At 39.5% G+C, this 72,089-nt stretch overlaps 5 protein-coding genes and 1 pseudogene across 6 annotated transcripts; 5 read left to right on the top strand and 1 right to left on the bottom strand.

The window, feature by feature from the left end:
• Positions 1-2,638: 2,638 nt before the first annotated feature.
• LOC139148170 (lactase-like protein pseudogene) lies at positions 2,639-5,499 on the bottom strand (annotated as a pseudogene).
• A 7,347-nt stretch (positions 5,500-12,846) lies between these two features.
• LOC139148169 (lactase-like protein) lies at positions 12,847-22,488 on the top strand. The gene is made up of 3 exons (XM_070719480.1): positions 12,847-12,931; positions 19,223-20,594; positions 21,520-22,488. The coding sequence occupies exons 2-3, from the start codon at positions 19,475-19,477 to the stop codon at positions 21,801-21,803; spliced, it is 1,404 nt and encodes a 467-aa protein (XP_070575581.1). The 5' UTR covers positions 12,847-12,931; positions 19,223-19,474; the 3' UTR covers positions 21,804-22,488.
• LOC139148168 (cytosolic beta-glucosidase-like) lies at positions 12,888-32,127 on the top strand. 2 transcript variants are annotated; one of them, XM_070719478.1, is made up of 3 exons: positions 12,888-13,005; positions 28,022-29,400; positions 30,358-32,127. In XM_070719478.1, the coding sequence occupies exons 2-3, from the start codon at positions 28,062-28,064 to the stop codon at positions 30,636-30,638; spliced, it is 1,620 nt and encodes a 539-aa protein (XP_070575579.1). In that variant the 5' UTR covers positions 12,888-13,005; positions 28,022-28,061; the 3' UTR covers positions 30,639-32,127. The 2 variants fall into 2 exon arrangements, with proteins under 2 accessions (XP_070575579.1, XP_070575580.1); XM_070719479.1 differs by lacking the exon at positions 12,888-13,005 and adding an exon at positions 27,460-27,654.
• A 6,412-nt stretch (positions 32,128-38,539) lies between these two features.
• Positions 38,540-43,165, top strand: LOC139148755 (uncharacterized). Its single transcript, XM_070720215.1, has 2 exons — positions 38,540-38,797; positions 42,649-43,165. The coding sequence occupies exons 1-2, from the start codon at positions 38,612-38,614 to the stop codon at positions 42,781-42,783; spliced, it is 321 nt and encodes a 106-aa protein (XP_070576316.1). The 5' UTR covers positions 38,540-38,611; the 3' UTR covers positions 42,784-43,165.
• Positions 43,166-52,094: 8,929 nt separating this feature from the next.
• On the top strand, positions 52,095-60,007 carry LOC139148167 (sortilin-related receptor-like). Its single transcript, XM_070719476.1, has 3 exons — positions 52,095-52,462; positions 56,860-56,911; positions 57,215-60,007. The coding sequence occupies exons 1-3, from the start codon at positions 52,226-52,228 to the stop codon at positions 59,470-59,472; spliced, it is 2,547 nt and encodes an 848-aa protein (XP_070575577.1). The 5' UTR covers positions 52,095-52,225; the 3' UTR covers positions 59,473-60,007.
• A 4,804-nt stretch (positions 60,008-64,811) lies between these two features.
• On the top strand, positions 64,812-71,202 carry LOC139148166 (prolow-density lipoprotein receptor-related protein 1-like). Its single transcript, XM_070719475.1, has 3 exons — positions 64,812-65,114; positions 65,958-66,024; positions 67,165-71,202. Exons 1-3 carry the CDS (start codon positions 64,854-64,856, stop codon positions 70,764-70,766), a joined length of 3,930 nt encoding a protein of 1,309 aa, XP_070575576.1. The 5' UTR covers positions 64,812-64,853; the 3' UTR covers positions 70,767-71,202.
• The last annotated feature ends 887 nt before the right edge of the window (positions 71,203-72,089 follow it).

Below are 72,089 nucleotides of genomic sequence, written 5' to 3'. Positions count from 1 at the left end.
AGTCGGTGATTGTGTAAAGTAAACCAAGTCATTTCAGCAAGTTACAACTTTTATGTGCTGAGATAACTGCAACATGATCCTACGCAGAGTTGGGGGGAGGGGCACTGCGCCTGTGAGGAGTGTTGGGTGGCGCATTTGCGCATGCGTTCTAGTGAAAGCGGTAAGAGTCTCTCGGAATCCATTGAAAACAGTCGAGATTATTCTACCACATCATATTCATCAAATTATATGTCATTAACATATTTTTGTCAAGTCTGAATTGTGGGTTACTAAGTACGATACAGGTGCAGTGCTCAAGACTTCAACCGCTCAAGATTCCCAGTACAACACCGCTTTGTCGCATTCACTGTAAGCCTTACAGCTCAGAGATGTTGAGGTTTAAGTGAAATCTGTAGTAATATGAAAAGAATCAAAATTTCACGCGTAGCTCAATCGTACACTTTTTACAGCAGCGGTCCCTGTCATACGTTGCGCTGTTCATGTAAAAGGCATCTCCCTACTTACAAGCAATACTTCATCAAAAAAAATAATCATACCATTTCGCTGTTTGGTTTCTCATACCAGACTAGTAGCGTTACTGTACGAGTTTCCATTACACAACACGTCAATCTCAGTTGTAATGAAAGATGATGGCCAGGAATCTCAAAAGTTGTTGTTAAAACTGTGGCCTATTTCGTCGAGTCACAATCATATGCGACTCTGTCGTCACGATCTGCACGTAAGACCTGTTTTCCCGCATGACAAGCTGACACGTCTTCGTATGATGAAATCGCACTGAGCACTGAGGAAATACTATCCACAACTACAGACTAGACACTGACAAAATAAGAAAGACATTTTCTCTTTCGATTATGTCTGTGGTCGTGGTGGGCGAGATTTTCGAGTCTTGCGTGTCTGAACTGAGATTCGAGTTACACTGCCCTCTACGTGCTCTATACAGTGGGCGAACGGGGGCATCTTCTACATGGTGTAGGATTCAACGAAAAAAAACAAAACTTAATTGAAGCACAGAGATCAAACTTCAAACTTTTATTGCTGTTGACATCTTTATTATTTTGTTTTGTTGGCGATGATAGTCAAATAATACCTTTGTCTCGTTGTTTGTTATAAATGAGAGTCCTGGGGAGTTGAAGATAGATGACAAAGATTTTTATCGCTATTGAAATCATAAATTGGTCTCTGTATTTTTACCTGTCTTGCAATTTGACCAAAATCTACAGAAAGCATTAGCAATAAAGTGATTTACTGTGTCGTATCTCCTCCATTCTACCGACCGAGTGTATGCGGAACGATTCTAAGTTGTCCTTGGTTTCCGTGCTCAGACACCGGGTCAGGAACGGTATTAAAGGGACTAAAATACTGGCGGAGCTCATCAGAAAAACGCCTCATTCGACTCGAAGAAACACAAGAAGAGAACACAAGGAAGGCAAGGGGTTGAGTTGTTCTAGATCGAAAACGCTCAAACACAGACTCTTATCGTTACATGTAAATGTATAATGATCGGGTCAGAGCACTTTTCAAAGCCGACACACTCTTTATAGAGTTTACGAAGAACTACCTTTCCGTATCTTGGAATTCGCTGTCAATCGAATGGCTGCAGCAGAAATATAAATCGCTAGGTGTGTGTTTTAATCCTAATCAGTGTCGGTTATGTAACTCAATCCCACACCTGGATATTGCCTGAATCATGTTATTCGGTCATGGCACGTTATTGCCAAAGTTTGATTCCCTTCACATGTTTGCCGGGCAATTTCAATCGTTGCTTTGTGCATGAAGAACTTTCATCTCGAGCAAATCTTTGATATTTCCATACACAATTAAGAGATATACCCTTTATTCGACATATGGCTTGACAATAGTAAAGAAACCATCCGCACGCGTACGAATTCACCTTTCGGATTAACAGGGCTTGTAAAAAGAACGGATGCACATCTTAAACAATAATGCGTTCTCTAATGCCTTGGTGATGCGAATAATTTTCATCACATTGACATTTTACAACAATGTCCGCTAGCTCATCACCATTGCCTATCTAACATTTGCATAGTTTTCAGTTGATAACAACTCATCCCTTTGCTTTCCTGGATGTCTCTCTCGAATTCGCACGAACTATATGTCGCCGTAGTCTCGCTTTTCTAACCTCGTCGCTTCGCTGTCACAATTTCATTATCAATATAAAGTGCGTCGCTGGTAGTAGGGCCACAAAATGGTGACTGCGTCGCTTCGAGGCTCGCTGGTAAGTCTTTCATTCCTAACCGCTCGCGGCGCCCTTCACCACGACGAGATCTGGAAGGCGAAACTGATGGCACGGTCACGCCAGGCACACCGTGTACATGTGTGGGACTCAGTTATCGTTCACACTTTCTTTAATTATGAAATCTTGATAATCTGTCAACATTTATGAATTTCAAACAACATATTTCAGCCATTGATCACATGATGCTCAGATCACAGATTCGCGTTGGGATTTTCCTTCTTCTAAACTTATTGGATGATGCTTTGAGGACAAAAGCAATGGACTTCGCTTGCTTGACGTGTGTTTAACTTCCCAGCGTCTCTGAGGAACATATATATACCATGTACAGATTAGGATAGTCCTTCTACTATCCTCTCTGCTCAATACATGAAAACCACTCAGTGAAATAAAATTATTTTTTATTGATGTTTTATGCATCTAGCTACAAAAAGGTACTGAACAAAGAAAACTAATAAACCCTAGACAGCTTTGCGTACACCAAGATGACATTAGAATTTACAAAGCATCACATTATCTTATTCTAAGAAATTAAAAATCAACGCTGAAAGTTATTATTAAAACTAAAAGGTCTTAATCATACCCATTCTTATATTACCCAATGATGCCTTTAGATCCAAATGATGGTTTGATTTAATTTATCTACTTCAAAATAACTAATGTTTTGTAATTCTCGACTAACATGCTGAAATTGATTTGAAAAATGTCATTAGAAGGTGATGCCTCGACATGCGTCTTTTCAGATCACGATGCCATCATATGCAACACACATCTACATACCATACAGATTTAGGGAAACTGCTTTCAGAAGAAAGCCAGAGATGAAAGCTGACGCTCCCACACGCCATGACCCTGCACTCGAGACCATCGGAAAACCATTGTCGGCCACTATTTTCATGTATTCTCTGGCTGAGGCCTTCTGGGTACGAGATTTCTCATCGTCGGTGAAATTTACATAGTGCATACCGAATCTTATCGTGTAGCCAGACGCCCATTCAAAGTTGTCCATCAGAGACCAGGCCGTGTAAAGTTTCACATCAACTTTGTCGACGTTGACGGCTATATACAGAAAAAGAGAAGATAAGGGAGATATTCGATTTAGAAGACTACAATATTGGTACATCAGTATATTATATTTTGTATGATCAAATGATTTTTTTATTGATGAATATATATATATATATATATATATATATATATATATATATATATATATATATATATATATATATATATATATATATATATAACACAAGTTACGTCTAGTACAAAGTAATAATATCTGTTACTTAAGCTTCATGCATCCTGTAATTTTGTGCAAAATTGAATCGTCACATCATGTCCGTCTTATTGTTTGTTCGTCTGCAGGCGTCTGCGTTGTCAGCCACGACGGGAAGGGAGCAATGCCACACAATCAATAACTACCCATGAGTTTGGTTATAGCGGCAGACTACAGCAGCATGCAGGCATGGTTCTCCAAATGAATTTCCTCCTTTGCACCGATCGATTGTGCGATTGTGCGGAATCTTACCCATCTCAGTGAAAGGCCAGATTAATCTGTCTGTCTGTCTGTCTGTCTAATCATATATCTAATATTGTCGGGATGCAGCCAATGTTGATAATTTATGCCTAAAAGCATCTCTTATTCTTTAAACCGAGCTGTATAATCATGTTTCGACCAATTATGCATTGTACGGTAAACTTCCGGCCCGAAAAAGTGCAACGTGCCTGATCACGGTCCCTCGTGATGTGCTATGTACAGCGCCTATATACCTTTCAAGGCTTCATTGATGTAACTCTTGTAGTATTTTATTCTCTCTTCATCATTTAATTCGTCTATATCTCCAGTGGAGTATCCATTCTCGATGATGAATATGGGAGGATTATTGTACTCGTTCTTCATCCACGCCAATAAACGCCGGATTCCCCAAGGCACGACAGACATCCCAGTCGCGGCCTTCGGCCACTTGTCATCAACGAAACGGTTGACACCGCAATCTTTGTCCCAGCTAGGTGGATTGAGTTCGTCGTTTGTGTCATTGTTGACTAACTGTGATTTGTAGTGGTTGAGTCCGAAGAAATCACCCGTGCCTTTATGTATTCGACTTCTGCAGGTGTGAACTCCGGGAGTCTTGACTTATCCAGGCCCTGCTGTTGGCTGAGATCTGCAATTCTGCGTTTCATTACATCCGGGTAATCGCCGACAAAGATCGGATGGGCGTGCCACCCCAACTGGAACTGCATCATACGCTCCGAAGCTTCCAGATGGACCGGGTCGCTCCTGTTTTCTGGCTCGAACCAGTCGCTATTGAAAGTGATGCCTACGAGACCGTTCTGAGTGGAACGAAATTCGTCATTGTAGACATGCCATGCTTTTGCGTGTGACTTAATCACGTTGTGGGAGACGATGTAAGTCTTGTCACCATGACCCTTCTGCCCCGGCGCGTGCATGCCATACTCATAACCCGTTTGTGACATTACCCAGGGTTCGTTGATTGTAATCCAATATTTAACGCGGTCGCCGAAAGTTTCATAGCAAAACCTGGCGTAATCGCCAAAGTCGTCGACGATTTCTTCACCCAGCCACGCGTCATAACTGTCGACAAGTGCTTGTGGCAAGTCCCAGTGATAGATAGTTACGTACGGTTCGATGCCAGCAGCGATCAAGTCGTTGATCAGTGTGTTGTAATATTCAACCCCAGCTTCATTGACATGATCTGCTGTACCGTTGGGTAAAACTCGCGCCCAGCTAATGGAGAATCTGTAGTTCTTCAGGTTCAAATTTGTCATGAGTTCAATGTCCTTTTGCCACTTGTTGTAACTATCACACGCAACGTCGCCTGTATCTCCATTGACGATGTTACCGGCTTCATGGCAAAACGCATCCCAGATATTTTCTCCCTTGCCGTCGGCGTTCCATCCGCCCTCGATTTGATAGGATGAGGTCGCCGAGCTCCAGGAAAACCCGTCGGGAAACGATTCAAAGAGGAAGGCGTCCCGTTCAGGATCATTGAAAACGTCTGGATAGATGAATACAGGATCCGAGTCTTGTGCCGATGCGGACATTGGGGTAATTGTCAAGACGGCAAAAATAAACGCAGCGATGCTGCACGCAGACATCTTTAAGGCTAGTGCTCGTACTAACCGACAGGAGTGGAATAAAATGTCGATATGAAAGCCGGACCCTGGACTTCTGTAAGCTGGATTTACATGTTGTTGTCTCGTGTTCTATTTCAGTATGCATTAAAATTTACAGCAATACGGTAACGGTCTCAAGTTTCAATATGTAAATTTTCCGAGCGCATGATTTCCACTGCGCAGTTAATACGTCATCATATGTTCCCTCGTGCGCGCAGGGTTAAAAAATATTCCCTAAAACCCTAGCACTTACGGGAAAATTTAGTTTTAGATCACAGTGTCATTTCGCATTCACAAGAATAGGGGAAACGAAAATTAAATAACGATGAATATTTAGTAAATATGATATATCAAATTATGTGATCGCCTGCCGGAGAATGCAATGGCATAATCTGCAGCTTAAGTTACCTCGTAAATTTGCACACCGAGAATAAAAAGAGTGTAAATAATATTTCGAATTTTTGGTGTGAACTTTTAGCACGGTAGATAACAATTGGTTTTATACTTTATCTGGCGCTGACTCTGCCTCTCTGTATCCATGCGCCTCTGTGTGTCTCTATTTGCCTGCCTGTCTGTCTAACTCTATCTGTCTGTCCGTCTGTCTGCCTTCCGCTCCCTAATTTTCTGTTTGTTTGTCTGTCTGTCACTCTCTCATTCTCTCTCTCTCTCTCTCTCTCTCTCTCTCTCTCTCTCTCTCTCTCTCTCTCTCTCTCTCTCTCTCTCTCTCTCTCTCTCTCTAAGCCGTAATATGTTTGTGAACGTGTGTGTGTCGCCTATTTACCGTTGCTGCGTTATGACACAATGAAGATATTACCAGACAACGAGAAATGTAAGCGTCGGGAAGATCGTTTTGTCTCCTTGCGCGTACAAAAGATTTTCTACACAAATGTTATGTCATTTAAAAGATAAGAATTCAAGAAATGCTATGGTAATCATGTACAATCTAGATATACCAGGATGAATTTAACGTCAGTATCCATCGCAGTTTCAGCAAACCATTCAGTGCTAAACTAAATGCTGGATTAAAAGGAACAGATGTGTGACCACACTTGCGAGGTTACGCGTGAACTGGTGACCTTTAAAAGTGATAAAAATAAAACATGCAATGCAGATTTTAGTCTTTTTTATTTGCTAACATCACCTTACCGCAGCTAATGAAACTGAACAAAAAACTGCCTTGAATAAAGGCAATCACCACTGACCGCCATTAAGATTCCTATAGATTAAAACAAATATTCATTGTGTTTGTGTAAGTAAGCTTTATGAAACAGTGCAAGTATCGAATGACTCATCAGTTTCTGTCTTTGGGTAACACCACATGATAAGACTTTGAAATGCAAACCTTAAAATCTACGCAGTAACCGTAACTGTAGACAATATGAAAAATAATCTCGTCTAGATTACGTTGATGATAACAGATGCAGATCTCTCGTACAATGTTTGCTTTACTATCCACACAAATACCTGCATGTTGCTGTTCACTAATTTTTGAATATGAAAAAAAGAATTGAATGTTAAAGCATGAGTGACCTCGCATGTTATTTTTTCACAGGATACTGCTGAATTTTAATCTCACTGTCTCTTAATTACTCCATTTAAGCACTGTGCGATGCGTCAGTAACGATATGTCCAGTATGTCCACCATGTATCGACCTATCAACTTAGAAATATCAAATTCGAACTGCTGTACGAACAGCGCCCCCACGAAATCCAGAAAGTGCAGGCTGTTGTTACAAAAATGGCTTGCTAAATTGATATATTAGTAGTATCGATGAATGCGTACCAAATGGTCAGTTATCGTTACAATGTTGTATCATATTCCCTGGAAATTAACATAATGTTTACATTCTACGGTGAAGCTTTCAATCACCAGCCATATTAATAGTATAGATGCAAACGCATTTACATCCACTTATACTCTTGCAAGCAGACACATAAGCTTACCTCTCAGTGAGTGCAATAATAACATGACATAAACTTGACTTAAAACTAAGATCGTGAAAATAATGCAAAAAAATGTAACCACTACGGCTACGAGAGGTCGCTAACAAACTTGAAGGCAGTTTAAAAGTGGATCGAATCTGCTTTGTAACCTGTTTGCCGTTCGGAGCGCAGGAAAATAGTTTTTATCATTGTAACAAAATTTATAAACAGTTATAAAATATGAATATTATTGATAAATCATTGAACGCCTATGGCTCACACTTAAAACAGCCCCAGTATACGGTATATTATATGTATTATGTGTATACATAGACCTTCGAGAAATTTTCTCGAGGGTCTATGGTGTATATAAAGGGTAGCCTTGATGTATAGATGTGGCAACTTAGATCGTGACAGTTAGTAAAACAAAAGGCTAGCTTTCTTCACGGACAAGTAGAGAAGACAGGCTGCGGGAGATAGCCACCTTCCTTGTATATATACAATGTTTTGAGTAGAGTGAACGCAATAATATGTATTTTGCTTCCATGTGAAACGCGCGCGTGAGTGGAGTAGACGCGATGAGTCGGGTGAACGCTATACAGGGGAGTTTCACCCGGAATCACAGACTTGGCTTTCTTGCAGGATTTGCGTTGCTATAAATTATTCATGAATGACATTTTTATTTACTTATATATTATTCATAAGATGACATCTCTGTATTGGGAGGAGTTACCTCTTGACCCCAAGCGAGACGTACATAAAACTCACATGGGGTTGTTGACAAAATTTCGAGTGCGATCACTCCCACAAACATCAGCACGACCTTTGTTGTATCACCGAAAACGCCTGAAAATTTCTGTGTTGTTGTGGGGCCCATGTTTCAAAATGCAATAATCGTCGACGGTTATTCAAGGATGGAAAGAAGAAGTTGTCAAGCGGCTTGTTCCGTGCGAAAATCAAAGGGTCCTAGATGTACGCCACTAACGCTAAGTTCATGCGTTCTCCTTATTGGCCAGAACAATGGCTGGAGCTGTCAATCATTTTGTATTTGCTTGACGTCACTGTGTACACACCCCATCTGGCCGCGGGTACTTTGCAAGAAGTCCAAGTCGGTGAATCCGGCAGAAACTAGCTCACTATACTGCGCACACTCAAAGGTAACGCATTCAATCGCTTGGAAAACATGGCCTGGGCTACAAAATGCCGAATAAGATTGTACGAAATAGGAGAGACACAAGAGAAACTATTATAAAATGATTTTATTTTTTTTAAATTCACCGACTTGAACCAAGTCTAATAGCACGGCACTGGACGCGCCATAATGAAACGGCTGTTATGCGTCAAGCTTGATCCAAATTAGTCTTTCAGTGACTTTCCATTTACAGCGGAGTGAGAGAGAAAATTAATCCCGGTGAACCAGTTTAAGTTATTTATCAATTATCACAGAACGGAAAGGAAGTTCAACCTTGATCAAATACCAATCTGATATTATTATCAATATTCACATTTAATAACTATTTTGTACATTTTCTTGGGAAGGTAAATGTCTTCTCTGCCTGTGTTCGGAGGTGCTCAGTACATGCACTCATTATTGAGGACGTCGTATTCTACTGTCTGTCCGAAAGAATGAAAAAAGTACAGAATGCTGGACGGGCCCGTCGGTATTTATCGCAGTTTATTACCTTGCAAGATAGTCATATATTGACAAACGTGTACATTTGTTTACTTCCCTTGATATAGAGAGCCGTAGCATTGCAATAGAATTGACCTTTCTCATAGGGTCACTGTATGTACGCCCTCCAGCCGGCCTTGTGGTGTCATTATGGCAGTCTTCCCGTCTGGCGAGCCAGAGGCTCTTTTACCCTTAGTACAAAGATAATGGGTTTGCGAGCGTATTAAAACTACTTCAAAACCACACCCGCAAGAACCAAGTTTTTTGTTTAGAAATAAGGTTTTGCCGACGGTGCTGTATTATAGGATTTGTGAGTTTCCTTGACGAGGACAAAATACATTAATTATCTCTATCAACAGTCTATTGATTAGCTATAGCTCTGATTTCGCAGCGGTACTTGTGGCGTTTATCGAATACACACGGGTCAAGGGTCGCCGTCACAGTACTGTGAGGTGACCCTTGACCCGAGTGCGTTCGATAGACGCCACTGGCACCTCTGCGATACCACAGCTATCTATTGATACGCGGAAGCCTTTTGAATAGATGGTTTACCTGTCTATTGAGTTAATTTTGAATTGATTGACAGACTGCTCGGCGCATTGCTCACTGACAAAACGAAAATATTGTTCAGTTTTGCACGCCATATTTTAGTTTGAGACTACGTGAATGGGTGTTTTAAGAAAGTAAACAAGTCCACACTTACGACCTTTAAATTTTCCCACAATCATGAGTTCCTCGAAGAACCACTCCTTGATGGAAAACCCATCCAAAAGCAGGGAAGAAAAATTAATTTATCTGAGCTTGTGTTTAACTGTCCTGGCTGTATGGGGAATTTCCTCCGTGGTAGTTATTTTCAGTATATATTTACGACGAATAACATCTTGTGACATCAGTCAATTTTGGAAAATTTTATACTTCAAACAAACCTACGACGGTGTCCTGTTTTACCAACAGTCGTTCTGTACGCGGCACTGTCATGGTCTACTTTTTTCCAATGAACGTTTAACTTTTAATCTTTACTTTTTATATGGTTTGGAAGATCTCTCGAATTTTCATTCGTTTCTAAATTCAGTTCAAGTTTACTTATTAGGATGTACATGATGTTCGTTTCGTCTTTTTATCTATATATGTCATTTTTAATCAGATACGATAACTTTTAATATTGCAGTGGAATCTAGCACATGTTTATTCAGTAAATAAACATGTGCTAGATTCCACTGCGATATTAAAATACTGTGGCGTAACTTCTAAGTCCTAAATCTCAATACTTGCTCATTTTTTCCTTCCTGAAAATGGTGGCTATCACATGTTTATGTATACCAGCTTCCTTTGACTCGGCGTAAACGTCCTCTCAGATTAGTGACAGCATATGCGTGACACGGCATCATAGGCGGCGCCTGTGGTAATCCGCCTCTATTAAACCCAGTTGATGTAAGAGATGTTCAATCTTCAGGAAGGAAAAAAACATGTTGTAACATGTAGGCGAATTAATGACATTCAGACATTCTTTGCCATTGGTCAAGACTGAACTCAATTGAGATAGAATGCACGACTTAAGTCAGTCCATGTGTTCTGTTGGGACATAGTTTGTGCAAGGACACGGTATTGCCGTTGTCCTCTTTAATCTCGCGCACAGATAGCGATCGTAAAATGTCATCAGTCGCCCTTGATTCTGTTTCTTACTATTTGTATACATCAAACATGGTTTCATCAACAATTGTATGACCATGGGAACACTTAGCACAAGATATGTGCAGATTGATCGACCTTCATCTCTTTTGCATTGAGATTTCACGTGATTATCATAATATCAGAAATTTGCCACCGTAGACTATATATTTCTGTTCACTCATTTCCTTAATTTGAATCCTTCCCGGTGTTACTCTACGCCAACGTTTCCACATTTTTCACTTCTCTGCCGTGTACTGTTTTCAACATCAAGACGACTTTGTAAATATACTCAGATCATGCTCCGAACAGCTGCAGATAATTCGAACCCAACAAAACTTGCCTATGAACAGTAAATGCGCATCAAATGTGTATAGCCTACTTCATGCCTAGCATTACCAGTAATTTTTTACCAAAGGTCCACCAGCTGCAATGTTTCGCATTACTTTAAGATTTCTTCCAAACGGCAATGGGTTCGTGCAAATGTGCCGACTGAAGCATGTGTATTGAAGTATTGATAACCATGAACTTGAACTACTAGTGCAAGTTTGAACAAGATATTTAACCCTTTCACCACCATGGTTTGTCCTAAATCCATTGTTTTCTATAGTAAAGTTGGACCTGTATACAGGGAACTGGGGGTGAAAGGGTTAAGGTAGAATGCGCCTCCTGGAGAGATATACGGACTCCAAAATTGTTCAATTACTTCTACCCTATCACTTTTTGAGCTCATTTTAGAGCTCTTGGAGTAAGAAAAAACTTCACTCTCTTAGTTTTTTTAAAAATAGTACCCTAACATGTTATCCCCCTTAGAGGATGGCGGCCATTTTGAATTTCATATATGGGTAAATGTTAGGTAATTTGTTTCTCTAGTATCAAAACTTTGAACTGTGACCCTTGATTTTTATTCTTGATTTTGTAAAAGAATGTTTGAATGTTTCCCTGAGGAAAGTTTGAGCAAAGGGTTCAAGTCGTTCACTTTCGAGGTGCATACTACCTTAACATGAGGGCGCTCTACTCACTGAAATTTGTTCGCCTCGCAAACATGCAAAGACGGAGGACATTGTGTATATATGTAGACGACACTGAATTTCATCCGCTTTGATGTTTTATTCTCTGTTTTCCTTGTGATATGACCAGATATGACCTGTATATTTTTGAGAACTGAATTTACGATGCCAAATCTCCACAGATAAACTGTTATTTTGTTGCAGTATATTGTTGTTTCGTTTAATTGGTAGAAGCTGAAGATCACCTGAGAAAGTCACAAGGCATTTGGATGTTCGTGATTCAGCTCATGAGCCTGTATATAAGTGACGGGTGTACTTTCATTGCTATTAAACCGTTCGTAGAACAGGCGCTGAAGGTGACAACCATGAGACCATGGTCGCTTCTTCAGAAAAAGATTGTGTATGGACGTCTGTTCTCATGCCATCTTTGCTTGTTTAAATAAAGCTAATCAAAGCTAGTATATTCACTAGATTGAGGTTCAATGGCATAAAGTTAGATAAGTAATCGATTATACCCTAAACATCTGTCCGTGCAAGGTTGATCAAGCTTAATGTTGCTACCGCACATCATTACCGACAAAACAGCTATTGAAGCATTTATGCCTCCCACCCACCGCTCTCTCTCTCTCTCTCTCTCTCTCTCTCTCTCTCTCTCTCTCTCTCTCTCTCTCCTTGATATAGTACGAAATAGTACGAATTGTCTCTATTACTCTCCACTTCCGATAGCTGTCTTTTAAATCATATCTGATGTTTTAATTCGAATCACTGTGATCGTTATAGTTTCTCTTTACTTCGTAGTAATTTCTGTCTCATTGCAACATCGACAAATTTATCACAATAACGTTGATTCCATCATATTGAATTGGTGGTGTCTGTGCTCAACTGGCGCCAAATCATTTGTGAACCGGCCAAAAGTTTTGCTTGGTTCGCAAGAACGTTAATATGTGTGATAGACGGCTTTCTAAGTTCAAACGCAACAGTTGGTCTTTATAAATCGTGAAAACTTATTAAGCAAGGCGGTTCGATGAAGCCCTCTTTCCTCGATTGACTGTGTTGATCATCATAGGTTCATTTTGTATGACCTTTTAAAAAAGATGTCAATGAAAGGGGACTATGACTCTAGCATTACAATGTATCCATTTGTGGTTCCGTAACCCTAGACCTTTCATAAACTGACCTTATAAGGTCACAAGAGTACGGTACCCGTAAGGCAAGTATGCGGCGCTCACTCTGAATGACCTTTCCCTTGTTGGATGGTATCGTCGGGTACGTATATTGTTGTTGGTTTTGGTCGTCGTCCGTTTTATACACCAAGGTAGATAATACCGCACAAGTGACAGGTACGTCATGGTTCGGCTTTAGTTTCCTTATATTTCGATCTGATGACATTACCTGGGAAAAGTTGTTTACCTACGAAGATGAAGTCAACCACGATCCAAAGCACACTCGGGGTTTTAAAAAGTCGTTGACCACATCCCCGGACCACATCGATTATAGTGTTGTTCTCATCAGTTTTTCGATACGCTAAAATGCTAGTGGTTACATTTTGGTTGTTGTGAACCAACAAAAAATCTGTCCTTTTACACATTATAAGACTGATCTGCGCCTGTGGACATACCAATGTTATAAAGGCACTCTCCATGGGAGTCTTAAGGCAGAGATTATGGCAAGGCTTACAAGGGCAGTCACTGACAAGGTGGAAGTAGTTTCGCGTCGATGCCTAAACCTTGCGCACCTCGACTGTTTACATGCTCTGACAGAAGGTAGAATGTGAGGTTCCTAGGGATAATATATGGATAGATACCTATCTACATACATCATATTATAGCCGTTCTATTCTCATGATTGTAATTTTCCCACTCAACTATGACCGCGTCAATGATGTGCGATAGGTAGACTGAAAGATCTGTCGCTCGAGGGCGCTACCGGGGGGGGGGGGGGGCAAAGAGCGCCCTCGAGCGACGGATCTTTCAATCTATTCGCTAGGTAGCTACCTTTCTTCTGATAGATCAAAGGTGGCGTTTTATATAATCACATGTTTTCAAGTTAAGTCGCCAGCAGCATTTACTACTTTTGAACTCGTCAGAAAGGGAATGCAGAGCAGCGTATAAGAAGTCTTAGAGTATGTCTTACCTTGCTTGAACAAATGACTGCTATATCTGTTTATAATCATAAGCTTACGGGGTCGGGTTTATCATTGCCTTTTGGCGATGCTTGATATTGTTTAAGGTTCCAAGACAAGAAATTGACCATTTTAATCTAACAATTCTCTGGTGGTTAATAAGCTCATAACCCCCGTAAATTATATATTTTCTGAAAGCCTAGATATAGGGAAACATTTTGGTAACCACAGTGTCACCTTTGTATACACAACTATCACGTGACAGGTAATTTGCATAACCTTTCAAAAATCGGGTATCCCTATGTTTTTTCACCATTCTTCAAAATATCTGACTTAAACTTTCTGGAATGGAAGCTGTCACAACGCTCTTACAAAGGTGTCTCAATTTTTTTATTTTAGTTTTTAGTTTTTATTTGAGCCCAACTTTAAAGAAATCAACTAGGGTTAAATTCACCGCTATGGAAGTTTTTCTGGCATAAACATTGTTTAAGAAGGTTTTAAAAAATTACGAGACATACTTTGGAAGATCCTTAGGACAGCTTGCACTCACACAAATTTCAGCCACATTTGTCAAAGCTTTGAAACAAAACATGATAGGGAAACCCGATTTTTGAAAGGTTATGCAAATTGCCTGTCACATGATAGTTATGTAAATAATGGTGACACTATGGTAACCAAAATGTTCCCCTATATCTAGGCTTTCCGAAAATATATAATTTACGGGGGTTTTGAGCCCATTCACTGCTAGAAAATTGTTAGCTTAGAAAGGTCAATTTCTTGTCTTGGAACCTTAAAAGGGATTGCTCAATAGATGTTCAATTTGTACCGCCATCAAAATAGAAGTATCGAATCTGAAATGATATCCCATCGATACGGTAATTGTTTTCCCGAAACTGCACAAAAAATACCCCGATTTGATTATTTGCAGGTTGTTCATGCATTGGTGTGCATGAAAACTGTGTTTCTGCGAAGTATAGGTACCTTTTCATCAATGCAATGTTCCATGTGCGTACGAAATTTATACCATACAATCGTTTTAGGGAAGACTTACCTTTCGCAAAAGTACCGGTACTACCAAAGGACACGTTGGATTATCGACGAGCTGACAGGAATTGTGCGCACATCACGAATAACTGAGTGCACCTCACGGCGTTTAGAATTCATGAAATCGGCATATGCAGCGTATAGACAAAAGATTACATTAGTTTTTAATTAAATTTAATTTACGAAATTATTTAATTGACGAAAAATTTCATAGTGCAATAAAGTGAGTAGGGTAATGGCTCATTGTTTTTCTAGGCTTAAAATGCCATAAACTTTTGAAAATAATCGTCTTAAATTTATTTTTCCCATTTTAAAGCTACATGTGTTTTGTCTCAGAAAGTTCTATTACAATGTTTTAATTGCCATTAGTTTTCTGAAAATTTTATTTCACGTTGTTAACACTCGATACTTTTTTTATTTATTTTATCTCGAACCAACCGAATGCTCAAATAACAGGTTCGTTTGAAAATAAAAATATAATACAGGAACAATAAATATATAACAGTTACAACGAAAACAGACAAACACGAGATTTCACATAAAAAACCAGCAATACCGTGAGAGACACACAGATATACATCCAGATAAAAGTAATCATTCAGAAAAAAGGATCTTACATAATCCATGACGAAATTTACTAAAGTTATTAAAAATATCTAAATTTTGCCTGTTACTAATAGAATTAAAATATGTTTAAGATCGTGATAAAAATGAGTGTTTCAAGATATTCGTACGTGCTGACACTGGTCTAAAAAGAACAGCACGACGCAATGTAAAAGCAGGAACGTTAAAATGAATCTGTGCAAGAACATCTGGTACACTATAAACTGAGTGTAGGATTTTATAAAGAAAAAGAGTGTCTAAAAATTTTCGCCTGTTCTCCAATGTGGGAGGGCGAAATTCATGACATAGGTTACAATAGCCTACATAGCCTTTGAGTAAGCCATCGATGAACGGAAACAAGATACTTGATAAATTTTATTTGGACTCTTTCTAATTTCTTTATTAAATATAATTGATGAGGTGATGAGGGGACCAGATGGGTGCAGTGAGCTGTATTCAACGTGGCTTCTGACGTAGGAGACATGCAATGCTTTTAAAACTTTGATACTATTAAATTATTTACAAGAACGCTTGATAAATCTAAGCATTTTAAAAGCCTTTGAAACAACATGGTTAATGTGCATACTCCAGTTAAGTTTACTAGTTAAAATACACCAAGGTCTTTTACAAAGTTGGTGCGAGTCAAGATAGTTTGCTTAGCACATCTGTAAGGAAATATTGACCTTTTGTCATAGTGAATGAAATACATGAACATTTTTTAACATTTAATGACAACTTCCATTTGCTCGTCCACTTCACAACCTATTTGATATCTTGTTGCAGTTTGACGCAATCGGACATATCAGTAATGGCCATAAATAACTTGGAATCGTCAGCATACAAAGATAAATTTGCATGGCTCATACATTCAGAAATGTCATTGATGTAAAGTACAAAAAGGAGCGGACCCAAAATAGACCCTTGGGGTACACCTGATGTAACATGTCCCCATGATGACAGTTCCCCGTCAAAAGCTACCCTTTGTAATCGACATTCAAGATATGTGGAGAGCCAGGTTAACAGATTACCACTTATACCATATGACTGAAGTTTATGAATTAATAAAGTATGGTCGACCGAGTCAAAAGCTTTTGAAAAATCCAAGTAAATAGAGACCTGCCCTCCTTTGTCCATCACTGAGCTGATATAATTAATATAAGATATCAGATTTGTCGTGGTCGAACGGCCGCTGACAAACCCATGTTGGCTTTCACATATGACAGATTAACATGATTTATTAAATAATAATTTTAAGAGGAACAGACAGCTCTTCAGCACAGTTCTTTAAATAAAAAATTCCTGAAATGCCATCAGGACCACACGCTTTCGTCGGATCGATCTCTTTCAAAGCAGCTAGATACAGATACTTGTGTGTTTTTTTCTGAATTTCAGAACACACACATCGATCAAGATTCTATAAAACAAGTCAAAATCATTAGAGTAGAAAAACAGTCAATCAGTTTCAGAGGCACAAGCATTTCATTGACGGAAGTATCTGTGATAGGTCCATTTGAGGCGTGCGGGATCCTAGAGAATCGTCGTTACCAGTCAAATAAAGGTCGTTCACCTTATATCTCAGCCAATCAGGTGAAAGCATGGTTGAGTTTTGCCTAATCATCATTTACAGCCACAAAACACCGCCGGTTATCGGTCTGAGGTCAGTCAGGACAAACAGCGAGTTTTCTTTCTCACATCAATCATGCAGTAAAGCTGTTGCCTTCGTTCTGGCCGACCTCCTTGATCGAATGAAATACAGCTTTTATTACAATGGTCGCCTGTTAACCTAGACACTGATAAATAAATGCATGTGTTAAAGTGCATTCCTGGTTGACACAGAGTAAACACAACTTTACATATGCTGCCACACTTCATTGGAGCTCCCTACCAAATCATGTTTGAAATATTTCAGATAGACGATTATTTGCAGCTGCCATAAAGGCGTACTTGCTCATGTAATTTACTGTGTATTGTATTATATTGTAATGTGTATTGTCATTTGCTTTGCCGTGTTAATCTGCAGTCGGCATTTTGTAAAACTACTATTATGAATGCTTAATGGTTTCTCATACGGTTACACTCCAACTCGCTGTTGTATAAATTAATCACATTTGTTAGGGTCGTGGACTTGACTAGTTCAAACTGAACTATTTCCATTACCCTCAGCAGAAATACTTTTTGTGTTCTCTCCTTTGTTATGTACGATGTCTGGAGAAATAAATTGAATATAACTATTACGCAAAGCATAGACGTAGTCACCATTCAAAGTCGTCGTTAAATACTCGGACTTTCACACTGACAGCAAGACTCGAAATCATGAAAAATTGATGTTGTAAATGTCTGAAACTGTTTCTCTTCATCGAAGCTGGCAGGTTATACCTTTATTTGTTCTGAACAGATGGCATGTCGAGCTTCTCGCTCGCGAGTTTGCTTTGTCATGAGAGCGGTTAGGCTCCACCTTATTTGCAAACTCTGATAAGTTTTATGACATCGAACTAGAGGGGACGAGTTTCCCATTTATCACCAGACACATTGTTCAAGATTTAAAGCCGAAAAATCCCGAGTCCCTGGTTCTTACATTGAGTCTTGCTGTAACTGACTGGTTTACATGGTTTAAGTCCTCTTTTGACTCTGAAAGTTTCATCATCTTCGTTTAGTTGTTTGAGTGATAAGCAAATAAATGACCCGCGCTAATCTTTAAATTTCGGATCTGCGATACACCGATAAGGATCTAACATTTGCTATTACTCGTATGCTGGAAATAAACAGTAAGTGTCATATTGAAATAAATATACATTTGCCAAAGAAAAAAGTACGGTCAAACCTGTGTATAGTGGTCCCCTAGGGCACTGGAGAAAAGTGGCCACTATAGAGAGGTGGCCTTTATATAGAGGGTGGGCGTGTCTGCATATATTTTGAGGGGACAGGGCAGTTTGAAAGTGGGTATGAGGCTGCTCAAAGAGCATTAAAATACTACATGTATATACAAATAAAATGAATCACTTCAAAATATTATAGCTAAATAACGAAGGTAGCGGCTATAATATTACAGGGAACCTTCGGTACAAAGAAAATATTATATATTTTCTGTTCTCATAGAATCTCCAGTGAACATGGGACGAAGGTATCGATTACACTTCTACCGACGGCAGGTCAGAGTCACATTGCAGCAGGTCACGTGTGATGTCACGGTCGGTCTTTATACGTCGCGGCCACGATAAAAACTCGCGTTTAATTGGTGCCGACAAGGTGTACAGGTACGGGTAAATTGCGGCAATGGTATTTTTACAGCTGCAGAAGAAAACATTGATTACGAAGGGGTCGTAAGAGGTGCATGGAGTTAAAGTTTTCTCATGGACAGATAGTATGATATCAATTGTTGTCAAAGTGAAGGAGAGTACACTTTCCCCAAATCATCCTGGAGCCGTGCAATATTCCAGCAATATTCTTCACTTTTTTAAACGAATAATATTGAAATAACATTTTGTGTTTTTTTTATATTCATATTCAGGACCTCTAATTTCGATGACATCATCACGCACAGCCCAGGAAATTTCTCCAATGGAAGGGAAAGTCGCATTTATTTTAATTCGTTTATAGTTAGTTTCAGTACATTTTATCTCCATCGCCAGCTGTTTTCCTTAAAACATTTAAAAAACTCGCACAGGCCTTTCCTCTCTACACGTTCGCCAAAGTACTTTTATTATCACCTGTGTCTGGCGGGTCTAATTTACAGCGTGACCCGATAAGGTAAATCGAACAAAAGTTATTAACACACCGTGCTCTTACAGGTTATCAACTGGGAGCAGCTGTCATAAAGAGAAAATGGCAAAGCGCAGCGTGGTTGTTTTTGCTCTACTGTTCGTGGTCGTTTGCAAAGTGTCGTCAGAGGAACCACTTTTCGTTTATCCGGAGATCTACAACGATCCTGAGAGGGACGCGTTCTTGTTCGACAAATTTCCCGACGGCTTCAAGTGGTGTGCCGCCACTTCGTCATATCAAATCGAAGGTGGCTGGAATGCTGATGGCAAGGGAGTTAATATATGGGACACGTTTTCCCACGAACCAGGCAATGTCAAAACAACGACAATGGCGATGTTGCCTGCGACAGTTACAACAAGTGGAAGGAAGATGTAGAGCTCTTAGAAGACATGAAAGTTAAGAACTATAGGTTCTCGATTAGTTGGGCCAGAATTTTACCTGATGGTAAAATGGATAATGTGAACGAAGCTGGAGTTAGCTACTACAATAATTTGATCAATGATCTCGTTGCTGCTGGCATCGAACCGTACGTGACTCTCTATCACTGGGACTTGCCACAAGCTCTTGTCGATAGTTATGGCGGGTGGCTTGGGGAAGAAATCGTCGACGATTTCGGGGATTACGCCAGACTGTGCTATGATAGGTTCGGCGACCGCGTCAAATACTGGATTACGCTTAATGAACCATACATAGTAGCACAACTGGGATATGAGTACGGTGTTCATGCACCAGGCGTAAGCAGCAATGGCAGCAAGACATACATCGTGTCCCATAACTTAATTAAATCCCACGCCAAAGCATGGCATATCTATAATGATGATTTTCGTTCGACGCAAAATGGTCTCATTGGTATCACTTTCAACAGTGACTGGTTCGAGCCTGAAAACAGGAACAAGCAAGCCGATCTTGATGCCTCGGAGCGTATGATGCAGTTCATGCTAGGATGGTACGCCCATCCGATCTTTCTTGGCGATTACCCAGAAGTCATGAAGACCAGAATTGCCGAGCTAAGCGAACAACAAGGTCTCCCTGAATCAAGGCTTCCCGAGTTCACTACCGCAGAAAAAGAAAACATAAAGGACACCAGTGATTTCTTCGGACTTAACCACTACACTTCACGCTTAGTTAACACTGAAACAAACGACACACTTAACCCACCAGGCTGGGACAAAGACCACGGCGTCAACAGATTCACTGGAGAAAACTGGCCGAGAGCGGAGTCGGAATGGCTGTACTCAGTGCCCTGGGGGATACGACGTTTGTTGGTTTGGATTAAAGAAGAATACGGCAACCCTCCCGTGTACGTGACGGAGAACGGTTTCTCCACAGCAGACATCGACGACCTGAATGACCAAGGCAGGATTGATTACTACAAGAGTTACATCAACGAAGTCCTGAAAGGTAAGAAAACACTTCGATATACACATTTGCAGTAGATCAGTGTAGACTGACCCAGCTGCGCGCATCTGTGATGTACTCGGTTGTTTTGCATCGGCGCAAGTCAGTATGCACGTTACCTGCTGATACTAAATATTAATGTAATGCGATAACGTCGCGACAAGGTATTTAAAACACCGGTAATACTGTGATTTACTTTGTTTTCACCACCACGAATTCGTGCCCAATCTTTGCATCTTTTTATGGTCAGCCGTCTGTACTTTATTGAATTTATTCAAACCAGGGTCATGGAGTTCACGCAGATAATACGCCGTTACAGTCCACCGTAACGCCACGAACAAGTTCTACTAAATTGTCCACAACGTTTCCGTTTGTGCAAAGTAGACAAGGTTGAAAGGAGTGTAAAACGTTGCGCAAATTCAAATTGCGCAAAAGTGAGCACATTCAAAATCTGCATATTCACCGGAGAAGCTGAGTAGAAAACAAACACACATACGCCATTTTGCTTTCTTTTAATATGCACAATGCCGCATAACTTGTTAATTTGCTCTGCATTTGATCTCCCTTTTTAATTGTGTGCAGAATTCTCAAATGATGTGTAATGTGTATAAGTGTTGTAATCAGTAATTATCGATGGAGAATGTTCATCAGCGTAAAATCGTGCATTATCTGTTTGATTTGTTTCGATTAGCTAACAATGTTCTACCAGAAATATCGGTCTCAATCTTCTTCCACTATGGCACAAACATTTTTCACGTTTTAGTGGTCTTACAGTTACGTTTTAAGTCTCAAAATATTGATTTGTAATTTCTGGTACAAAATGATATAGTTTCTTTTCAGCATTCGGAAACAAAGCTACAATTAGAAGTACAACCAAGAATATAATGCGTGGAAAAGTAACCATATGATCCATTCTTCTCTTACCTAGCTACTATCGTTGATAAAGTGGACGTACAGGCTTACACAGCGTGGTCCCTGATGGACAACTTTGAATGGGCGGAAGGTTACACTGAGAGGTTCGGTATACACTACGTCGATTTCAACGACGATGAACGACCACGCTCCCAGAAAGAGTCCGCCAAGGAGTACGCTAGGATAGTGGCCAACAACGGTTTCGAACGTGATGTGTCAGACGACTCCACTCAGCACTTCGGATCGTCTGTCTTCATTTCCGGTGTGCTGTTGTACCACTTGTGCAAGTTTCTATTGTAAACTCTATCAAATCTCATGACACGTTGTGGTGAATATCAAACTTAGTAACTCTCAATATATAGTTGGGCTCCAAATTGACACAACTTCCTGTAGTTGCCATTGGCCCAGCCCCAAATCAGTCGAGTAAATTAAATGTAGATCTCTCATATTAAGAAAACAACCCGTATAAATTAATGTGTTCAAAGATTTCGAAATCAGTCAACTGTTTATAATCTTTGCCACAGTGTTCACTTAGTTTGATTCCTTCAATAACGAGGTTTGGAAGATGTTTAGTCTGGGTCTATGATTACCACATCTTTTCTTGTAAGTTTAAATCAATCAAAATAGTTATATAAAAGGTAAGATAGCCATGGCCTAGATATTTTTTTTATTCTTTTGCATTGCCATTTTGCCATAACACTATTGGAACTAATTTGGGATAATTGGATCTTCATATTTTTCAAATTCCAATTATCCCAAACTAGTTCCAATCGTGTTCCATGTATAATGTAAAACTGTGTTTGTAAGCCTTATACTATTGAAATTGTCTGTTGTTTATTTACTATAGTTATTTCTCGCTTTCTTTGTCGTAGTTATTATTGACGTTATTGCACTTATTTCAGTGTTACTTTGAATTTAGGTCAGAGGATGTTTTTCATCATTTATGCATCTTAAAGAATAAAACAATATGAATTGTGTTGTTGTACTTGAAAGTGACAACAGTGTGAGTGTAAAATTATCACAAGAAAAGAAACAATGCCCAAAATACTGAACTTTATTAACAGGTTATAATTCAAATTCATCTTGCCGCATATTAATTATATAACACTATGAGTATTGTGCATAATGATGTGCCCGGACCAGCTCATACCTTAGAGTGAACTAACGTCATGGCACAGTCTGAACAGCGCCCTCATAGATGTACACCAGAATTACGGGCCTGAAGCAATAACCGTCAGTGCAGTATAAACGGTAGCGTAAGTTTAACAAAATTAATTTTGTGAGGTTTTATTGATATTTCAATTTGATCGCAGATTCCTTGTACACGTGCAGTAAGATGAAGCATGCACACATCTCTCAGTAACTACAACAATTTGAAACTACTTGATGAAAACTTAGTGAAAAAGACGAAGCCGCGGTGGTTTTCAGATGAACTACATGTAAGTTACTTGCATTCATGTTCAGTGTAAAATAAAAATGGAAGGATTTCGCCTAGTTTCAGTTTGTTGCCCTTGGAAACTAACCTTACTCGTTAATCATGGGTAAAGTAACAGGTCACTGTGCTATGTTATATTATAAGAAGCGCACACGATCGCAAATTTACCGTCGTGTGAAATGCAAAATAGCCGTCACCGCTCAAAAATTGTGGAAAGTTAATTATCTGCACCAGTTTCAAATGCGTCTAGTAAGCTGTAAACAAGAGAAGGGAATATTCTAGGTCCCGTAAACCCGTCTTTGAGTAGCACTTTACTTTATTCCTTGGTATAGCAACCAGAAAGTCCACATCGACCGACGCCCATTGGCAGCCTCTTTGCTTTGTTGACTTGACACTCTTAATACTGAAGGGCTTAAATAATGCCCTGTCGCCACAACGCCTACTTGAGATCGAAGCAATGCTTATCACCTGACATGTCTTATGCGAAGTGTATGCTTGCAGTCAGTCGTCAGAAAATAGTAAACATTGCCTCTTGACTTTCTCTTTCGACTTTTTGTAGATCAACAATGTAAAAGATTTCTTTCGTAACATTTATCTTCAAAGTTGGTAACAGACCAGATTTTCGACAGCCGCTCGTGCTGTTGCGACCTTTGCTAGCTAGTCGGGGCAGCTCGAACGTTTCGCTGGGGAGTAGCCCCTGTTTTATATAGAATTTTGATCACTCTTTAGAAACGGACGTTGAAAAATGTGATTCAAATCAAAGAGATTAACAGCATACACTTAAAAAGCAGAGGATGTGGGATGCATTCACTGGCTATGGCAGACAATCCAGAGTTCCAGCGAATGTCTTACGGACGTTGTACGGTGACTTTTGGTGATTGTGGCCTTCTATTTCACTGATCTTTCTTAAATCCAAGAGCCTAGAAGTGTCCATTAATGACTTTCTAAAATGTCACCATCAGCTTTTTCACGTGGTTTGTTTGAGGGCGCAGCAAGGTAGCAAGCCTACGTCAGGATCTTTAACCTGCTTATATAATTGAATTGCAATTAATTTTAGAGCAAAATCTTACGACCACCCGAAAGAACAGAATTTTTCTGAAATAGAGTTATGTCAACGGAGTTATATTTTTGGATGTGTGAATATCTTTGACATTGCAAAGCTGTCGGTTTTTTTCGAAAACGTCAGCTGACAAAATATTCCTCAAAACATTCCATTAAATAAACGTTTTTATCTCTGAAATTTGGGTGTAATAATGACAAATTTGGTAAAAAAATAACATTTTCATTTTTCATTTCATTCATTTTTCATTTTTATCGTACATTTGTAGAAAATCAAGCACACTGACCCCATCTTTTTTCTTTCTTATTTCATTATTTACATATGCCAGAATTCAGAAATCCCTGATATCTGTCAAGTCTCATAGTCTTTCATGTGTTGCTTTCTGGCCTGATCTTGACAATGTGTACAAGTATGTTTCACTGTCATGGGCGTCCATGACCCTAACTCTTCTTTAACTACTTCATAGTCAGAGCTATCACTGTCACTGCCGGTATGCGGTGACAGTTAAACTGTCCATAGGCAGTAGCAGGGCAATAGCTGTATTGATAATTTTGACAATATTTTTGATCAGTTTATACAACTGCGTCCCTGTTCTACTCCCTACAGCATGCTGAACTGTCCTGGACAGTTACCAACAGAGCTTGTTCAGATGTACCGTGAATTTTTACCATTGACAAATGGCTTTCAGTCTTGACTCTAATTCAATCATCACCAATATTTATATATACAGGCTTTGTTGACAAACTGAATATTGTGTGTTTCAGCATGCTTTAAGGAAGACAGCAAGAAACTATATTTGATATATTGCCTAGAAATATGAAAAAATATCAACAGTTACAGCTTCCGCCCCATTACAAAACTTTTTTAGGAAAATTCAATGGCATTCACAAATTTTTAGATTTTTTTCGAGATAAAAGTCATGAAATGCGATAAAATGGTTCTAGATTTTGTTTAATTATTACTAATATTAGAACCATTAAAATGTTTGGAATCAAAATATTTCCAGCCCCTTCCTCTATAAGCAGAGTAAAACTCTCAAGTTTGCCCTCTACTACCCCGAGATTCCTCCAGCCCCCCTATTTGTGAAGGCAGCCTTGCTATTCTTCGTAATGTCCAAACAATCAATGCGTTGCCTTGCAAAGGCCTCTCGAGCCTTAGAAAATCATTCAACAACAGATAAAAAAAAAAGATTTCTTGAGGCCAGTATGTTCTTGCTAGCAGGAAAGTATCGCAATATTATGACAAATAACATGCATCTGGGACTATTTTCGGTAATTCTGTACTTTATGAGACGTACCTGAGAGGGCGTGCTTTTTTACCCATTGTCGTTCTTTACGCGGCAATACCATGGTCTACTTTTTCCAAAAGAACCTTTGATCAAAACTATCGTACAGGAATAGGACGATCTTTCTCAAATTTCTCAAGATTTCCTTTTAAATCACTTACTGCAATTTTGCTGACTATGGTGTGTACGCAATGCTTATTTCGATCCTTTGGAAAGTATGTAATGACACTTTTTAATGCAGTGGTGTAGTTTTCTAATTCAAGATGTACAAAGTCTTTGTACGTACGTATGTACTGTGTTCTAGTTTCCACAAGTTGTAGGTGACTCTTCAGCAGTACAGTGTAAAATCCTTGCACATGGCCGACAAGGGCAGAAAAAAATTAACCTTTCAATGTATAATCGCGTGACATATTAAGCTTCTGATAGTTTTTTTATTGCTATTCGTTGATTGAAATATAATTGTTTATTACAATCATACAATACAGGTAAATCTATTTGTGTGTATGAACTGCATTTCAGAACACGCACTGATTAAACACTTGAAAACACCCCAAAATTCATTGCAGTAGAAAGCCGCCAATCCTACGCACATCTCAGACGAAGGCATCTAATTTAGATCAGCTTGAAGGCGCACTGCAATACTAATGTGATAATCTGTATGTGTCAAATAAAGGTCACTCACCTCATTACTCAGCCCATTTGGCGAACCGCATTTGAATTTTGCCAACTCATCACTTACAATCACAAAGCATTGTTCGTTAACTAACTCTCGGGCAGAGGTCAGCTGATGACACATATTTCTAAGGTTTGTTAAGGACAATGCAGTAAAACTGTTATCACTATTCTCGCGAGACTTTCTCGCTTTGGTCGCCTGTTGAGCTACATTAAACGTCGACCAGACAATTCATTGAACGTGATGCGAACATAAACGTACTCTGCATTTAGAGTGGGCATTTGATACTCTGAGTTTACAAAATAGCAAGACCTGATGTCCTTACAAAGCAAAAATGTGTTACCGTTCTTTGTGCCATTGATATTTCAAAATATTTTACCATAATATCGTATAAAAAAAATAATGTTTACTAATAATATGATAAAACCAAACTCATAACAGAAATATAGTCTCATACTTTCTGATTGAAATTTTTTGAAAAATAAACTTTCACCGAGCAATCAATCAAGCGGATACTGTTGTCCACAGTTCAAAGTCGATGGACAATTTTTGAAGTTCAATATCCACAGTATTGACCGTGAAGGCTCTTTTTACCTCTACGTGTAGATATTCGTCAGCACATCTTCTTTGTATAGTGTTTTCTTACTTTATTGATTTTTATTCCTGTTTTTTTGAAACTTTTTTTTTTACTTCAAAGTCTGGATTAAAATGTCAGTCAGGCATGGACAGTATTGTACTCTGTAATTTTTTTTTATTTTGGAGATCTTCCTTTCTGCGAGTGGCGAGAACATGGGTGTAGTAAACGCTCTTTACGTCCACAAACACTGATTCATACTCTCATGGCGAGACGATCTAATGTTTATGTTAATGCGATACTTTTTGCACCAAAAGACAGTGTTCTCATCTCCATGAAACGTTAAGTGCTTCCAAGTCTGTAATAAACATTGGATTAAGATAGTACGTGCCTCGAAAGACTTAAACTTTTGCGCAAACTTCTTCAAGCAAACTTTTAACTATTCTCTTTCCAAATCGAGAATAGGAATCCGGGGGTCGCGGTGCAAATTTTGGTACTAGAGAAACACATTAGCCAACATTTATTCACCGACAATTGAAATTCAAAATAGCCGCCATGCCTGTTTTATCTCAATGGAGCAAAATTAAATTCCTTTTTTTCCCTCAAAACTGAGCCGGTCAGAACCCTAAGCTTAGAGGCTTTATAATGAGCCCCAAGTGGTAGGCTAAAGGATGTTGTAGAAGTTTGAGAGTCTGAATTTCTGTGGCGCATCCCGCTTTATTAAAACGCACAAGCCGAAGAAAAAAGTATGACAAAGGTTAGCCATTCCAAGAGCTCAAACGCACTATGTTACTGGAACACTTCGACAGAAAACAATAATTCTGTTTCTCTCCTTATCAAACCACCTCGTTTGACTTAATATGTTAACATTACTGTGCCCATTGCACTCCGTTCAACAATGACGTGTCAAAGTCACATTTGAGCAGGTCACACTTGCCAGGACCAGCCTTCATATCTCACGACCACGACGCAAACTCGTGTTGAATTCGTGCCGACAAGGTGCACACGCACCGATCAACTGCAACAAAGGCCTCTTTAAAGAATAGTTTGAACGGCAAGGGAGCAGCCATCTATTGCGACTAGGTCGTGATATGAGCGCGGGTCAACTCTTCCCATGTTACAGAGTCTGATAGCAACATTTTTCAAAGTGAACAAATTTTTCCTGAATAACCGAGAACAGTACACTACAATTATTACAACCTTTGCTTTTGAACAAAGCTATACTTGAAACGTTAAATTAGTTATTTTACTTTTACAAATTTCCCCGACAGATAGGGTCGTGCTTACTGATGTTCGTGTTTGGTTTCGGTACGATTTATCTCATTTCAAACTGTTGTAACGGCACCCCAGAGAAACTCAGCAGAATCTTCCCTATCTAATTCACGAGACAAAGCACGTTTTTATCATTTATATTGTCTGGGGAGTTTGAGCCACAGCGTGACCTGATAAGGTGAATCGCGCACATGTTAATTTTACATTATTCTGCCACAGGTCGTCAAGACTGCTGCTCGAAAGCGGCTGTCAGAAAAACATGGCGAAGCTCAGCGTGATCGTTCTTGCTCTACTGTTCGTGGTCGTTTCCAGAGTGTCGTCAGAGGAACCATATTTCGTTTATCCGGAGATCTACAACGATCCTGAGAGGGACGCGTTCTTGTTCGACAAATTTCCCGACGGCTTCAAGTGGTGTGCCGCCACTTCGTCATATCAAATCGAAGGTGGCTGGAATGCTGATGGCAAGGGAGTTAATATATGGGACACGTTTTCCCACGAACCCGGCAATGTCCAAAACGACGACAATGGCGATGTTGCCTGCGACAGTTACAACAAGTGGAAGGAAGATGTAAAGCTCTTAGAAGACATGAAAGTAATGAACTATAGGTTCTCGATTAGTTGGGCCAGAATTTTACCTGATGGTACGAGGGGTAGTGAGAACGAAGCTGGAGTTGACTACTACAATAATTTGATCAATGATCTCGTTGCTGCTGGCATCGAACCGTACGTGACTCTCTATCACTGGGACTTGCCACAAGCACTTGTCGACAGTTATGACGGGTGGATGGGGGAAGAAATCGTCGACGATTTCGGGGATTACGCCAGGTTTTGTTATGAAAAGTTTGGCGACCGCGTCAAATACTGGATTACGCTTAACGAACCCTACATCATAGCACAACTGGGATATGAGTATGGCAGTCATGCACCAGGCGTCAGCGGCAATGGCGACAAGACGTACATCGTGTCCCATAACTTAATTAAATCCCACGCCAAAGCGTGGCATATCTACAATGATGAATTTCGTTCGACGCAAAATGGTCTCATTGGTATCACTCTCAATAGTGACTGGTTCGAGCCTGAAAACAGGGACGAGCAAGCCGATCTTGATGCCTCGGAGCGTATGATGCAGTTCATGCTTGGATGGTACGCACATCCGATCTTTCTTGGCGATTACCCGGAAGTCATGAAGAACAGAATTGCCAATCTCAGTGCACATCAAGGACTTAACGAATCAAGACTCCCCGAGTTCACTGCCGAAGAAATAGAATACATAAAGGACACTAGTGATTTCTTTGGACTCAACCACTACACTTCACTGTTGGTTAACGACAACGTCGACCACGAACCTGACCCGCCAAGCTGGGACAAAGACCACGGCGTCAATAGATTCCCTGGAGAAAACTGGCCGAGAGCGGAGTCGGAATGGCTGTACTCAGTGCCTTGGGGAATTCGACGTTTGTTGGTTTGGATAAAAGAAGAATACGGAGACCCTTCCGTGTACGTGACGGAGAACGGTTTCTCCACAGCAGACATCGACGACCTGAATGACCAAGGCAGGATTGACTACTACAGGAGTTACATCAACGAAGTCCTGAAGGGTAAGACAGAAAGCCCTCAACGTACATATCAGCCTATTTACTTTGTTGTTTGGCATCTCCGCGAGTCACTGTGCACGTAGTCTGCCGTGCATAAAATACCAGAGTCTGGTCTTGTGCTCACGAGTTGTATCGATATTAAATGTTAATTTAATTGTTTCCAGCAACTTCTCGATTTTCTAAATATATATAAAATGATGTCATGTTTGTTAACAAAAACAGGAAGAATGTCGAATATTTGTTCCTCAGAATCACCGCTTCTACATCTGCCAGTTTGGAATTGCTTCTTGAAGTTGCGGCAAATGTATTCTTCCACATTACAATGACGTTTAATTACTAGAACATGGGGTCAAACTTTAATTAAATTCAAATGTTAGACCCCGCCTTGACAGTACTGAAATAAGTTTACTCTTGGTGAATTTTGCTGTGCATACTTTTTGCAGGATTTTTCTTCTAGAGCATGTGTAAATGCTCAATATTTGCTTTGTCAGCTCTGCCTGTACATGTAATGGCCTGTCAGAGTGGACAGTTTGCAAAGCGTAGATTTCAAGTGATCACTAGCAACTTAACTGGTAGGAGATTCGCTCGCCGCCTCTGTAGCTTTGCCAAAAAAATCCGAGGAACAGTATTTTTCTCTAGCCTACCACTTAAGTATGAAAATCAGCTGAGAGTTAATCAATATCAATAGAGCATATTCATTAACCCATGGTCATGCACTTTGTACATATTTGTTTTGCCTCGATTTGCTAACAATATTCGATGATTATGAATATCGGTCACAAATTTCCATATAGGCACAAGTGATTTATTACATTTTAAGTTTCCAGAAATTGATTTGTAACTTCTGTTCCAAAATAATGAGTAGTTTTCTCTTCAACATTCTGAAATATCGCTGCAAATAGCAGTACAACTAAGAATGTGTGAAAAAATCACCATATGATCCATTCTTCTCTTATCTAGCTACTATCGTTGATAACGTCAACGTACAGGCTTACACAGCGTGGTCCCTGATGGATAACTTTGAATGGGCGGAAGGTTACACTGAGAGGTTCGGTATACACTACGTAGATTTCAACGACGATGAACGACCACGCTCCCAGAAAGAATCCGCCAAGGAGTACGCTAGGATTGTGGCCAACAACGGTTTCGAAAAGGGTGTGTCAGCCGCATCCACTCAGCGCTTCGGATTAGCCGTGTTCATTTGTTGTGTATTATTCCACTTGAGGAGGTTTGTCAATTGATCTGAATACCATTACTAATCCGGCTAATTCATTAAAAAACATAGTTAATTTTTAAGATAGTAAGTTGCCACTGGAAAATGCTGCTTGGAATGGCACTGTATACCACGATATGCCGGTGAGCTCCTAATCGGTCGTCTTGCCGAAAGTTAGAGACTTAAACCTTTGCAAAAACTTTCTCATTGATACCTTCAAACATTCTCCTAGCAAGTCACGAATGAAAATTGGGGGTCACCGTTCATAATTTAGTACTGGAGAAACATATTACCTGACATTTACCAATATTTGAAATTCAACCGTTCCTGTGTTTACTCTAAGGGATAAAATAATTTTTTGATTTTCGAAAAACAAGACGGTGAAAATTTTTCTCATACAGAGAGCTTCAGAATGAGCCCCAACGAGTATTAGATCAAAAAAAGAATGGCATAAAATTGAGATTCCAAATATTTAGCCCGAGATGCATTCTCAACCTAGTGAAGAAATGCGCGGAGTTAAGAATTCTTTCTTTTAGGGTACCCTATGTAGAAGTGTTCATTTTGCCGCAAACGAAATAATCGCTGTACCTCCATGGTCATGTGCATGGAATGATTAAATCTACATCCATTACAGTTTTTAGTTATCAAATCTATAGCGATCAAAAATATTGTACATTTGAATTACCATATTGACATCAACCAAAAGTGTTTTGCATTTTTGAATTATCAGACCAACCGCTATAAGTGAATATCAAGGATTTGGTCGACAACTTTTTTAATCAATAATTGAAAATCGTGCTTGATCAAAGTGTTCAGTTAGTTTGAATTTTAAAAACAATGAGATGTCAAAAAAATCTTCGGTCAAGATTTTGTGGGAACCATCACGTTACATACAGGAGCTAAAGTACAGTATTATTTACAAGAATCAGTAAGTAGGAACAGTTAAATAAGGGCAATCAAGATTATTTTGAATATTTTATATATAATAGATTCTGTAGAGATATGTTTGGTTTTAAGCAGCTTACGCACTTGCTGTTTGGGATGTCCTGTAGTGATTTTTAGTTTTGCTTATCTTAGTTGTTCCTTATGTCATGTTAAATACAGTTAATGTTAATGTAAATTTAAATTCGTATTAATTATTGGTAGGAAGTTATTTTTGATTATCATTGATGCTGTATATAAAAAAGTCGAATATGAATTTGGTTGCTCCAAATTAAACTGACAGTGGTTTACTGCCATGAAAGGAAACGCTGATCATGTTCAGTCATTCCTTTCACAGAATATTATTTTCTCTCACTGGCTCTAAATTACATCCTCGTAGCTCGGTGTCTCTTTGGATGATGACATGTACCCACGTCCTGATATCTTTAGATATGGAAAATATGCAGAGAATCCCAATTTTAGCGGCAGTTTGACCTATGCCCCCTCCTCTGTACCCCACCAATTCACTGGTTGTTATTGCGAAATAGCCATCTAAAACAATAAACTATTGGTGAAGAATAACCAAAATCAGGCTACTTCTGTTAATTTTTGTTTTATTTTCGTTGGACACGAATATAATGTCCATTTCTTTGTATAACACCTTACATTGTTTGTCATACTTTTTATGTACCCCGAGATATTATTTCTACTTTCAGATTTGCGCCTTGACATTTCCCGTACAAGTGTAGTAAAAAGCAGACACCCATCTGTCAGTAGCTGTGATCACATAACATTAGTCTGAAATGCAAATCATAAAAATGATGTGAAAAGATGCAGCCACCACCGTGATTTTCAATCTTATGTACGTGAGCAATGGTAATGCGGGGCTAATCAGGTCATACACAGTTCAGCAAAACAAACGGTAAAAAATCTCAAAAAATAGCTCACGATCGTGGTTTGACCGTTTCTTGATTGATAAGGTGACAAGCCCTTTCTCTATAACCATCGATTAAGATGTCTTTATTCCTTTCATTTTGTATAGGGCTCTCTGTACCTCGAACAATGAAAGCGCAAAGTTTGGACCACATTAAAATTTGCGTACTGTATCTTTAAAGCGCTCTTCTCCCTAATCAATATTACAATTACTGTGCAATATTTTTTGTTTGTAAGTGAGAGGTAAAATTATCTCAACTTTAGTACCTACATTCTTTGTATCCACAAAAATGGCGTCAAATCATCTTTGCACATTTCATAATGAGTTCGTACAAGGTCTCCCCAGGGGAGGTTTTAAGCGCATTGAGCTTGTACTCTCGCATACCCACCAGTGGGTTGCAAGTGTGTACTCCGGTCCTCTTAGCTTCGTTGGCAGCATGCCCGCCATGTTCAAAAGCTGCATTAATGTCCCTAGGTGACCCATTTAAGTCGTAGGAGTGCCGATAAGCCGACATGATTGCAGAAGGTAGTCAGAATCGATAACAATTCTCTTTCTTAGGCCCCAGGCCAATTAAACGCCTTAAATAATTTTAGGATCTCATATAAAGCTTGTTGCAAATAATTGAAAGATTAGATTTTGTTCAAACAAAGAAAATTATATCAAGGTAGGCACCCGTGGCCTGTCACATGTACATCATTACAGAGCCTTTTTTATATGTATTTACTGATAACAAGGTGTCTATTAATATTTTATTTTTATATCATATGTGAAGGTCAGGCGATGACACAAGAAGAATTATTCAAGTGTAATCTGTATAATTGTGTTTCATCGGACTAAAGTTGGTCGGTTATCAGAATAATCAAGGCTGGCACACAGTAATGACGTCATGGCTAAGAAAATTGTCAGCTATCAGCCATGTTACGACCGTCCTTTTTTCAAACGGGAAAGCCGTAGCAACGTGAGCCTTCAATTGCATAGCAATGCGCTGTTTGCCATGCGAAGCCTTAGAGTCGTTTGATAGTAGTTATAGGGCAAAGTTGAATCCCTGGACAAAAGGTCGACGACGTACGCGTGCGACCTTTTCAATGTCAAACAGCAGTGGAGCTGTGTCATCAGTTATCACATAAATAATGAGAATCGGGCGCCACGGATTATCTTAGTTTCTGATCCGTGATTAATTTATGGGATATATGTCAAAAGGTCATCAAAGATATCTGCTGATGCTCGTCCTGCCACTAAAACTTCCTTCATAAACTGACCACGTACCACTGTACTATAGCTCTAGGCGGCGTTGAAATTCGAAAATATTTGTTTTGATGACGACACTTTGAAACCAACTCAGACCATTTAGTAACTGCGTAGATTTGCGAGGATTAATCTGTTGATTGTATGTGGCTTTAATGATAAACTGAGACATTGCATCGCTTGCTTACGTTAGAGTAATTTGATGCTCCATCAATAATTGACCACTATACATTAGGACGATATATGAGGATAAGTGTAGGTGTGAGTCAACTAAGCCGTCATGTGTTTTCCTTTCAACCATCCAAAGCAAGCCAATAGCAAAAATATTATCAAAATATATATAGAAATTGCAGGAAAAGGACGGGCCATATGAAATTAAATGTCGATCCTATCCAATGAATCTGCTCACTCAAACGTTACCAAGCGATCAATCGAGATGTCAAGTCTTCTCAATAAACGTTCAGAACTAATCTCTAAATGCAGATATGACAGTCAGAAAGTCATTTGAATTCTATTTGTCATCTGACGATCGGTGAAATCCATTAAACTATGAGTTATGACCAACTTTTGATCTGTACTTGATGTAATCACATGAGAGAGAGACAGAGAGACAGAGAGAGACAGAGACAGAGACAGAGACAGAGACAGAGAACATTCATTTGGTCTCTTAAGAAAAAGGACCAGGTCAATGATTTACAAAGCATCGAGGTCACCAAAATAAGCAAGCTATGTAATCTTTGTATATGCTGATAAATCTACACTGTTCAAACAAACGCTCTGAGTTGGTTTGAAAAAGTCGCCACCAGAACAAATATTATTTATCAAGTTTCAACACCATTTAGAAACACTATATAAATGAATGTGTGGAGCTAAGGATATTTTCAGTTCTGACTTTCTATCTAAAGATTGCAGGATGCATGAAACTTAAGTATAAGATATTAATTCTTTGTAATCATAACGCTCTGCTTTTGACAGCGGACGCTGTAATTTCCAACGAGCACATCTGTGTACATACATACATACATACATAAATACATACATACATACATACATACATACATACATACATACATACATACATACATACATACATACATACATACATACATACATACATACATACATACATACATACATACAAGATAGATAGATAGATAGATAGATAGATAGATAGATAGATAGATAGATAGATAGATAGATAGATAGATAGATAGATAGATAGATAGATAGATAGACAGACAGATAGATAGATAGATAATCGCATGGTATTTTTCTCTGTTTGACGTCAACGTATACGAGTGTTTTTTCTCGGAGCCGTACAACTTCGAGCCGAAGGCGACTAGTTGTACGGCTCTGCGATAAACACGAGTATACGATGACGTCAAACAGAGAAAAATACCATGGGATTATATATCACATGAACAGCCTCCTTAATTTTTCTTGACGTAGATGGATCAAAATTATTGTAACAAATTGCATTAATTTCGTCGCGATTTGTGTTTTACTTATGCGGATTACTTTCATTAATGAGTAAAGCGGCCCGTCACCCAGGAGATACTCTCATTCATAAATCTCATTAAGCTGAAATTTTGATACATCGAATAGTATCTTCACCAATTCAGACATACGGATTCGGTCATGTGAACGTGTCAATCATTGTCTCGCGCTGTACCGATGCTAAGGCAAGTCGGCCATCGGCGGACATAGCTTTTCGGCATCGTGCTAGCGACGGATAACCATAGTATTTTGAGTTATTTAGAATATTTACAATTATGTTTATGAAGTTAATGCAACGACACGATCGAAACAGTAATTCTCATTCTCAGAGATGCCGTGACTTTTGAAAATATCACACAGTTCACGACCTTGGCGAGCTCGAAAGATTCCGTTCGATGACACACAGAGTGTTATCACCCCTATTTGAAACAATCAACCCTATTTGTAACAAAATTTAATTTTCAAAAAAAACTTTGCCGTATATGTTGAAATACTAATAAAATATGCATATTTGTATGTTTGAGGGCAATTTTCTTTTTTTTTTCCTTGACAAAACTCATGTTTCCGAAACTGCTTTTGTTACAAATTGGGTGATTGTTACAAATAGGGTGACAAGTGTCAACCCTATTTGTAACAATCAACCCTATTTGTAACAAAACCTAAATTTCAAAGAAACTTGGCCGTATTTGATGAAATCTTGATGAAATATACATATTAGTATGTTCGGGGGCAATTTTCTTTGTTTTCCTTGTTGAAACTCATTTTTCCGAAAATGCTCGTGAGATTAAATTTCGTTGTGCAGGTTCCTAGGGATAAGAGCCCTACTCGTAAGATATAATCAAGTCGTGCAGATACATGCCAAAGGTTTGTTTTGGGGCAATTTTCACCATTTTCGGTCAAAAATGTTAAAATCTTGTTTTCTGACCGAAATCATACTAAACCTATATGGGGTTAACTTTTGTTACAAATTGGGTTGATTGTTACAAATAGGGTTGACGTGTCAACCCTATTTGTAACAATCAACCCTATTTGTAACAAAATTTAACCAACTTGAAACTAAACCTAATTTTCTACAAAACTTGGCCGTATTTGATGAAATCTTGATGAAATGTACATATTAGTATGTTTTGGGCAATTTTTATTTTTTCCTTGTCGAAAGTAATTTATTCCGAAAATGCTCGTTAGATTAACTTTCGTTGTGCAGGTTATAGGGTTGATTGTTACAAATAGGGTTGACACATGTCACCCCTATTTGTAACAATCAACCCAATATGTAACAAAAGCAGTTTCGGAAAAATGAGTTTTGACAAGTAAAAAAAAGAAAATTGCCCTCAAACATACAAATATGCATATTTTATTAATATTTCAACATATACGGTAAAGTTTTTTTGAAAATTAAATTTTGTTACAAATAGGGTTGATTGTTACAAATAGGGGTAATACAAGTGTACCTCATTCCGAGTCATTGCATGTCTGTGCCCACGTCCACTACGCTGCCGTCACCGGTCTCTGCCGGTGTCAACTTGTCGATCCCAATCTTGGTATCAATGTTTTCGTTTTACTAACTTTGATGTTTGCAGTGACACATCCTAATTTTGTTATATGACGCAAACTCTGTTCTGAGTGTTGTCTCAGTCACAGGCCCACGGAACGTCGTTGGATGGGAAGTGACTGACACTGTGAGGCCGAAGGCCGAACCTCGGTACTGTATTCTTATCGACGGTATTCTTATACAGTACCGAGGTTCGGCCTTCGGCCTTACAGTGTCAGTCACTTCCCATCCGACGACGATCTACGAAACGTTCCGTGGGCCTGTGGTCTGAGTCAAGTTTCGAAGTACATCGGATTCCACAGCGCGCTAGCGCTGCACTGCAGTGCAGCAGCTTTGTCTTCGCTACAGACTTACGCCGCACTGCAGGTTTGATTTTTTGTGTGATGAAGGAAATTTATCGTTGTTAGTCGATACTTTATGCTTGTGTCGCTTTCCCGAAGATTATACTATACTCATTTATTCAGTTGAACTTACGTTGAGATGTAGATTTTGGGTCTATCGCCAACCGGAATCGCCAGAAATGACGTCAAAATTGAGCCTTACCGTTACCGAGCCATAAAATAAAACGATCGACGGTATCCCCATTCTATTATCGGAAAAGCTAGCTTTAGCTACTCGAAATTTAGTTGGACAAATATTCCTCCTATGTTTCAATGTCTGGATTTATCGGGTCACCTTTTTGTAAAAATGTCATGAGAGCTAGCACGGCATCGATCACGACAAATCGGTCTGTGTCGCGACGTGCATGTATGAACGGTACCGTGCAGGAAAAACGTTCCGGTTGATGACGTAGAACGAGGGTAATTCGGATTTCTTATCCGTCCTGTTCTACGTCACACAGGTGGCGATTCGGGCCAGTTCATGTGATATATATATATATATATATATATATATATATATATATATATATATATATATATATATATATATATATATATATATATATATATATATATATATATATATATATATATAAGAAACTGTAGGAATTCAGGTGATCCCCAGTGGAGCGTGGAGTGGGGTGAAGATAGAAAAAACTTGAGTTGACACACACTACCATTCCTGGTTGTTAGGTTCCAAACGTATTTATTACACCACAAACACAACGTTTCGCTCTAAATTTAGAGCTTCCTCAGGTGTTTTCTGCAATAAAAAGTACGAACATGAAAATTACAATGGTGGAATTGTGTAGGAAAACGAGCAATGTAGAGTTATAAGTCTGTGAAAATCTGGAAATGTACATGAATGACAGGAGAGAGACTAAAAATTACAATGGTTGAATTCTATAGGAAAACGAGCAATGTGGAGTTACAAGTATCTGAAAATCTGTAAATGTTCATAAGGCCAAAGTAATTAAATTTTGTTTTGCGTCCCCACGCGTAGGTTTTTAAGGTTTTCATGAAAAACACACACAATGTATTTGAATAGGAAATTTAGGACATGACCGCTTAGCTTTTCTGAACTAAAATTTTGTTACAATTTTTTATTGCTGCAATCAAATTACATTGTGTTAATTTCTTGTGTGTGTTTTTCAGCCGCTTAGACGCGTACCTTTTCCCATTTAGAGTGGACGAAAACAAAGAATTATTACTTTGGCCTAAATGACAGGAGAGAGACTAACCTCGAGGTTGTGAGTACGGTCAAAACTGTCTGGACCTACGCCGAGAGCTGGAAATTGGCGCGTGAAGTCCAGGGGGGGGGTCCCTCTAAATACTCAAAAGCTGGTATTCAAAGCCGCATCACGCAGCGATATTAGTACGCTATATGTAAATTAAGGGGGTATAAATAGGAAACATACCATACGGACTATCTCCCTCATTGCAACACAGCGAAGACAACAGCACCCGACACCATGGCTTCGTCTAAACCGGCACCCGCCACGGCTGGTCAAACGTTTGTTGCAGCGTATACCAACCAAGCAAGTCACCAACCCCGGGATATTCTTCCAGGCCCGAGCACTTCGGGGCAGCAACGGCAGCCAGCTACAGCCATCAATGATGCACAGGGAACACCACCTGCTGAAAATAAAAGCTCGCAGGTACGTCCGGGTCTCACCCATTGAATTTATTTGTTCAGCCAGGCCTTAGGACTCTGTGTAGGGCGTTTAGACCGTGTATAATTCTCGTCATTGATTTGTTTCTTACCAGTTGTGATAGTGCATAATTCTCACATGTCTGTTAGGCCTCGGCCACCACTATAGGCATTCTGGCGTATCGTGCACCTGATATGGTCCCGTTAGTGGTAGTTGGCAGGTTGTGTTTGTTTTTAAGAATTAGATTTATCTAACTTCGCCACGTGGATTTCGCTACTTACTATTACAGTGCAGGTCTCCACCTGTCCAGTACGCCAGCGACGGCACAAATCTGTCAGCTCGGCTTGCTTACATTCTGAATTTGCATGCTTGTTACGCGCACCTGGTGGTACTATGTGCCGTGGCCGTGTCATGGTCACGGCAAGTCCACTATAGCGCTATACGATAGTCTGTTACCAGTATCTGTTTTTGTTGTTTTGTTTTGTTTTAAAATAATAAGGCCAGGCAGTCAATCCGCCGAGGATTACTGCGAGGGTGCCATGATTTACTGGGTGCCGGAGCTATGGCCAGTAGTTGGTAAAATGCACGTTTCACATTGTTGAAGCTATCGTGCTATGGGGAGTTGTATGCCATTGTACATTATAGAACCCAAACGTGTAAGGCAAACGTGCATGACTAAACACTGTAAAAGTCTGCACGTTAGACATTTTAGACACGTTAGGTCCGTACACGTTAGGTTTGCACGATACACGATAGGTCAGCATGATTGGCATGGTAGATTTTGGAGTCATGTGGACAACCTAAAATGATATACACGTAAGACATTTTAGACACGTTAGGTGTGTACACGTTAGGTTTGCACGATACACGATAGGTTTGCACGATTGGCATGATAAATTTTGACTCATGTGGAGAACCTAAAATGACATGCACGTTAGACATTTTAGACACGTTAGGTGCGTACACGTTAGGTTTGCACGATACACGATAGGTTTGCACGATTGGCATGATAGATTTTGACCCATGTTTAGAACCTAAAATGACATGCACGTTAGACATTTTAGACACGTTAGGTCCGTACACGTAAGGTCTGCACGATACACGATAGGTTTGCACGATTGGCATGATAGATTTTGACTCATGTGGAGAACCTAAAATGACATGCACGTTAGACATTTTAGACAGGTTAGGTGCGTACACGTTAGGTTTGCACGATACACGATAGGTTTGCACGATTGCATGATAGATTTTGACCCATGTTTAGAACCTAAAATGACATACACGTTAGACATTTTAGACACGTTAGGTCCGTACACGTAAGGTCTGCACGATACACGATAGGTTTGCATGATTGGCATGATAGAAATTGGAGTCATGTCTAAAATGACATACACGTTAGACATTTTAGACACGTTAGGTGTGTACACGTTAGGTTTGCACGATACACGATAGGTTTGCATGATTGGCATGATAGATTTTGACTCATGTGGAGAACCTAAAATGACATGCACGTTAGACATTTTAGACACGTTAGGTGCGTACACGTTAGGTCTGCACGATACAAGATAGGTTTGCACGATTGGCATGATAGAGGTAGACCTTACCGTGTTTGTAGGCCATCACGTGAATCTTGAGAAATATCGTATAACGTGCCGACCTAAGATTCACGGAGCTAACGTGTCTAAAATGTCTAACGTGTATGTCATTTTAGGTTGTCCACGAGTCAAAATCTATCATGGCAATCATGCAAAGCTATCGTGTATCGTGCAAACCTAACGAGTACGGATCTAACGTGTCTAAAATGTCTAACAAGTATGTCATTTTAGGGTCTCCAGATAAGTTGAATGGTACAGTCATGATATACACGTTAGACATTTTAGACACGTTAGGTCCGTACACGTTAGGTTTGCAAGATACACGATAGGTTTGCACGATTGGCATGATAGATTTTGACCCATGTCGAGAACCTAAAATGACATGCACGTTAGACATTTTAGACACGTTAGGTCCGTACACGTTAGGTTTGCACGATACACGATAGGTTTGCACGATTGGCATGATAGATTTTGACCCATGTCGAGAACCTAAAATGACATACACATTAGACATTTTAGACACGTTAGTAGACTCTCCACAGTCGCTGTGCCTTGTTTTGTGCGCGCCCACGATGGGCCTGCATTCGAAGACTACGCTATGCAGGTGTGAACACGCGCTGCCAGACACAGCGACTGTCCGTTTTTGCAAGGGTATGAATATTCATAAGGGTAGTGACCTCAAAAGAAACACCTATCTAACTGGGCGGAGAGAATATATACTAGTAGCCGGTAGACCTATATACGTGGTATGTTTTTATTTTTCATTTTATTTGGAATTGCTACTTGTCATTTTTGTTTTGATTAACGGGTGTGTGGTGTTCTATAAAGTACCGGATCAGCAGAAATCCGACCGGTCGCTTGCAAGAAACGTCCAGACCCTGGGATTCGCGTCGCGTCTCTGAAGGGCGCGCGTGTTCCAACAGGGGAGAACGCGAATCGCAGGGTCTCTGCCAGACTAACACGTTAGGTGCGTACACGTTAGGTTTGCACGATACACGATAGGTTTGCACGATTGGCATGATAGATTTTGACCCATGTCGAGAACCTAAAATGACATGCCCGTTAGACATTTTAGACACGTTAGGTGCATACACGTTAGGTCGGCACGTTAACACGATAGGTTTGCACGATTGGCATGATAGAGTTAGACCTTACCGTGTTTGTAGGCCATCACGTGAATCTTGAGACATATCGTATAACGTGCCGACCTAAGATTTACGGAGCTAACGTGTCTAAAATGTCTAACGTGTATGTCATTTTAGGTTGTCCAAGAGTCAAAATCTATCATGCCAATCGTGCAAATTTATCGTGTAACGTGCTGACCCAACGTGTACGGACCTAACGTGTCTAAAATGTCTAACGTGTATGTCCAGATAAGTCGAATGGTACCATATGTCAATCGTGCAGTCATGATATACACGTTAGACACTTTAGACACGATAGGTGCATCCATGTTTGGCGTGCACGATTACACGATAGGTTTGCACGATTGGCATGATAGAATAGGACTTATTTGTACGCCCTAAAATGCAATACATGTTAGACATAGGTTCTTTAATGTTAGGTCTGCACGATACACGATAGGTTTGCACGTTTGGCATTTTAGGCACGTTAGTTCCAACCTGGCATACACGTTAGACATTTTAGAAACGATAGGTGCGGATATTGGGTCTGCACGATACACGATAGGTTTGCAAGTTTGGCTTTTTTGGTCACGTTAGTTCGGCTGTTAGTTCCGACCTAAACATGTCAAACATGCACTACTAAAATGTAAAAATGTCTAAAATGAAAAAATCCCGACTTCTGGCCATGGATGGAGTGCCGGGCAGTCAATCCGCCGAGGGTTACTGCGAGGGTGCTATTATTCACAGATGGCCGGGCAGTTAATCCGCTGAAGGGTTGCTGCGAGGGCGCCAGGAATTACAAGGGTTCGGCTTGGGTGCCGCCCAAAGGTTACTGTGGGGCCTAATAAAAAAAAATTAAATTAAACGATTTTGTACTAGATTTACAAAATTAAAAAAAAACTATTACTATCAAAAAAAGAGATCTCGAGACCGAAAAAAAAAAAAAAAATGCTTCTGTCTTAGATTTACGGCCCGGGCCCTAGCCAGGCAGTCAACCCGTTAAGGTTCACTGTGAGCGTATGCATAATTTGAGATACAATGGTAAGATGTATACCTGTATGTTTTACATTCTGGTGGTGTGCGAGTAACAAAGGGAAGAGTTTATATGTGACTATCTTTGTTTGGACCGTATCCACAGGCGGACGAGATTGCGGCTCTGAAGAAGCAGATAAAAAAACTGCAGGACATGGCCGAGTCGGCATCCGTTGAAGACGCTCTTGCTAAAGTAATGGAGTTGGCTCATACACCGGTTCACGGCCCGGAGGGACTGTGACCGGTTCTTACCACGAGACTACAGCTAAAAAGCGCCCTTCGAGCGTTAGTGGACAGAGCAACTGTCGCAGCCCACCCCAAACTTCCCAGGTTTCGCGCAGTCTTGGCGCAATTCGAGGCTAACGACTTCGGAGAAGAGGCGGACGCTATTGTTTATACTCCTAGGAAACAAGGAAGAAGAAGAAATAGCAGCTAAAGTATCGAAATTTATGTGACACACAAACCACACATACAAAAAATTTGCTGACGTCAGATATGCACCTTATGCCCGCAAAAAAAAAAAAACTCTCGATGAAATAAAGTGTTTTACATGTCACGAGCTTGGGCATATGGCCCGGTCATGTCCAAAAAGAATCTAGTGTGCTTGCTGAATTCGGATTAAATGTGTGGTAAATTATTACGCACTTGTACGCACATTCCTTGTTCTTTCAAGTTCAAGATAATAAATAAGGTCTTTCTCTCTTTTTTTGTGTTCATTTGCAAATAATACAACTTGTATTGTGTTCTATGACGTGATTGGACGAGTTGTGTTTGCATGTTGGAATATTCATATTCCGGGAGACCAATCTGAGGTTGAATTTCCCCTCTTGTCACAAACGTAGAAATGTATCATCAGAAAAGTTAGTCCCTCATACCTCTCCCAAAGTCAGAAATCCATACAGAGACAACGCACATGTTCCCCTTGCCATTATCAAATCCCGGTCCCACTCGAAGTGGACATCCTCATAGTAGAATGTGTAGTTTCGGACACTGACCTCGTTCACAGCTCTCCCTATAAGTACACCTACCCTTTAGGCAGGGAGGGTCCATAGCACCCTTTTGCATTCTTATGCAGCCTCGGTTTCCGAGGTCCTGTCTAGGGGTACCCTCAAAAGTTTACAGGTTGTAAGACTCAATTTGTGAAAGCTTTCCCCCTGTTCTTCACTTTCGCAGTAAGTACCGTTAAGCTGGGAAAAACTCACCAGGGGGACGTCTCCCGTCAGGACTACGACAACGTGGGTGACTTTTGAGGGTGCCCCTCGACAGGGCCCCACTGAATGCTGTCCTAGTATCCAGGATGTAGTAACGGGGAAACAAAAAGCCTCCCCATTGATGCTTGCCTTGCGTAACCCGGACGAGTTTACAGCAGGGGAGATACATAAGCACAGGGACGCCTGGTCATCAATCGCAAGAGCCGCAGATAATTTCGAGCAAATTATGGAGTGGGTAAATGATGGTGTAAGCATATCTTAACCCTTCCAACCATACCGAGGCACTTTCAAAGGCACAGCGTACGATAGTCCCACGCCACCAAGTAAAGTCTTTACAAATAACCCAACTTGCCGAGATTTTGTTGACTTTTAATAATATATCAAAGACTATCACAGATAGATTGCAAACTGGAGCAATTTCAACCGCCGGGCGGGTCGGTATAGACCCACCACCATTTATTGTAATGTCGATTACAATCGAGCCAAACAAACCTCGAATGTGCATAGATATGCAAAAATCACTCATGACCCACGTGGGCTGGAGGGCGGAAGAGACAGCAAGATATTACATGCAACTATCAAAAGTAATGCAGCCAGCAGCTCCGGCGGATAGACTGGCACAGCTTGTAGAAACCCCTAATTCCAATGTAAATGCCTATCGAAAAATGGATGAACTCACTGGATTCACTAGGGCGTTTGAAAGAGATGATATATTCTAAATTATGACACACATATAGCAGGATAGGGGATGGGTGAACGATTATAAGACTTTGCTGAAAGTTACTCACAGGTTAAACAACCGACTCGTGCATTAGTTATGCAGATATTGGCGAATGGAGAATTTTACTGGTGTCAATAATCAGTATGTCGGTGTATATGATAATGCTTTAATAACGAATAAATAAAATCGTTGTGCTGCATAAATATTCTGGTTTGGGCTTAGAAGATTTGAGTGATTGGGGTATGGGTGGTATGGTGACGTATGTGGTGAGAGTAAGGGAAAGCGACGACTACAGGTAGCCGACCAGGACTCCGGCCAAATCCTATAACAATAGGCTATACCCATGAGCGAAGTGATACGGCTTTAAATATTAAGTTATGTGGGGGCGCTGTTAAAGGCTATGTAATTTTGGGCGAATATTTAGGCCAGCTGGAGACAGTGTGTCAAGTTTTTTGATCATAGTGATTCTAAATGTTTGGGTAGTTTGTCATCCTGTTTATTGACTTGTATGATGCCAATTATTGAAATATCACTGATACTGTGTTGATCAGAATTAAAATGTATGGTGACCGGGAAATCTTTTTTATGACGCACTGAGGAGAGGTGGTATTGAAACGAAGTCTGAGAGATGTTTTAGTTTCACCGAAATAACTGATACCCATCAATATTTACATTTTCAGTCAGCACACCCCCGGGAGCACATCCCAGACATATGAAACTAGGTGTCCCCTACGGCCTGGCAATACGCATTTGTCGCATTTGTTCGGAGCCAGAATGGCGTGATACACGCCTCGACATTCTACAACAATCGCTGATTGAACGGGATTACCCTCACAACCTCGTCAAAGAACAAATAAATAGAGCGAAATCAATCCCTAGGCCGGCTCTCCTTCAGTACAAAAACAAACAGGGAGACTGTCGAATCCCACTAGTCTCGACATATAATCCCCGTCTCCCTAACTTGAAATTCATCATATCCTCGAATCTCCCAACACTCCATAAGTCATAAAGATGTAAAGAAGCCATCCCTAACATACCAATTATATCATATCGACGCAATGTTAACCTCAAAGACCTCCTTGTCCGCTCGAATATTAACAACGCCGGTGAATCCAGCCCCGTTTCACCAAATGTCAATCTACGAGGGGTTGCAACATTTGCAAATATACCCATAATACATCACAGTTCCAAGCACGGTCAACAACAAAACATACGCAATCAGAAATGACATCAGCTGCAACAGCAAAAACGTCGTATACCTTCTTACATGTCAACGCTGCAACAAACAGTATTGTTGGGAAAAAACCAAAACATCTCTCCGACTTCGTTTCAACAACCACGTACCTCTCCTCAGTGCGTCAAAAATAAAGAAAGCCCGGTGGCCATACATTTTAATTCTGATCAACACAATATCAGTGACATTTCAGTAATTGGCATCATACAAGTCAACAAACAGGATGACAAACTACGCAAACATTTAGAATCACAATGGATCAAAAAATTTGACACACTGTCCCCAGTTGGCCTAAATATTAGCCCAAAATTTACATAGTCTTCAATAGCGCTCCCATATACCAGCTTTTGAGTATTTAAAGGAACCCCCCTGGACTTCAGCGCGCCAATTTCAAGCTCTCGACGTCGGTCCAGACAGTTTTGACCGTACTCACAACCTCGAGTCGAGGTTAGTCTCTTCCTGTCATTTATGTACATTTACAGATTTCCAGATACTTGTAACTTCACATTGCTCGTTTTCCTATAGAATTCAACCATTGTAATTTTTTTAGTCTCTCTCCTGTCATTCATGTACATTTCCAGATTCTCACAGACTTACAACTCTACATTGCTCGTTTTCCTACACAATTCAACCATTGTAATTTTCATGTTCGTACTTTTTATTGTAGAAAACACCTGAAGAAGCTCTAAATTTAGAGCGAAACGTTGTGTTTGAGGTATAATAAATACGTTTGGAACCTAACAACCAGGTGTGGTAGTGTGTGTCAACCCAGTTTCTTATATATATATATATATATATATATATATATATATATATATATATATATATATATATATATATATATATATATTATATAGATAGATAGATAGATAGATAGATAGATAGATAGATAGATATATATATATATATATATATATATATATATATATATATATATACGTATACTTGAGATGTACAGATAGCTCCCAGTGTTGTTCGTAGCGTGGTTTGGTAATAGCGGATGAATAAAATTGCACACGTCTACTGATCTGCTTGTATATTTTCTGTTTATTCTGTTGGTAATTTTGATACAACGTTTCGTCCTAAAAGTAGGACTTCATCAGGTTGAAGATGTCGTTTATGTGTGGCGCAGATGGAAAGTGGCCACATTCCATCTGCGCCACACATAAACGACATCTTCAACCTGATGAAGTCCTACTTTTAGGACGAAACGTTGTATCAAAATTACCAACAGAATAAACAGAAAATATACAAGCAGATCAGTAGACGTGTGCAATTTTATTCATCCGTTATATATATATATATATATATATATATATATATATATATATATATATATATATATATATATCGCTCCAACAGCGTTTATCAAACCATCACTTAATATCACGCTGACACCGAATGCTTGATGGTATCGATGTTTTCCTCGAAAGATTTCTTGTAAGTGTTGAAAACTAAAGGTTTTTATGAAAATCTTCCTAAAACTCTCTTACCTCTCCCACTGCCCTGTAATAGCATCCATTTGTTACGTCCAGCAACATGGACAATGAAATCCTTTATTAAGAGCGTGCTGTCGTTCCATTTGGATACTGTCCAAGAAAATCTGAAAGAATAGCCACCACCCTTTGATATATTTGCTTTCAGTCGTAAGTATAGGAATGTTCTTAGATACCGAGCAACGCAAAAAGCTGTCCCACGCAACATATAAATTTGGCTCAAGTCCAATAATTAATCTCTCATAGGCTACGACAGTAGCTTTGAGCAAAATGTTCATATTTTAAAACAGTAAGAGGCACAATCATGTTGAGAGGTGTCAGGTCAGTCATTGGCAGTATGCAGTCAGTGATGAAAATAGCGTCCCCAGTGGTGTTTTGCAGAAATTCATGCTCGTTGCTACAATTTCAATGGGCCTTGTAACGTTAGAATTGATGCGAATGAAGTCATTACAGATTCGAAACACCCCGAGTTTGTTTTAACATTAATGGGCTCCATTTTACAGTTAACCGTGAAGAGAGTTACTTTTCCTACTAAAATTGGTGTGACACCACCGCACATGCTGAGCGCTATGAAAACGAAGACCAAAGATCCAAGATTTCCATCACAAGATCAATGGCTGTCCATTCTTGAACAGAATTGTACACACAATAAACAAACCCGACATAATGTACTCTTGTTGTTCATGTCTCATTTCTTTTAATTTTCACTGTCCATAACGTCATGGAGGTGCAATGAAAATCTGTTTTGCTCGTCCGGAGTATGTTCACCTGTACAGTGACCTACCAAATGAAGAGGATGGTGGGTAGTGGATGGTTGCGTACGCGCACGCTTAGATTTGCAACCTGAATGAGCCTAATACAATGTAATGCATGTATATTCCCATAAATGGAGTGAATAATTCGCAGAAATAAAGCGAACTCGAAGCTATTTGCATCATGGGGGGTGCTGTAAGCAATGCAACCAGGGTCGCGCGCGCAGTTACAGTGGTGGCGCTTTGAGATTCAATCAAAAATAGTACAACTTTGTCTGAGGTAAATTTCTAGGCGTGTGCTTTCTTTGAAATTATTGTATATGACTTTACGAATTGTACGTGAATTCGTTCGGCATTCACTCCTAAATGTAAGAACTTTATTACAAAAAAATTGTCGTTTTCTTGTATATATAGTACTTGAAGAACATAACATGAAAATTTAACAAAATTTGACCCAGTTAAATGTTGAAAAACGGAGAAAAATGAAGCCGGGAAAGCAGGTAATTTTCATACATTTGCATAATTTTAAACTTCTTTTTCACTCAACTTATGACTGTTTGTAATGCTAGAAGGCGAACCCATCTAATATTTTTTATGTTTAGTCAGTAAACTAACAAAAAGTAATTGAATATTGCAAAACACTTGATTCTGAGTATAACAATGCTGTGTTGCGTCCAACGCTATGATTAACGGCCTGAGCCCGATGAAAAACAGGGATCTTTCATAAACGTGCTCTGCCCTTCGACTTGTCAATGAATTCTCTAAAGCCACAAGAGCCGCAAATTTCATGCATTATTTTAATGATTTCATTTTCAAACCAAATTGGTTAGTGTAAATGCACTAACTGAATGACGTGTATAGAAGTATCACTGCTTGCTGATTTGGACCATGCCGACACTTTTAAACTGGTTAAATAATAAACGGGTGCCGCACTCGTAAAATGGTGCCGCCATTGAAAAATACATAAAATGCAGTATTTCGCGCGCATACACATCGTGATCATCCAAGAAACAAGCATAATGTCATTTACTTGAATGCACAAAACATCATGGCTTATATTTTCTTGTTGTAATCTTTATTTTCTCTGCAACGTGATTGGTTTAAGACGGTGGAAAATCTAAAATAATTTGAAAACATTTGAATTTACATGCTACTTTCGACACTTATGACAGTGTTGTACACTTTTTCAGTCTTCAATGGGTCTAATTCAAAGAAAATTCTTGGAAAACTCAGTGAGGATATTTTGAGATCGGTTTGTTACACATTCGTAGCTATTGTGGCTTATATAACGATACTTTACTGCTGCTAACTGGATCTGTTTACATCCATATTGCTTAATTGTAGATACTCCACTGGAATTATTTTGTGGAATATTTAGTTAACTCGCCAAAATGCGTCTGGATACGGAAATCTTGAACTTGATGCTCCTTAGATTGTGCTCTCTCTGAAGTTGGCATCTTCCTGTACAAATGCGAGGTCAATTTGCTGTTGTCTGGATATAGCAAAGTTTTATCGTCGAGGCGTCCCAAATTTCTCTCTTCCATTAGCATCGTCCCAACTAGCTGCATAAACCTAGGAATCAAATTTCCCTCTACTACCGAGCAAACTGCTCGGCAAAGCCTCGAGGCAATTCTTCAACCGTTGTGAAGCAGCACAGCTGTTAGAACAAAACGAATGTGTCACAGAAAATCTACCAATCCTATTTAGCATCGAACAGACACTTGCTTATCAATCAAGAGAAACTGTTAGCCAATCAAGAGGCAGAGTCTCTTTTTGTGATAAAAACTTCTTTGTCAATAATTGCCTTACATGATATTATTCCAAAATTAATCCTTCCACGTCAGCAAAACACATCGCCAGTGGTTAACCTGCAAGACTACGGAACGTGTTTACACTCGTCTGATCTTTTCTTGTCAATTATGTTAAAATGACAGTTGTATTATATTGTAAACTGTACTCTCTCTCTCTCTCTCTCTCTCTCTCTCTCTCTCTCTCTCTCTCTCTCTCTCTCTCTCTCTCTCTCTCTCTCTCATATATATAAGATATATATATATATATATATATATAATATATATATATATATATATATATATATATATATATATGTAGTAGGTAGGTAGGTAGATAGCTGCAATAATTGTAGCCTCGGTTGGCCATGGGGCTTGAGCTTCTGTCGTGCGGCTCGCACCTTGTCCCAACCAAGCCGCACGACAGAAGCCCAAGCCCCATGGCCAACCATGGCTTCAGTTATTGCAGCTAGGTATAGGTAGATAGGTAGGTTGATGTGAATTAAAGTACATACCTTCGCTCGGACAGACGGATATCTTCCTTTTTTTCATATCATGGTGTATGTTTTAGGTTACGATGGAAGGAATCCTTATCTCTACAATAAGGCAATAACAACATCCATACCCTGATAATTCAGGCGCAGCGATGCTAAAACATAATTTGTGGGTAAATCAGACACAATTGCCTGCTTCATCTTATAGATGTTAACTTAAAGCTAAGTAGGTTCAGTTTGAATAAATGTTACATGGACTACACGATATCAAGTCACCGAGCTGAAGCCGAGCGGAGAATAGTGACCCTTTGCAAGAAAATAAGTTACCGTCCCGAATTTCCATTTGCAAAGAAAGTGACCCTCCCCCTGAGTGTCAGAGAAAATATCAATAACATGTCTTAATTTACATATCATTGCTCATCACATTATTTGAACTGCGAACTTCAAAAGAATACTTTTTAACCTTTACAAGTAATAACTGTCATGCAAGTTTCTGGTAAATTGATGAAAAGAGATCATATTTCAAAATAATTAAATCTTTCAACTATACTTGAAGTCCGATTGGCAATTCAAAAGTAAGAGAGAAAACGGTTGTAATGTATACCTTCATTTATCGTTTGGCTTGTAATTGTACAGAGAGCACTATTATAGTTTATCAAGAAACTTACTAATACCTAAACGTCAACATTAGGGGACCTATACATTGGACCACACCCCCCTCCCTGTAATTTCTGTCCATTTTCTCGTGCATTTGAAGGCAAGATTTGTAAAGAAATAACACGTTAGCGTTGGCTTGAAGTTCACTGTGCATACTAACAGAAATGTGCGAAAATACGTGGTTTTAATGAAAGTGGATCACCGTTTGTTTTTCACTCGACGCGCGTTAGCAGATGAGATTCGACGTAAAGCGTTTCGACAACTGTGAAATTTTCACTAATAAAGCTTGACCTCATGATATTAAAACCGATATTTGAACTTGTTATCATAGTGTTATGTAGGTCATTTCCCCCACACTCATCATGACCTGAGTTCAATTAGTCTAGAACATTCTCAAGGTCACTGCCCTTGATGACCTCACAACCTTGAATTCAATTAGTCATGTTTGGAATGTTCTGGAAAGTTGATTAGTTGTGTAAGGGAGATAATTTTAGCACAGTAACTAGCATGTCAATAAAAGTTCTAGATTGTTCTTATATGCATGTGTATATAAAAGGGGACGTGCACAGCTTCCAGTCAGACTTTTGGGATCGTGTCTCTTGTGTGTTACTAAACTCCAGCAGTGTCATTCTCAAGACTTTCCAAGACCTTCACTGTCAACGCTGGATTTATACTGTGGACTTTGTGCAGCTTCAAGCCTGCAAGCCAAAGGACTGTTCATTCATCCAACTGACTGTTACAACTCTGAGACTGGAGCTTTGCCGTCCCAGCTGAGATAAGTAGTCTGTACACTTTTAAAGCTTGTACTCTGTCCCTGACTTAGCAATTAGTTTTGTTTTCGTAATAAATTTTGTTTAAACGGAAACTGCTGAGTTCACCCTTTTGTTCGTTTTCTCTGCACGTAACAATAGCTATAGAAAGAAATGTTCCATTACAGATTAAGGGCTGTGGTTCGAATCACAAAAACATGACTGAAAGCAATACAATGTAATTTACGTTCATTTAAATTTTTGGAAATTCCTTGTAAATCCACGACTAGCGCTTAGTTGTATGTGATGGGGAGAGAGCTTGTGCAGACATGTACAGATCGGAAATACCCTTCTACTGAATGAGAGTTTGAAAACATTTTTTCTGTGCTCGTAAGTTAAATACGGTGGCTTCAAGGCAAACGGAAGTGTGAGATCATGGAAGAATCGTGTCCGCCAGGTTTTACTGAAGTGAATATTTTACCGGTAAAAGATTTGCCCAAAGTACCAAACCTAACCAGGAAGACGACTACTTGCACACATAAACCCTAGCTCCGGTCTCACCAAACCTCAGTTTCCTGCAAAATGTTGAAGTTGGCGTTTTTGGTATGCGTTGCATTACGCAGTGTTGCCGTTGAACCGTTCTCTTTGAGGCCAGGCGGCATTCAACGACGATGGGGCGCTTCGTTCCCAGAATCCAAAGTTTACAAGAGTGAGGATGTTCATCTTGGCGTTTACGATGACACGGTCCGTCGAGCGCCATTTGCTCCAAGCAACTTTGGAAGCCAGAGTGGCTTCTGGTATCTGTTTCCCGACAAGTTTGTAAGTCATTCCTTCATAACGCATTGTTGTTGTCGTCTAGAAAATACACAGTGGATGGCTTTAATATTTTATTCCAATTGAAACTACTCACCCGATCACTATAAACTTTCTGTCTGAGAAGCAAATCGGATAAATAATATAAAAATCGACTCCTTAGACCAATGGTACACGGTGGTGCATATATCAGTGCAATTGAAAAACACATCCAGATATCTACAAGATTTTGACTCAAACTTTTAGTCCAGTCAATCTACGAGATTTTGGCACCTAACCCACCACAAATTGCAACAGAATTTTTTTCTTCAGAATGCATTTTAATGAGGTACCCAGAACAACATATTAAAAGTTTACTCGAATCCACCTTGGGGAAATATGTCTAATTTGCATAAATCAAATATGGCGGCCAACCATCCAACAAAATAACATAATTGGCTATATATCACATATTAAACAAGCTATTTCAGATATTTCAAGACTGGCACTAGTTATTTGGCTCAGGGAATCATTTTAGAGGTATAATGTTTCATATAGGCACCTCGTTAATTTGCATAATTCCAATATGGCGGCCAACATTCCTACAAAAGACATTTTCGGTCATATACCACGTATTAAACAAGCTATTTCAGTGATTTTAAAGTTAAAAGTATATTTCTTAGGCATGGACAAACGATTTTCGAGATTCTATGATTTGCATAGGTAATTTGTTAATTTGCATAATTCCAATATGGTGGCCAACATACCTACAAAAGACATTTTCTGTCATATACCACGTATTAACCCTTTTGGCGCCAAAGTCTATTTTTGTCAACTTTATAAAATGTACCACAGTCAATTTTTCTGCTTTTTGCCAAAATTTTGATAAAAATATGTAGCTGCTGAAAAATGATATCCATTTGGTCCAAAATTATGAAAAAACCGTACAGAAAAGTTCACAGAAATTGGTAAAATATTGCATTAAAATTTTGGTGTAAAAAATTACAGCAGTCAAAGGGTAAACAAGCCATTTCTGTGATTTCGAAGTTAAAAGTGTATATCTTTGGCATGGACAAACAATTTTCGAGATGCAATGATTTGCTTAGGTACTTCGTTAATTTGCATAACTCCAATAGGGTTGCCAACATACCTACAAAAGACATTTCTATCATATACCATGTATTAACCCTTTTGGGCGCCAAACTCTATTTTTGTCAACTTTATAAAATGTACCACAGTCAATTTTTCTGCTTTTTGCCAAAATTTTGATAAAAATCTGTAGCTGCTGAAAAATGATATCCATTTGGTCCAAAATTATGAAAAAAACGTACAGAAATGTTCACAGAAATTGGTAAAATATTGCATTAAAATTTTGGTGTAAAAAATTACAGCAGTCAAAGGGTTAAACAAGCTATTTCTGTGATTTCAAAGTTAAAAGTATATTTCTTTGGCATGGACAAATGATGTTTGAGGTGCAATGATTTGCGTTGGCACTTCGTTAATTTGCATAAATCCAATACAAAAGAAATTTTCTGTCATAAAATGTATTGAACAATCTATTTCAGCCATTTTGAAGTTTAATTATATTTCTTGAGCATGAAGAAACACCTTTTGTGGTTCAATGTTTTTAAAAGACACTTTGATGATTTTCAGAAATTAAATATGGCTGCCAAATTAATGCCCAAATAGCTTCTAATATAAATAAGGTTATGGTAGAGTTTTTAGGAATAGGAATATCAAGAAAAAACTGTCAAGAGGGCACAGCACCCAACGCACTGTATTTTGAAAATATTCTTCAAATTTTTATTAATTTGTTAACCCAAGATTAAAATTGGTTAGGTTCACCTTTTAGCTTGGCAAGCAGTCGTAAGTAGATAGCATGATATAGAAGGGTTAATGTATGCAAATGTATGCAAATCACCCGAATTCCTGCTTCCCTTTTATCCGAATTTCAAGATTTCCAAAGAATATAACTGTTCTGGCTGGGTCATATTTTCTGAAATTTTCACATTATGTTTTTAAATGCTATATAACAAAACAACTATTTTGTTTTGTAATAAAATTCTTACATTTTGAATTAGAGGCATTTTTATTTTGCTAACCATGATTTAAAGCACTTTTTGAGTGTCAGTTGTTCAGCCCATTCCATTTTAGAATGAGGATATACTCTTGTTTCAAGTGAAATATTACATTTCACAAAATAGTTTGTAAGGGTTTCCTTGTCATCTTAGATGAGAATATTCCTTCGAAAAAACTGTGTTGGCAACGTGCAGCTCCACATTAAGGCCTTGAACATTTATTTTTAAAAATATAGAAAATTTACATACAATAACGATCCATTTACGAATAAAAGTTTATTTTAATAGGTGTCTGTGATACCTGAATTCGTTAAAATACCCCATAAATATATTGTATTTTGAAAAGAATGTTAAAGCAAATTTGGTAGACTTACATATATGACTTCCGAACGGATTAAAATACGTATATGTTGATGTGCGTTTACTATTGAGTTGTAAGAAAGTCATGCAATTTTAATTATTTGTGATTTTTCTAAATATGACAACCGTTAATGATTGTTAGTCATCTAATAATAATCTCTTTCTGAATATAACATTGGATTCATCTGTGTACGGCATTATTTGTGATTTTTATAGGTGCTTTATACTTTACAGTGTTAAAACATGTAATCTTTAATGTTTACTGTTTTAAAAAAGTCGTGGACAAAATCTTTAGTTTCTAATTTAGACTGAACCCCTTCCTTATGGACGAGTGCATCTTTGGTACATCCCCCTAGATGATAGGCAAGAAGTCATCACATGTAACAGCAAAAATACAATAAACACAACAAAGATAATAACAATGCAAAAAATAAAATAATGTGACCAAAAATAACACATGCCACAATAGAAACAAATTAAAACTTAGCGCTGATGCAAACAATGTCAAACTCTTAAAAACTTGATCAACACACAAACTCACAAAAATTGAAAATTGCATGCTTAGCAAAAACTTAAAATTAATTCAAACAACTCATTAGCCCAACAGAATCCAACTGTTACACGATACAAACATGTACATCTGCAAAATGACACTTGGAAAAATGACTCAAGATGTACTTCTTTGTATTGTGTAATAGTTGAATTCTGTGTCTGGATTAATTGTAAGTCTTTGCTAAAGCATGCAGTTTTCATATTTTTTTGAGTTTGTGTGTCCAGAAAGTTTTTATGAATCTGACATTGTTTGCAATAGTGCTAAGTTTCAATTTGTGAGTATTACGACACTTTTTATTTCGGTCATATCATTTTTTCTGTTTTTTTAGCTTTGTTGTGTTTATTGTATTTTGCTGGTATGTGTGATGACTTCTTGCCTATCATCTAAGGGATCTTATAAAGATGCACCCATCCATAAGAAGGGGGTTCAGTCTAAATTAAAAACTAAAGATTTTGAACACCCCTTTTTTAACAGTAAACATTACAGATTACATGCTTTGACACTGTAGAGTGTTAAACACCCTTACAAATTACGAAAATGCCACACACAGATAAATTCAATGTTATATTTAAAAAGAGAATATATCATTCAGAAGACTAACATTCATTAACATTAACAGTCGTCATATACAGAAAAATAAAAAAAAATAAAAATGAATGTCCAAGGATTTAACAGTTCCTTCTTGATAGTTTCCTAGTGCTAAAAACTATACCAAAACCGTTATTTATATTAGTAGCTATTAAGCCATGGGCCATTAATATGGCAGCCATATTTAATTTATGCAAATTATCAAAGGGCCTTTGTAAAACTTGAGCCACTAAAAGTGTTTCTTCATACCCAAGAAAAATATTAAAACTTTAAAATCAAAGAAATAGCTTGTTTAATGCGTGGTGTATGACCGACAATGTCCTTTGTAGGAATGTTGGCCACCATATTGTATTTATGCAAATTAACAAATTACCAATGCAAATCGTAGCATCTCGAAAATCGTTTATCCATGCCAAAGAAATATACTTTTAACTTTAAAATCACTGAAATAGTTTGTTTAATATGTGGTATATGACCGAAAATGTCCCTTGTAGGAATGTTGGCCGCCATATTGGAATTATGCAAATTAGGAAAGTACCTATAAGGAACATTATACCTCCAAAATAATTCCCTGGGCCAAATTACTAGTGTCAGACTTTGAAATCACTGAAATAGCTTGTTTAACATGCGATATATAGCAAATTATGTTATTTTGTTGGATGGTTGGCCGCCATATTTGATTTATGCAAATTAGACATATTTCCCCAAGGTGGAATCGAGTAAACTTTTAATATGTTGTTCTGGGTACCTCTCTGAAATGCATTCCGAAGAAAAAAATTCTGTTGCAATTTGTGGTGGGTCTAACCCTATTTTGACTGGAACATTATGTTTTACCCACCTCACAGATCTCGAGGAATAATGAAGGACTTGAGAAGCGCTCAATGCTTATCGGACAAGGTATAGTAAACAGCTTTGGCATTGCTTTGATCAAATAGACTGACGTAGAGCTATTTGATACAAACATTAAAACAACTTCCAGGCGTACATAATAAAAATATTAAATTCATTGAAATCAAATAAATGTACAGTTTATCAGTCGAAAAGAGGTTGTGAAACTTCCAAACGACCAGTATTACGCATAGGTATGGATTTGAGAATGTGCAAAACAATTAAACGCCATCATATCTGAGCGACAACTTATGCATCAATCTCTTTCAAATTAATAAATAACTCCCTATCTTGCTTGCTACGAAATTGCAGGTTTCCCGTCAGGCGTCGATGGTATGTCCTGTGCGGATTGGAGTACAATTCCTTCCCACTTCAAGTGCGATGGGTGGCATGACTGCCCTTGCGGTCAAGACGAGTCTCGTTGTTCTCAACAGGACAGTTGCTTCTCCGACGAATTTCGATGCAGTGATGGTTTATGCATACTACAAGGTCTCGTCTGCGACGGATACCAGGACTGTCAATGTGGTTTTGATGAACGCAACTGTCCCATGTGTGGTTTTCACGAGTACAACTGTGCCTCGGGAGAATGCATCGCTATCGGTAATCTCTGTGACGGACGTGTGGACTGTGAGAGTGCCGAAGACGAAGCAGTTTGCGGTGGGAGTGTTTGTCGAGAAAACGATTACTATTGTCCGGATGGTAGCTGTATTTCACCTTGCGCCGTGTGCGATGGCCACCCTGACTGTTTTGATGGAACTGATGAATGTGGCTGTAATGGTTGCTCAGCTGGCAGCTTCCGCTGTGCAAACGGAGATTGTATAGCACAGCCATTGGTCTGTAATGGCGCTCCAGACTGCGAAACAGGCGAAGATGAGCGTGGCTGCCTATGCCTTTCAGATCAGTTTACCTGCTCTGATGGAGCCTGCATTTCTGGTGCATCGGTCTGCGATGCAAAGAATGATTGTGCCGATGGAGATGATGAGAAAGATTGTGAGTCTGTTACTAATGAAGAACACTTAATAAAATGCAGCGGCGGACTTTCCATTCCTAAAAATTTGGCATGCAACGGTGTAAATGACTGCTGGGATGGCATCGACGAGGAAAATTGTCAAGAGGAAGTGGAAGGAGATGGTGGACAGGGAGAAGATGCCGGCAAAAATGAAGAAGAACAAGAACAAGAGGAAGAAGAACAAGAACAAGAACAAGAACAAGAGGAAGAAGAACAAGAACAAGAACAATATGAAGAAATGGGAGAACAACAACATTGGGATGATTACAATTACAGTGATTACAGTGATGATGATGATGATCATGATCATGATCATGATCATGATCATGATGATGATGATGACCTAAGCAATCATCACGGTGATGCTGAGGAAGAGGAAGACGAACGTAAAGAATGCCATCTCGACTCAGAGTACAGATGCAGTGATGGTTGGTGTATTTCGGCAAGCAAAGTATGCGACGATGTTAGTGATTGTGTCGATGGGGAGGATGAAAGCCATTGCAAATCTTCTACATGCACGAGTGACAAATTTCTCTGTACCAGTGGTGAATGTATCCATCCAGACTTAGCGTGTGATGGCGGGCCTGACTGCAGTGACGGTAGTGATGAATTGGGCTGTAACTCGTGTCAGTCTGACAGCTTTCTATGCGGAAATGGCGACTGCATTGATGGTAGCCTACAGTGCAATGACATTCCAGACTGCTCTGATGGTGAGGATGAAGAGGGTTGTGACAACAATGGATACTGCAGCAATCTAGAGATCCCCTGTGTCGATGGTAATCAATGCATTCCCGAGTTTTCACTCTGTGATGGCATAGCTGACTGCTTGGATGGGTCCGACGAAACCGACTGTTGCGATTTCCAATGTCCCGACGGCTTCTGTATACCTTATGCGTGGCTGTGTGATGGTATATCCGATTGCTATGACCATTCGGATGAACAACAAGACTACTGCCAGTTCAGCAGTGAAGAAGCGGATTGTAATGGTTTCGAATGTGATGACGGTAAATGTATAATATCCGATTGGCAATGTGATGCGCTGTATGACTGTTCAAACGGCGAGGATGAACGAAATTGCACATGCTTGGCAGATCAATTCAGCTGTACTACCGGTGGATGCTTGGAATATTTCTCGTTGTGTGACGGACACCCTGATTGCCACGATGGGGAAGACGAAATGTTGCATGCCTGTTTCTGTGAAGAGTGGGAATTACTCTGTGCGGACAAGTCCTGCGTTGACCCGAGCTCCGTATGCGACGGTCAGTTTGACTGCCCAGACGGTGAAGACGAAGTGGGGTGTTGTTCTGAAAGCGATTTCCTCTGTGATGACGGGTCCTGCATTGCACAGTCAAAGGAGTGCGATGGTGTCCGAGACTGTACATACGGCGAGGATGAGAGTGAGTGCGGCTGCAGAGAGACGGATTTCCAGTGTCGCGACAGCACCTGTCTGCCGTCCAAGCTAAAATGTGACGGTAAAAAGGATTGCCCGCTTGGCGAAGACGAAGATATGTTCCTGTGTAAAGGACAGAAGTACAAGACTGGTAAACTTGAAATCGCCTAAAAGATGAGTCCAGTAGATATTTGTCAGAATAGTCAGCAGTTAAGAACACTTTAAGCGACCTGTCTGAATATCCATAGGGAACTTCCGTCCGCAAATATTTCACAGCCTCTTTATCCCGGCCATATGGACTGTATCTGTCTGAATGCCACTCAAGCAACCAACAATACATTGGAGATGACAAGCTGACAATGGAAAGGAAAAATGCCAATGAACAAAGTATAATTTTAAGAACTGGTCAAATTATCCATATCGATGGAATGAAAAATACGTGATTTAAGGTGATAAATATACTAAATTGATAAATCTATGGGCGAGACTTTTATTCTGTTATATCCAATTAGGCGGAGTTCCACTTTATCCTTCATTGAGCTATTTCAGAAATTAAAGTATTTCTTGAATTACAGTCATTTTGAACTGAAAACAATAGTAGAATTTTATGTTCCAAAAACCAACAATAAAAGTTGGCAAAAAATAAACTAAGCTTATATGGCGGTGAATGGCTTTCTTGAATAAAATGTAGTTTCATGCAAATCAGTATTGTCTACATATCGTTTTTTCCTCTCTGTTTTTACTTCAATGCATGCTTTATGTGGCAATATTTTGACAGGACGTCCCCGAGTGCCCTTGGATGGTACACAGTCAGCTATCTACACGGTGCAAACTAAAGAGACACGCAGGGGCACCCCACAAACTGCACAGTAAGCAATAAGAAAAGGGTGTTTGCAAATGTGCAAAGTTAAACTCAAAATCCACATAAAGGCTGGATGTACAAACAATGTCTTCTTCCTGCAGTGCATCACAATAAAGATTTATTATATTGTTGGGACTGTAAACTGCGACGTCGAACATGGAGGTAGTGACGAGAAGGTCGATTCTACCTATAAGCTTCCAATGAGCTGAGGCGTATCGTTGGGAATATTCCACGAGGTATAGAGGTCATATACGCCTGTTTATACGTAAGAAAACACAAAGCCCACGAGGAAATGAATATAGAAATTTGTATCTTTGTCTTGTAAGATAAGTAACTGTCATCAACGTTGAAATATGGGATTTCCCTTGGAGGGAAATCTTACTTGAATTACTTGATGATCTCTTTAAACCAGTAGATATGCCACTGCATAGTTTGGTGGGAAATTTTCGAAGAGCACCAGGCGGGAGGAAGTCAATTGCCTGACACATTGGGGTAAGAAAATTATAACACGCCACATGCTCATTCCGTGTCGCGATTCGCCAGAATACGACACGTGACGAGAAAATAGATACGTCTAGTCCTCACCGGATCAACAAAAGTGACGTCAGAGGGTATTTTTCGAAAAGCTATTTCCCTAGGGAAATAGTTCTGACCAAATTTGGAAAAGTGCCCGGTCACATGACTGTAGTGTCGTCTGCAGCTTTGCAACAATGGCGGATGACTGGAACGTGATGTGCGTCCGGGATAGGTAACGACACATTCTCTAAAACAGATTTTCCAACATTTTCCAACATTCCAACAGCGTAGGAACTTGAACAGCTCATCGACGGAAAAGATTAAAGTGCAACTAAGGATGTCGCTAGGTATGCTTAGAATATTTTTTGAAAGAAAGTGGTACCACGTACAACTGAAACCGCTGTGGAAACATCGCCCAGTAAACTTTTCACAATGGATTGTTGCGGTGCAAAATATTAAAACACATTAAAAACTATATAACAATACAACATGAGCATGTGGTGTGTTATAAAACACCTATAGCCTGGTCTTTATTCGGGCTATAGCGCTCGTCTATTACCCCTCGTGGCCGTGTGTTTAATACCAGAAACACATCGCTATACCCCTCGGCCTACGGCCTCGGGGAATAGCGATGTGTTTCTGGTAACACACGGCCCCTCGGGGTAATAGACGGGCGCTATTATATATTATTGCCTGAATACATGGGTTTAGGTGCCCGAGAGCAGGTGACAATTTGCCCGACGCCAGGAGGGCAAATTGTCTCCTGCTGCGAGAGCACATAAACCCATGTATTCAGGCAATAATATTTTTATTACATGCCTCTTCACAGTTAATGCTATGTGACATTTAGTTACATGCAGGGCATTTTCAAACAATTTTACCATTATCGACCAGCATCAAACAGATTTTAACGAAAGTCAAAATAGCAGTGCGCGCATGGATATTTTACATCTAGCGATATGCGTCTACTTTGACGTGGAAAACATCGAAAGGCTTCCTGGCCCGGGTAACCATGGAAACCGGTCAGTACATCGTTCACCGGCCCGCTAACATCCCGATGTTCCTATTCAAATCTATGCACTGATTTGCATTCACCTCGAGGCATGTAATAAAGCCCTCATGACCAGGCAATAGGCGTTTACTGTGGGATGTCTTACAGAATAACCATAAATATAGGTATTTCAACTCATCAAAGTATTTGCCTGCAGTAAAGACATGTACATGTACCTCCATTCACAGATTTTAGAAAACAAATTATAACTAATTCTCAAAGCAGCCCATTTGCCCAAATGATTGTTAGCTTCTTCGATCTCCCTTTACTGAGTTAGGCGGAAGAGCTATTGTGATTGGAATCATTCAAACTACCTACCGCATCCACCTCCTGTATCTACAGCTTTTAAATGGCTGGGAACTAGTTGAGATATGCCGACTCTCGAAATCGGTGTGACAGGCTTTTTGTCCCATATACGCCTGAAGGTTCTGCAATTGGCCGAGCTCGGTTTGGTCTAGTAATACTGGTATGTAGCACCTTCGCTCCGTGACCCTGCACCTTTCATAGTCACGATCATTACAGTGGAACGTTCGCGTACTCGTAGTGCTCCGCCCCTGTAAACTTTTGGCAAATAGGAGTTCAAAGTTCGAGGTAAGTTTTTTGAAATTCTAAACATTATCAAATGGGAGAGAAGGCTACTTATCGGCAGGCGTTTACATCAGCATCAAATTCAACTTCAGTTTTTACTTACTTACTTACTTACTTACTTACTTACTTACTTACTTACTTACTTACTTACTTACTTACTTACTGTATCCCTATCGACCAGTAGGTTGCTGATATTACAGGTTTTAATAAAATTATCTGGTGATGAATTCAAACATGCGTAATGCGGATAGGTAAATGTCGTCCCACTCTAATGTTAAGAATGTGACCTAAAATGAACTTACAGTTGAAAGAAAACCCCGAATTGTACATTTACAACTGTGAAATAAAGGGTAAATAATAACAACATACAAATCAAGTAAAATAGAACAAACTAATAACTAAAATATAAAATAATAGAATACAATAAAAATATCCACACGTTGATGTTCAACATCAAAAGCATGCATTTGCAGGCATCGCTGAGTCTATTGAGATTGCGAGGACTTTTCAATAACAATACATTTGATAGTAATTCACTGTCAATCACGTATACTGAGCGATCTAGTGTACTAATTCATTTATTTTTTTATGTGAACGCCGTGAAATATTGTCCACTCAAATCAAAGAAACGTCAGTTTGGTTAAAGTATAAGTAATGTAGCGCCAATGTTCATATTTCCATTGCTGGATCAGTACTTAGAGGTAATTGGCAATGATGAGATGGTACATGTACTTGATTTCAAGATTTGAAAATTTCCCGAAAGATAAATATATTCAAATACAGTCACACTGAGGGAGGTGCATTCTGTGCATCCAAATAGTTTCCTTAAAAAAGTACATATTTCCATGAAACTAGAGATTTGGTTGCTAAGTTTTTATTTCTTAAATGATCTCGAACTAAATTTGAAAAGTGCTCGGTCACGTGACCATCACGTAGTGTCGTCGGCAACAGGGTAGGGACTTGAACAGCTCATCGACGAAAAGATTCAAGTGCAACAAACGATGTTGCTAAGTATGCTTAGGATATTTTTAAGAAGAAATTTATACTACTGTTACTCGTGAGGAAAAATTGCAGCGCATAAATTCAAAACACATTAAAAACTACAACATAAAAAAACATGAGCATGTGGAGTTTTATAAAACACCTGTAACCTAGTACTCATTTGATCTATAGCACCTGTTCATCACCCTTCATGGCCATGCGTTACCAGAAACACATCGCTATACCCCTCAGCCTACGGCCTCGCGAAATAGCGATGTGCTTCCAGTAACGCACGGCTCCTGGGGGTAATAAACGGGCGCTATAACCCATATGACTAGTTAAAAAGTGTTTACTACATCTGTTTACACGGTTGGTGCCGTGTTTTATGAATTTCGAAGCAACTGGCTTATTCCTTTGAGATTTCATCTCTCTCTCTCTCTCTCTCTCTCTCTCTCTCTCTCTCTCTCTCTCTCTCTCTCTCTGGTAACATGAAGATGGATTTCAGTGGCAGCAAATCATCAGAACGTTTGCGCAGTATTATTTTGCTTTTATACATCGTTTAGAAGATGAATGTTGTGCAATGAGATATAAAATGAAACCACAAATATGCTATAGGTGATACAATAAGCAAAGTTTTAGGACATATTCAGGAATTTATTTAAAGTACATTATTACTTCGTTTGAAATATGACTCAAGCTGTCATTGCAACTTGCAGCTCATGACATGCATGATGGTCATTTTGTATTCTCATGACTATTTGTTTTTGAGGATGAAAAAGAAAGCGTCATTATAAAGTGCTGTTGAGACATGTTACAACATCATCATCGTGCGGATCAGAGACCTGCTTTGATCCAACCATTTCTAAGTCAGCAGATCTTCTAAAGATTGGAATTCATGTCTTGCACATGTTTTTTCCGGAACCACCACGGGCGAGACTTTGCGCCATCGTACAAGTATCATGTACCAATATTGTGCATATTGTCAAGGCCCTTTAATAGATTTTTGAAAGCCATTCAGGAAAGCTTTAGGACAGATTTATCTCAAAGACTCCAGTTTTGCAGCCCGCAGTCGCACTGTTAACACCCTGTACACAGGAAATACCTTTTTTCTTGGAGTGTTTTTCGCTGAAATAATCCTGTGAACAGGAAATCTGTAAATACTACCAGGAGGACACAGAATAAATATCTGTAAGGCAGTTCATTTAACAATTTATGAATTTAATTTATCACGAAGCATCGATAATGCAGCACATCGCGACTTGTTTTTTTAATTTTGAAAATAAGTATTTATGAAAATATGATTAACATTTTCACTAATCTTTATTACTAATCGGATGCGTTTTAGATAATCCTCATAATGTTTTATTTTTTCGAATAATGAAAATTGAAATTTAAAAGATTATTGTTTAAGAAGCCGGAAAAGCTTTCACTTATTCTTACATCCCTGGTCACGAGTTTGAAAATTCATGTGAGATTTCAAAATGCATAAATGAGCGGCTTCAACGAACGTCCACACAGATCTCCATCGATTGGTTTTGATAGAAGCCAGTCGATATGGGGCTACACGAGATCCTTCGTGTCTCACTGGTGCTTGTGGTCGCATGTGGACTGGCCAGACTTGGCGATGCTGATCGAACCAAAGCAACGGCAACTTTTAGAGGTTCCAAAAGTACTGTTCGAGGCCGAATCAAAGAATCCACTTCGCTGAATATGAATCCTACGTCAACGATCACTGGAGGTTTGAATCCACTGTTCGCAAAGAAATCTGCAAATACAGCCACGGAGGCCAAATATGTTGGCAAACCCTCGCTTCGGGTAAATACGATGATCATGACTTGCATTGTGTGTATGGATGTTTGAGTGAATGAGCATATACAGAGGGGAGGGATCACCCTAACCTCCACGGCGTAAGTGAGCATAGATATGTGTGTGCGCCGACATGTTTGTCTCCTTCTCATTAACCCACTGATCTATTTAAGCACGGTCCCTCCACAAAATGTGTGTGATTTAAGATAGAATGCACCAAGGGACAGAGACTCTCATTTTTTCAATACTCTACTGTTCTAATACTTATTGGGCTCATTTAAATATCTTTGAGCAAGAAAATTTCACCGTCTTAGTTTTTCTAAAGATCGATCATTTCCCACCAAAGACTTAAGAAAGGAATGGCGGCCATGTCGCTAAACATTGGTAATTTATTTTTATATATGATTTAGTCGAGGAAGGTTTGAGAAAATCTTGAAGCATTTCAATTTTGAGGACAGCACTGTCTTAAGAGTGTAGCTGAGTAGCATTATTAAGTGTCCGGGATTTATTTTAATATTTATAATTTTCAGCCATGCCTTCTTTATGCACGCAATTTGCGGGAACGTTACATCACTCGATCCCGGTCGATTAAGTGACTAAACCTGTCTCAACTAGAATCACGGCACGAACGTTGATATATCTCCGTTACTCCTGTTGCAATGTGCATTGTGTAAACAGAATGGAGGGTTAAAATTGGCGGGCATCGAGGTTTTAACGAAGGATAAACCTTTTCCGTAATGATAAAGTTCCTATAGGCAATTCCTATCCGCCCAATGTGACAACTAAAGTTGAATTAGACTGATCAGGATTTGTAGCAAGTATTTATGGAAATTTTTTATATCACATCATCAGGACAACGGAAATCAATTTGGAGGACCCAGGAAAGCAGACACATCTACGTCTAGTAAGAAACGGCAAGGTAGGTGTTCATGGTTATAAAACTTGTTGAATAGAAGTTTGACTAAACATGCCTTTCCTGGAGCTGAAATAGTTGAAAAAGATGTAATTTTAACTACATGTTCTGTAGAAATTAAAGCCCATTGACTGTATCCTTTTTGCATTTTACTTACCACCAGCAATACCAGCAACTATTTGGAGAGATGCTTTTGATTAATTAAGTCCTATGTTCTATGAAAATGTCAATTTTTTAATCCTTGGTGATAGATTTAGCGGATTAAATTCAGGTGCTTACAAACGTGTGATTTTTTTTGCGGCGGCCATATTAGAGATGTGACTCGAAAATTAGTTGCGAAAATCTAACTTGTCCGTTCATCGTAAATGTTTGAAAAACATTCTCTGGCCACACTTCGGTAGACATTTTACATAAGAAACATTTATTATCACATCACCTTATCTAAGCAAGCATAAAGTTATAGTTGATGGGGTTTGAACGGATATCTATTTCTTGTGTGGCATCCAGAAGAGAGATAGCTCTACGTCTTAATTATCAAACCTCCTTTGGTCGTGAATTTTTTTGTTCTCTTGTGAAATACCGTTCCTTGGTCTGCTCTATCGAAATTCCTAGTTCAACACTATTTGCTTATCTGTGATGTTTGGTGCGATCGTTGACAAACGAATTCCAGTCCGGACTTGAATTAATTTGTCAACAGCAACCTTGTATGTTGCACCACAGGCGTTGCTTTGAATTGGAATCTGATACCTGACTTTTCAACGTTCTTGAGAAGGAAGACGAAAACAGAGGAGAAGAAAATGAACTTCATATTTTTCTTCAAAAAAGATAATGAAAATATATCTGCTATCAAAGGCTACTGCTTTTGTCTCAGAGTCTTTAAAATGATTATAGAAATAAAATTGTTATGAACATCCATGACATTTCCTTTTGGTCGAATATATTACAATTAATTTAATTAAAAATGTTGATACTTTATTAATATATCATAAATTTCACTATGATATATGTTTGTTCTTGTATGTTTAGTTTCAGAGGCATGCCGGAAGAGCACGCGTTTACCATTTGAGATGTAAAAAGATAATACATTTTTCACTGATAATTTCAAACCAAAGACTAAATTGTGAAACTGAACATTGTATTTTTCAGTCACGTTGATCGGCAAAGACATTATTGTATGTTTGGACGGCAGCATTTTTGTCTTTGACGCCATGTGCGATGGAATAATTGACTGTCCGTTTGGAGAGGATGAGATGTACTGTGGATCATCCTACCAATGCCTTGTCAACGAATTCCGATGTTCCAATGGTCAGTGCATACCTGAATACAAGGCTTGTGATTCCTACCCAGACTGTTATGACGCAAGTGATGAAATGGCCTGTCCCATACCGGTTGTTGGGGGTTATACGACTTGCAGTGATGGGACCATTATTCCCCTGGGCTCTTTGTGTAACGGTGTGATAGATTGCCTGTTTGACGGAAGTGATGAAAAATTATGTTACCCACCCGTTGATGGAAGCTATACGCCTTGCAGTGATGGGTCAATTATTCCCCTTGGCTCTTTGTGTAACGGTGTGATAGATTGTCTGTATGGGGAAGACGAAGCCCAATGTGGACACCCTCAATGCGGCGTTCACGATTACTACTGTCACGATGGTAGCTGTATTCCGATCGAGTCTGTTTGTGACGGCGTACCGGACTGCCATGACGGAGGCGATGAATGGGGCTGTAACACATGCAATCCAGAAGATTATGTCTGCTCCGATGGAAGCTGTGTTTCACTAAGCAAGGTATGTGATAGCATTTCCGACTGTCCCGGCGGCGATGATGAGTATGGCTGTCACTGTTCTGGGGATGACTATCAGTGCCCTGGTGGCATCTGCATTCCTTCATTCTTCACCTGCGATGGCAATTCGGATTGCGTCGATGGAAGCGACGAGCTTGGTTGCGAGATGTGTCAATATGGCTTGTTCCTGTGTGGAGAGGGCAAATGTATTTCAAGCAGTCTGGTCTGCGATTATAACTCAGACTGTGTAATGGGTGAAGATGAAGTTGGTTGTGATGACCATCCCTGTTCAGAAGATCAGTTTACATGCTACGATAACACCTGCATCCCACAATACTACACCTGTGATAATGTCGATGACTGTTATGAGGGGGAGGACGAATATGGTTGTCCCTGCCAACCTGGCCAGTATCGATGTTCCTCTGGTCATTGCATCGAAGGCGACTACGTCTGTGATTGGTTCACAGACTGCATTGATGCGGATGATGAAGATGAGGAAAACTGCGCAAGTCGACAATGCGGGGATGACGAGTTCAAGTGTTCTAGCGGTAGCTGCATCCCCCTTGAGTTTGTCTGCAATGGTGACTGGGATTGCTGGGAGGCTGATGATGAAAATGATTGTCCGTGTCCAGACAACGAAGTGAAATGCTCTGACGGCATGTGCATCCCCGATAACTGGGTTTGTGATGGCTATAACGACTGTTCAGATGATGAAGACCAAACGAAATGTCCAGCGACGACTTGTAGTGAAGACCAGTTCACCTGTGGGAGTGGTGATTGCATATCTCTTGGATGGGTATGCGATGATTTTCCCGACTGTCCCATGAATGACGACGAAGCTGCGTGTGGGACCTGGCAATGCAACTCCAAACAATTTCAGTGCCATGACAACGTGTGCATTTTAGAAGATTTTAGGTGCGATGGATGGGATGACTGTGATGAAGGTGAAGATGAAGTCGGCTGCCAGTGTAACGATGATCAGTTTACCTGTATTGACGGCGGGTGTATTCCTGAAATCTATCTCTGTGACAACTACAATGACTGCGAGTCTGGTGACGACGAAGGGTCAGATATCTGTGGGTGCACTGATGGCAATTTTCACTGTGTTTCTGGAGAGTGCATTCCTCTTCACAAGCACTGTGATGGCATGCCCGACTGCGCCGATCAAGATGATGAGCTCGAGTGTTACAGCAACTGTGATGCAGACTCAGAGTTTCATTGCGGGAACGGAACCTGCATCAGCGCCAATTGGAAATGCGACAATATGTTGGACTGTGAAGATGGCTCGGATGAACTGTGGTGTGATTATGGAGGCTGTGAAGAGTACAAATGTCAAGATGGAACATGTATCCCATACTCCTCCATTTGCGATCTGAAGCGTGACTGTGAGGACAATGCAGACGAAGAATCGTGTACGTGTGGCGAGGGTACAACTGCATGTAGTGATGACATGTGCGTGGCTAATGAGTTTGTGTGCGACGGAATTAGGGATTGCTCTGAAGGTGATGATGAGGCTGACTGTGTCTGCTCTGATAATCAGTACAGGTGCAATGATGGGATGTGCATACCCTCAGAGTACAAGTGCGATGGCATCAACGACTGCATGGACAATGATGATGAAGGTGACTGTCACGACCCTGGAACACAGTGCGACGGAATGCTGTGTGACAATGGCAAGTGTGTGTCTGAAGAAAGCGTATGCAACGGGGAAGAAGATTGTCCGGCGGGTGAGGATGAAGCCCAATGTGATTGTGGAGAACATAGTGCCCCGTGCTTCAATGGCCAATGTATTTCGATGTACAAACTATGTGACAACAGACCAGACTGCCCAACGGGAGAAGATGAAAGAATACCCTCCTGTTTTTGTCAGGATACTGAAATAGCCTGCCATGACGGAAGCTGCGTGCATGTCTCCCTATTTTGTAATGGTCATCATGACTGTTCTGAGGGAGAAGATGAGCTGTATGATTTTTGCGATCGTGTCGAAGGGTATTTTGGTGACAGCACTGAAAATAGCTTCCCTCCTTTTGGCGATAAGCCAACACCTCCTCATGGACACCAGCATGGGAATGACAATTTGTATCCAGGACATGGTGACAAAAATAAGAATAAACCCAACAACATGCATCACAGCGACGACAAAGGTGGACATCCAGAAGAGCAACATTGGGGATATCAAGGTGGGAAGGATAAAGGAAAGCCAGGCTGGCAGGCTGCAGGCTACAAAGGAGGGCATCAGGGAGGCACTAACGGTGGCCCCCACGGAGACACTGAGGGCGGGCTTCATGACGGCAACCACGAGGGACATTATGTAGACAATGACGATTTGCCTCATAGAGGCAATGAAGGTGAGTCACGTGGAAGTTATCAGGGTGAGCCAGACATCAATGACGATGAAAACGAACATTGGATCAGCAAACTTATGTCTGCGACATTCGGTAAGAAAAGGCGGGAAACACGGCACGCCATTCGCGCCAACCTGCTGAAAAAATCCATTACAATAGAAAGAGAACAAAGGGATGTAGAGAAGTGTGTCGATGGTGCGCCAGGCGCCTGTGGAAAGAGAAAGTCTCGTTCCGTCATCAGACACAATGGAGTCACCAAAAGTCGTAATCAAGATGAGGTCAAGAGGGCAAATCAGAAACAAGTGAGGTACCAAGGCGGACGGCAGAGGCGTACTCTGAAATACACACAAAAATACCATTCTTACAAATCCTTTCCCGCCACGACATCCTCTGGCAACGCCAAGTCTAAGCTTGCGGCAAAGAAGAAACTTTTGATGGCGAAGACGGTCAGAGCAGATGAGAAGATGAACACAGGGAGAATCAGGCATCTTTTTGACAAGGTGAAGACAGCTGGAAAGAGTGGTGTGAAGAAGCACAGTACAGTTCCTGTTCGTCGAACTGCCAAGGAGTTTATGCACGAAGAAATGGGCGTCGGGAGAATAAAATTGTCTAAGCTGTAAATTGCCTCGTGAAGATGCGGTAACAGATCTAGACATGACCTTTCAGAAATGACATGATCGACCAGATGTAGTATGACGATGAAATCTTAAGATTTGTTATACCTTATGATCGCGATTCCTTACTTTGACCTTGACTGAGTTTACTTGATAGTCGTTGTTTAAATCTACTTGTATCTCCTCATCAGCATTGATGAATCTCTGTGACGCATTACAGTGACTCCATCGATGTAACATTGTTCCCGAATAACTTTTAATTTGCTCGTATCGTTAGATCATATCAGATACCATGATCGATAATGAATAACAATTATGAACGATTGTACTACCGTGACATCTAGTTTTGTGAGCACTTTACGCGCCTTTTTTCTCAAAGAATGTTGTGGCTTATGTGCCATGTTAATGTACTGAATAAATCATTGAGCATATGAAAACTTGTACAGGTGGACTGTCTGGTATTTTCTTGTGCCTTCCTCTCCGGGATGACACACCTCCGACTTGGAGCAGACGGCAAAAAGTGACACCTCTGGTATTAGAATTAGGCAATTCTTAAAACAACTCAGAAAGTTTACGCTTCTTTTAATAATCCCAATGCTTTAAATCGTATATTTTTAACACGATTGGAACTAATTTGGGATAATTGGATCTTCATATTTTCAAATTTCTTAAAATATTAGATGCACTGTGGCTGAATGCCACAATATTACAAATTGCTCATAAAAACAAGTGTGTAAAGTAAAAAGTAAAGGAGATGAGCTTACATTTGCAGATTAAAAGACATTACTTCACCGTCCAATTATCCCGAATTAGTTCCAATCGTATTAATATTATCGATATGCCCCTTTGTTTCCGTATATCCGTTGCTTGTGAAGAACACCGTTTCAGTACTGGTATGTTACTTTAAACCACAGCTGTCGTGACCTCTCGGTCCAATCAGTGCTTGACACACTGACATAGCATAATTTGACGTTTTTCACTGACTCAAACAATTATTCCATACATTGACTATAAACCGTGTATTGTCCTACAATATAACCATATTAATGTAAACGGGAAACTGCTCTAAATTTACATCCTTACAGTATATCAAGGAAGCTCTAACACGATTGGAACTTATTTGAGATAATTGGATGGTGAAGTAATCTCATCTGCTTTTCTTCTTGTATTACACACTTGCTTTTATGAATAATTTGCAATATTGCAACATTCAGCTACACGGCACATAACACGTTTGAGAAATTTGAAAAATATGAAAATCCAATTATCTTAAATTAGTTCCAATCGTGTTCTCTATGAATTTTTAACCCTAGCTTGTGACTGGCAAAA

Source organism: Ptychodera flava, chromosome 13 (assembly GCF_041260155.1).
Source record: "Ptychodera flava strain L36383 chromosome 13, AS_Pfla_20210202, whole genome shotgun sequence".
NCBI lineage: Eukaryota > Metazoa > Hemichordata > Enteropneusta > Ptychoderidae > Ptychodera > Ptychodera flava.
Note: the sequence above shows the minus strand (reverse complement) of the source record. Positions and strands in the feature narration are given on the sequence as shown.

Excerpts from the sequence above, each read along its gene's own strand:
- LOC139148169 (XM_070719480.1), top strand. The coding sequence starts at position 19,475 with ATGGGACACGTTTTCCCACGAACCAGGCAATGTCAAAACAACGACAAT. Across the intron at positions 20,595-21,519 it reads CATCAACGAAGTCCTGAAAG|CTACTATCGTTGATAAAGTG; the intron begins GTAAGAAAACAC and ends TCTCTTACCTAG.
- LOC139148168 (XM_070719478.1), top strand. The coding sequence starts at position 28,062 with ATGGCGAAGCTCAGCGTGATCGTTCTTGCTCTACTGTTCGTGGTCGTT. Across the intron at positions 29,401-30,357 it reads CATCAACGAAGTCCTGAAGG|CTACTATCGTTGATAACGTC; the intron begins GTAAGACAGAAA and ends TCTCTTATCTAG.
- LOC139148167 (XM_070719476.1), top strand. The coding sequence starts at position 52,226 with ATGTTGAAGTTGGCGTTTTTGGTATGCGTTGCATTACGCAGTGTTGCC. Across the intron at positions 52,463-56,859 it reads ATCTGTTTCCCGACAAGTTT|ATCTCGAGGAATAATGAAGG; the intron begins GTAAGTCATTCC and ends CCCACCTCACAG. Across the intron at positions 56,912-57,214 it reads CTCAATGCTTATCGGACAAG|GTTTCCCGTCAGGCGTCGAT; the intron begins GTATAGTAAACA and ends ACGAAATTGCAG.
- LOC139148166 (XM_070719475.1), top strand. The coding sequence starts at position 64,854 with ATGGGGCTACACGAGATCCTTCGTGTCTCACTGGTGCTTGTGGTCGCA. Across the intron at positions 65,115-65,957 it reads TTGGCAAACCCTCGCTTCGG|GACAACGGAAATCAATTTGG; the intron begins GTAAATACGATG and ends TCACATCATCAG. Across the intron at positions 66,025-67,164 it reads GTCTAGTAAGAAACGGCAAG|TCACGTTGATCGGCAAAGAC; the intron begins GTAGGTGTTCAT and ends TGTATTTTTCAG.
- LOC139148755 (XM_070720215.1), top strand. The coding sequence starts at position 38,612 with ATGGCTTCGTCTAAACCGGCACCCGCCACGGCTGGTCAAACGTTTGTT. Across the intron at positions 38,798-42,648 it reads CTGAAAATAAAAGCTCGCAG|GCGGACGAGATTGCGGCTCT; the intron begins GTACGTCCGGGT and ends CCGTATCCACAG.